Source organism: Spermophilus citellus, assembly GCF_964194105.1.
Source record: "Spermophilus citellus genome assembly, chromosome: 4".
Taxonomy (NCBI): Eukaryota; Metazoa; Chordata; class Mammalia; order Rodentia; family Sciuridae; genus Spermophilus; species Spermophilus citellus.
The window spans coordinates 154,397,488-154,469,576 of record NC_138185.1 but is presented as its reverse complement, the minus strand read 5'-3'; positions in this window follow the sequence as shown (position 1 = coordinate 154,469,576).

Here is a 72,089-nt window from a genome sequence, read left to right as displayed (position 1 = left end):
CATGAGGTTTCCTGGTCCCTAGAAACAAGCTACATTTAGAACAGAGAGATTGTGGTAAATACATGGAATATATTACTATTTGGCTGAATATATAAGGGGGTTCAAGGAAAAAAATGTTTTAAACTGTTTGGGTTCTTATTAATAACTAACATGCACTGAATGTTTCCTATGATAAGCAATAATTGGGAGAATTCTTCCATGTAGGTATGATTATTATTTTCCCTTTACAGGAAATCGCAATGCTTCTCAGAGAAGTTAAATCACTTGCCTAGGGAGGCACAACCAGTGAGTGGTAACATTCCCAAAGTCTTCACCAGTCCTTGCCTACTGAGAAAGGACAATGGACTTCAATAATATTTTTAGAATGAATGAAATGACAACTGGTTCACCCCATCCTTTGGGAACTGACACAATGAGGGATATGGCCTGATATCTGCTGAATGTAGCTCAGGGTGAGGCACTGTACTAGGTACTTTACAAACAGCCCATTTAATCTTCACCAGAATGCTTTGAGGTAGGTGATGTTATCCTCATTTGACGGTAAACAAACGAAGCCTGCCTCTCACTGCCTCCACCTGGACAGAAATGTGGCATTTGGAACTGGGCCTGGGGCAGAAGCAAAAAGAAACCGACCAGGAACAACCAACCCTGTAAGGACATGCTGTAGTGACACAGTCTATTCTAAGTTGCAGGGTCTGTGGTAGATTTGAATCTCTTTTTAGTGTGACCTTCTTCAACTTCCTACCAACATCCTGTTAGCACTCCAAAATCTCCCCTTTTGGAAGATTTTCGTATGGTCTTGGAAAGAAGGAAAACAACATGAATGCCACAGGGGCCCTCCCCCTCCTTCAGTCCTGTGCAGCCTCCTGGAGTGGGTAGGGGAGGCACAGTCCCTGAGCCAGACTCAACCAAGCGAGCATTCTCTCCCAGGATTCTAAATCTTGAGCATGTGAGAACAGGATGGGTGGGTGGAGGTCACACTTCTCACTGTTGTGCAGATGGTGTGCAGAGCAGCCTGTCCCTGCAGTGGGACCTGGGATGTTACAGTTCTGTCACCTAGTCTTGAGGTGACTGGTTGCTTTGTGTTATCAAAGCTCACTCTTCATACAGCCTTAGGCTGTGAGGCCAAATTATCCTTGTAACAAATTCCCCTTCATTTAAAATAAATAGAGCCCATTTCTGTGGCTTGAAACCAAGAAGCCTAAAAGGCACAAGTTGTGGGTAGAAAAATAAAGACAGGTATTCACAGAAGACTTAAAATCCATTCTTGTCAAAATATATTCTCAAATGACAGTTTCTGCCCTCCAGCCTCCAAACCACCAAAGCTTCACTCCCCGATCTATGATTAAATGTTAATAACAATTCACATCATCATCCCCAAATTCCTCAAAACCCTCCTCTCAGCTTCTAAGACACAAATGTTCAAAGACATGGTACACCCATTAAGCTGCAGTGTGTGCTGCTTGTCGTTTGACATCTGACCTCCCAAAATGAAATCTTTTGGGTGGCAAGATAATAAACAATTGCAATACGGGTTTTGATATTGCACGTGCTGATACAAAAGATAATGTTTTAAAATGTTCTCCATAATTGCCTTGCATGAAAAATGATTGCACTCTACTGAGTCATGATATTACGTTGTCCCTCCTTTTCTATTCTTTTCCCACATACAGATATGCACACACATACAGCTACACACCTTGCCTTTTTTACACTCAGTTTGATGGCCAAAGTCACTGCTCTGAGCTAATAGTAAATGCCTCTTTGAACAGAAGAAAGTCCTTTCAAGGATTTACACACCCTTAAATTCTATGATCTATGTATGTATGGGAAGAAAACCAGCCTCACGCTATTCTGAATTTTTCTTCCCCTAAGTTCCCAGCTATAAGAAACTGGTTAAGAAGCTCTGAAAGGAAGCTTGATTGAGATAACTTTGAGGCAGCTCATGGAGAGGGCTAGGAGAGGTCTGAGGGGCATCCCAGGCAACTGCTGGAGGAGGGGTCAGGAGGGGAATGTAAGCCTCACAATGTGGCAGCCACCTGTTGTGGCTGTCCAGAGGTAAGGTGGTACTGCTTCCATGCTCATAGCTGAGAAGGGAAACAAAGGTGAAAAGGAGAGCCTCAGGGCACAACCCAAGAAAGAAAGAATCCACAGAATGTTCCATGTTCCATGAAACTATGTGGAACAAGAAATATAACAATATCTTTCTGACAGTCTTATTTCTAAGAATGTTGTTGGAGTTTGAGCCCAAATGAGTTATAACTGGATTTTCTATGGATTCTAATATATGCCAATAGAAAAATGATTATATAAACAGAATGGGATAGCATTGTATTCTACAATAAACTTGCCCTTTGGAATTAGAAAACAAAAAAGAACAGAAAGAAAAAGAAACATCACTTAATTGCCTGATGGCACCAAGTACATTGTTGCCCTCATTTTATCTGGCTATAAGCCAAGATCATTGCACACCACCTCACTACCATTCATTTTCATAGAACTTATTACTCAATAGATTAAAGAGAATAAAGAGAAAGGAGGGGGGGAAGGAAAAGGAAATATAGTAGAATGAGTCCAAAATAATTTTCCTATATACATGTATGAATATACCATAGTGAATCCCACCATTGTGTACACCCATAAGAATTGGGTCTTAATTAGAATAAGATTTATTCCGTGCTTGTATAATTATATCAAAATGAATTCTACTATAATGTATAAATAAAAAAATAACCAATTTAAAAAAATGTACTGCTTTGTAGGCCCATTAAAATCTAGTATTTTCAAAGTCAACAGGTTTTCCTGATCTTTGAAGACCCAGGAAAATTGAGCTCTAATCTCTAGATTTTACAACTAAGACAGTCCAGTGCCTACCCTTGAGATTTAAAAACAAAACAAAAGCCTGAAGGGTCACACTTTTTTGGTGTCACAGCCTTTTGGTGGCCTCCTGCCTCCCTCTGAGAGACTGGATATGTCTGTTCCACATCTCCATGAACTAGGCCTTTCTGGGGACCTGTATTTTGTAGGGCTCATCAGCATTGCTTTGTTTACTGAGGACATGATAGGAAGATGAGGGAGGCACTTACATCTCAGAAATTCAAATGGAAAAACTGGCATTACCTTGTTAAGTGAGCTTCAGCCTCTCCACCTCCAGGGCACCATGAGCTGCTCACCCCACAATATCAGCCTGCTGGCCCCTATCATGGCCTCTCCCTCTCAACCATGTCTGAAATTATAGCCCTCTTGGTTTTATGTAGAACTTTTTTGCCTTTCTTGATGAAGCATTGGTAACAACCTGCTCCCCTGTTCTTGTGTCTTATATTCAATTCATAATTGTCATTATTAATAATATGGTACCTTTTCCCAACAAGGTAACCCTACAAATAAGAACTCTGGTATCCTCATTATAAGGATAAAATTTTGTTTCCCATATTTGAGGAAAGAAATGAGGGTAGAAAATATATTAGCACCCCATATTCACAGAGAATACATTTCAAGATTCCTTATGATGCCTGAAAAAACAGATAGTACCAAACCCTATATAGACTATGTTTTTTTCTATACATACATACTATGATAAACTTTAACTTATAAATTAGGCACAGTAAGAGATTAACAACAACAATAATAAAGTAGAACAATTATTATAATATAATGTAATAAAAATTGCAGTATCACTACTCTTGCATTTTGGAGCCATTATTAAAATAAATGTTACTTGAACACAATTGCCGTGATACCATAACTGATAATCATGATGGCTACTAAATAATTAACAGGAGGGTAGCACATACAGTGAGGATACAGTGAACAAAGTGATGATTCACATTCAAGCAGGACAACGCAAGATGGCACTGTATGGCACAGGCTTCATCATACTACTCAGAACCACTGTACAATTTACAACTTATGAATTGTTTATTTCTGGAATTTCCATTTTCCATTTTAAGACCATGATTGACTGTGGGTAACTAAAACCTCAGAAGGCAAAACCACAGATAATTGGGAACCACTTTATTAGAAAAGGAAGCAGAGCTAAGTTAGGGAACTTCTGCTGCCATCTCTGAGTAAAACTAAAGTGTGGCCTAGACTCTTAAAGGGCCTGATTAACTAGGACTTGAAATAATTTTTTTGGTTGACATAATATTTGTATATATTTATAAGATAAAATGGAATATTTTAATTCATATAAATAGTGAGCAAAGATCATCTCAGGGTAATTAAACCTTCATCACTTATTTATGGTGAGTGCATTCAAAATCCTCTCTTCTAAATATTTTGAAATACAAAATATATATTGTTCATTATATTTACCCTGCCGTGCAATGGAATACCAGAACTTATTTTTCCTATATAACTGTAACACTGATCAACCTCTCCCCACTCCCCTTTCTTTTTTCTCTCCCCATCTCTCCTTAGTCTCTGGTACTAACTACTCTACCCTCAAGTTTTATGAGACCAATTCATTCTACATGACTAATATCATGTCTTTCTGCACCTGACTTATTTCACTTAGCATAATGTCAATCAACCAGGATTTGAAATGATTTTGAAATGAGACTCAGACCTCAAGTTTCCCCTTAACCCCAGGTGGCCCATCTGAGGCCATAACCTTGTTCCTAGGGGCCTGTCCATGAATTCTGTTCTGTTGGAGGGTTTTTTGTTTGTTTTGTTTGGTTTTGGGTTTTTTTTTTTTCTCATAAGAGACAAGGGCCCCAGATCTATTTGTCCACTACTATGAAACTAACATAGCTTGTTACCCTCCTGATACTCAAATCCACCACTGTGCTTGGCACTGTGAAACAATAATTTTGAAAAGCACCAGGCATTATGGAAAGGATTTATTAGGAACTGCAAGGTGGTAAGTATCTGTTGAAAATGAAGAGAGAGAGACACTGCAGATAATGTCCTCAAAACAATAGCAGCCAGCCTTCAAATAGCAGTGCACTGACTTCTAATTTCAATTTGATGTGTACAGAATTCTTTCTTTTCCAATGCCAAATCCTGAACGAAACATGCAATAAGAACCACTGCCTGAAACATGGTGATAGCATTTAATCCTTTGGCAACACATTAGAAAGGCTCTCGGCTATAACCCAGGACTGCCACACAGCCGCTTTGCTCGTGAAATTATTTATTCATGCCTTGGTTTATAAAGTCCTTTTTTATAAGCTTTCTATCAGCTAATAATAGGCTGGAGCACTTATGTTCTCGGCCTGACAGATTCCACATTTATGAGCCTGGAAGTCCGATGCCTGGCACAGAGTGGCCGCCTGGAGGGAGTCACGCCGTCTGGCTGAGCCCGTTCAGCATCAGGAAGCAGCAGGGACCGCAGGTTGGGGCACCACTGTGACCAGAGGGATGACATGTGGGGAAGCCTGGAAGAAGGAAGGCCAAATGGAGCACAGGGCAGCTTCTGGCAACTGTGTCCAGAATTCCCAGGTGGAGTGCACAGAAAGGGAGAAGAGGACTCAGGGGACACGGGATAAATCTCTCCGTCAACAAAATATCCGTGATCATTCATTAGTGACAATATGTGCAACTGCCGGTCTGGCTTCCCTTTTGTAAATCTACAAAAGGCTGGGAGAAGGCACTGGTTTGCTGAGTAAATCAAAAGGAGAAGCAGATTACCAAGGAAAAAATTACACCTGAAACCAAAATGATTGGAAAGATTTTAATCTATATTATTTACATGCAATTTATCTCTCAGGAAAGGCAAAGCTACAGCGAGGGTAGAAGCTTATTATAGACCATTCTAATTCAATCTTTAAAGTAGGACTGCTGGTTTACAACACTGGATTGCGTTAACCCTTCCCTGACCTTTCTGGCTTGGCCGATTCCTTCTGTTAGGAATTCTCGTAGTACCATGCAGCCTCTTTCTCAGGACTCATCACAGTTGAATTTTTTATTTGTGTGTGTGTATGTGACGCCCCAAGAACTCCTTGGGAGCTGTGCAGTTTTCTTCCCCTTTAATGAATACCTACAAAGAGCCTAGTACTTCCTCCCCCCACCCCCAAAAAAGTGCTATTAAGTATCTTTTTAAGTATTTCAGTTCAGACTTTCCACTAAACATTGATGATCATAGATAAATAGAGAGGTCACAAATCACAAAATAGTTTACAAAAGTAAAATTATCATTCTGGTAAAACCCTGGCAGTCCTGGACAATGTTCAGATCCCTTTGCTTTTATTAATGTTTAAATAATAAAAATATGGAAAGCTCAAAATTCCCTTTTGATATGGTTATGTAAATGTAAATACCCTAAAGTATTACCCCGTGGAGTGAGTTCTTACCAGGATTACACCAGCCTTAAACTCCTTGATCTTTAGTGCCAGAGAAAATATGTTGCTTTTCTCTTTCTTAATCTTTCTGAGCGAACAGATCACCTTTCTGCCATCCAACACCACCCTTGTCTGTGGCACTTTTGCCCCCGTCCACTGGCCTCTCTGCCCTTTCCTTCTTCTAAGCCTGAGACTTAGCATCATCACTTGCTGTACTCCCTTTGCAGAGCTTGTTCCTTCTCCTCATTCTGTCCTTCCAAATTCTTTTTCTCACCACTCTAATGAAGCCCACTCTCACTTCCTCTCTAGCACTTCACCCTGTTTTATTTGCTTTCTGTCACTTACCCTCATCTAAAATGGTGTTACTTGTCAGCTCAGTTGTAGGCCTTATAAGGGCTCCTTATAAGAACGTGAAGCTGAGTAGGGGACTACATCTGTTCGTTTTATTGCATGTAACCTAATACCTAGATGGTGCCTAATATATAGTATAAACTCAGTAAGTGTTTACTGGATTAATTAATCAATAGAAAAATAGTAGAGGGAGTAAGTAAATCATCTTTGCTATGTGATATCAAAAGAGTTTGATAGCATATGCTTGAATGAGGTGAGATAATAGTGAATAAAGCTCACTATTCAAATGTCTAATATCAGTTGAGTTATCCAGCTATCTAGAAATTTAATCACCTAGGTGAGCATGTATAGTGCACTTCCAGATATACATACATTTCTCTGTTTGGTTCCTACAACTGTCCCTAATTCCGCAGGACAAGGACAGAGGCAAAATCATTTGTGTTTTTCTAGATGAAGAAACTGAATTAAAGAAGTTATTTTCCCAAGTCACACATGTAATAGGCAAGACCGGGTCTCCTGCTCTGTCTTGTGTCACTTTCCTGCTTACATAAGCCAGTGTTTGTTTTATTTTCAAACAAGTCATTCATTATTTACTCTTTCTATAAGCCAAATTGGGTATTTGCAATTGCAAAGGTCTCTCTTAGACACAGTTCAGCACACAACGATGTGAAGCAACAATCTTTCCTTTGGAAGATCTAAATGCACAAATGACTCACCCACCTGAATATATTTGAGTGAAAGCACTAATGAGCAAGAAAATTTCATTATATTATTATGGGTAGGAAAAACAGGCTTGTATAATAGTGGGGTGGGCCTCAGGGGGAAAATGATATTGTATCTCTCCCTGGAAAGATGAATAAAGACCAATAAGATTTCAATAGGAGAAAAGAAGAGAGAGCATTCTAAGAGAACAATTTCCTTCAGAAATTGAAGGAAGTGTTTGAATGGAGGGAAAACACTGAAAGTAAGACTGGAATTAATGTTTAACGACAATTGCTATTTGGTGCTTTTAACATAACAGAATGGTTTCTTTTGACCCTCGTAAAAATGCTAAGGTAGTTGCCATAGAAATATAGCTGTCATATGCCATACAGGAAGCTGGACACCCTGGTTTGTAGTAGAGCCAAGAAAAAGGTATCCTGATGCTCCAAGGTTCAAATTTTGCAAACAAGGAGAGCTCTGTGGTCAATTTTATTATTGTTAAAAGTTTTAAATTCTTAATTAAATGCTTCATATGAAATATCTACTCTGTAGAATATATTCCACGAAGGCAGAAAGTCAGAAAATTACTTAAATCTGCTTGGAGATAAAAAATAATAAAAGGAATTATCTCCATAATTGTTATTTAGTGAGCAACACTTTGTACCTATACATCTAAATAGATCTATAGAGGGGAGGAGAAGATGGCGGCGATGGGAGTGCATCACCCCAGTGCACTGCGTCATTGTGCGGGAGAAAGACGAGGTGAAACGGCTGAAGGCTACCTTGTTGGGAATTTCCAGTGAAATCGAGGTGCTCCAGAATCTAAAGGACGGATTTCCAGTGTGCGGGATTCGACTGCGGGGGCTCGATTGCGGGCGATTTCTCCGCACGGAGGGTAGCAGAACCTGCTTGGCGGACCGCCCCGCGGATGGAGTCTGGGGCGCATGCTGAGTAGCGGCGAGGTACCGAAGCGGGAGTACAGCGATGAGGATTCTGGGGGCTCCTGCCAGCGGTGCACTGGCCATGCTTAGTGCTGAGTTCCGGCTTTGAGATAGAGGAGAGAAGCGGTCCAGTTCGATTCTTGACACCGGTCGGACCACGGAGGAGGACAGCAGCCGCCATCTTGGAGAGCTGATGTAATGATCCCTGTTTTCTACTGATCTCAGCTCATTCAACTACGGAACAGGTGATTCCAGGCTGGTATTTGCCTGCATCTCGCAGACAGATCGCTCAGGCTCGGGACTGGAGAACCTGAGGAGAATACTCTTCGGGGCTCGCTCTTGGCAAGGCGTGCGCCGGACTTTGAGCGGCCGGATTCTGGTTCCCCAGGCTGCTTTGGCCCAGGGCGGGGGAACCTGCGGGGGCTGCGTGCCGACGCCAGCTCCAAGTGGAACCAGCGCTGAGGGGCGGCGGGGCTCTGACTCCCGGAACAGTTTTGGCCTGGGGCTGGGGAGCCCGCGGGGACTGCGTCTTTGACCCTGCTCCTAGCGGAGTGTGCACCGAGCCGGGAGAGTTTGGAGCGACTGGGCTCGGGCTTCCGGGGCTGCTTTGGCCTGGGGCTTGGGAACCCGCGGGGGTCGCTCTGTGGAGCCTGCTCCTAGAAGAGCGTGGCTAGGATCGGAGAGGCCGGGTTCTGGCTCCCGAAACTGCTTTGGCCCAGGGCTGGGGAACCTGCGGGGACTGCGAGCTGACGCCAGCTCCAGGTGGAACGTGCGCTGAGGGGCGGCGGCGCTCTGACTCCCGGAACAGTTTTGGCCCAGGGCTGGGGAGCCAGCGGGGACTGCGTCTTTGACCCTGCTCCTAGCGGAGCGTGCACCGAGCTGGGAGAGTTTCGAGTGGCCAGGCTCGGTCTCCCGGGGCTGCTTTGGCCTGGGGCTTGGGAATCCGCGGCGGTTGCTCTGTGGAGCCTGCTCCTAGCAGAGCGTGGCTGGGATCGGAGAGGCCGGGTTCTGGCTCTCGAAGCTGCTTTGGCCCAGGGCTGGGGAAACTACAGGGTCTGCTTCTCAGTCCGGGTCCTGCTGGGTGCTATGGGGGCCTGGGGGGCAGAGTGGAACTGCCACCTGCGCCCAGAGCAGGCCAAGTGACCCGCCAGTGTGGTATCACGACACCCCAACTGCAGCTGGGGCCGAGGAGAGTAGCCGCCCACGCCTGGAACAGGACCAGCGACCCGACTGCGTGGTAGCCAAGTTACCCCATTTGGAGTGGGGGCTGTGAAGAGCCGCCGTCTGAGCCTGCAAGGTAAGCAGACCTGCGACCCACTAGCAGGACAGGCCCGGCAGCCTGCCAGTGTGGTGGACAAGTAGCATCGAGGCAGTCACGTCACACTGGTTGGAGTGGATGTTGAGCAGAGCTGCCGCCCGTGTCCGGAAAAGGCCCAGCGACCCATTACAGAGGCAGTTAGGTACCCCCACTGGGAGTGGGGGTTGAGCAGAACTGCCGCCCGAGCCCGCAAGGTAGGCAGATCTGCGAACCACCGGTGGAACAGGCTTAGAGGCCGACCAGCGTGGTAGACACGTCACACCAATTGGAGTAGGGGCGAAGCAGAGCTGCCGCCCACATCCAGATCAGGTCCAACGACCCGAGGGCGTGCTAGTTACGTCACCACAATTGGAGTGGGGGCAGAGTAGAGCCGCCACCCGCGCCCGCAGGGTGGGCAGACCTGCGACCAACCAGAGTGGTAGATAGATCACCCTAATTAGAGGAGGAGCACAGCCACTACCCGCCCTGCAAGAGAGATCTCCCAACTATACAAGAGCAATATAAATAAATAGGGGGGAAATTTCAAAAACACAGCAGTTTCACCAAGCAGAAAGAAACGCGAGCAGTATGAAACGACAAGGAAAGAAAGGACCACAAGCAATGCAGGTCAACTCAACTCTAGAAGAGGTAATAGCTACAACAGATGGAATGTCTAATAAAGAGTTCAGGATATACATGCTTCAGATGATCTGGAGTCTCAAGGAAGACATGAGACAGCAAAACCAGACAATGAAAGATCACTTTGACAAGGAACTACATAAACAAATCCAGGAAGTAAAAGACCAATTTCACAGGGAGATAGAGGTAATAAAAAACAAACAAATAGAAATCCTAGAAATGCAGGAAGCAATAAACCAACTTAAAACCTCAATTGACAATACTACCAGCAGAGTAGATCACTTAGAAGATAGAACATCAGACAATGAAGACAAAGTATTTCAACTTGAAAAGAACATAGACAGCTCAGCAAGTCTGCTAAGAAACCATGAACAGAACATCCAAGAAATATGGGATAACATTAAAAGACTAAACTTAAGAGTCATTGGGATTCAGGAAGGCACAGAGCTCCAAACCAAAGGAATAAACAATCTATTCAATGAAATAATTCGAGAAAACTTCCCAGACTTGAAGAATGAAACAGAATCCCAAATCCTAGAAGCCTACAGGATGCCGAAAGTGCAAAATCATAAGAAATCCACACCTAGACACATTATAATGAAGATGCCCAACATACAGAATAAGGAGAGAATTTTAAAAGCTACAAGAGAAAGAAAGCAGATTACATTTAGGGGTAAACCAATCAGGATAACAGCTGATCTTTCAACACAGACTCTGAAAGCTAGAAGATCCTGGAATAACATATTTCAAACACTGAAAGAAAATGGGTTCCAACCAAGAATCGTGTATCCGGCGAAATTAAGCTTCAGGATGGAAGATGAAATTAAAACCTTCCACGATAAACAAAAGTTAAAAGAATTCGCAGCTAGAAAACCATCTCTTCAAAAAATCCTTGGCAAAACATTACAGGAAGAGGAAATCGAAAACAACATTGAAAACCATCAGTGGGAGGTAGGACAGTAAAGGGGGGAAAGTAATCAAAGAGGAAAACAAATCAGGTTTAGTAACATTAATAAACAAATATGGCTGGAGGAACAAACCACATCTCAATAATAACCCTAAATGTTAATGGCTTAAACTCACCAATTAAGAGACACAGGCTAGTTGAATGGATCACAAAACAAGACCCAACAATATGTTGCCTACAGGAGACGCATTTGATAGGAAAAGATATACATAGACTGAAGGTGAAAGGCTGGGAAAAATCATTCCACTCATATGGACTGCGGAAACAAGCAGGAGTGTCCATACTCATATCAAACAAAATAGATTTCAAGCCAAAGTTAATCAAAAGGGATAAATAAGGACACTGCATACTGCTCAAGGGAACCATACACCAACAAGACATAACAATCATAAATATATATGCCCCAAACAATGGTGCAGCTACGTTCATGAAGCAAACTCTTCTCAAGTTCAAGAGTCTAATAGACCACCATACAATAATCATGGGAGACTTCAACACACCTTTCTCACCACTGGACAGATCTTCCAAACAAAAGTTGAATAAGGAAACTATAGAACTCAATAACACAATTAACAACCTAGACTTAATCGACATATATAAAATATACCACCCAACATCAAGTAGTTACACTTTTTTCTCAGCAGCACATGGATCCTTCTCAAAAATAGATCATATATTATGTCACAGGGCAACTCTTAGACAATATAAAGGAGTAGAGATAATACCATGCATCTTATCTGATCATAATGGAATGAAACTGAAAATCAACGATAAAAGAAGGAAGGAAAAATCATGCATCACTTGGAGAATGAACAATAGGTTACTGAATGATCAATGGGTTATAGAAGACATTAAGGAGGAAATTAAACACTTCTTAGAGTTAAATGAAAACACAGACACAACATATCGGAATCTATGGGACACATTGAAAGCAGTTCTAAGAGGAAAATTCATTGCTTGGAGCTCATTCCTTAAAAAAAGAAAAAACCAACAAATAAATGATCTCATATTTCATCTCAAAATCCTAGAAAAAGAAGAGCAAAACAATAGCAAAAGAAGTAGAAGGCAAGAAATAATTAAAATCAGAGCAGAAAGTAATGAAATCGAAACGAAAGAAACAATTGAAAAAATTGACAAAACCAAAAGTTGGTTCTTTGAAAAAATAAATAAAATCGACAGACCCTTAGCCATGCTAACGAAGAGAAGAAGAGAGAGAACCCAATTTACTAGCATACGGGATGAAAAAGGCAATATCACAACAGACACTTCAGAAATACAGAAGATAATCAGAAATTATTTTGAATCCTTATACTCCAATAAAATAGAAGATAGTGAAGGCATCGATAAATTTCTTAAGTCATATGATCTGCCCAGATTGAGTCAGGAAGATATAGACGACCTAAACAGACCAATAACAATAGAGGAAATAGAAGAAACCATCAAAAGACTACCAACTAAGAAAAGCCCAGGACCGGATGGGTATACAGCAGAATTTTACAAAACCTTTAAAGAGGAACTAACACCAATACTTTTCAAGCTATTCCAGGAAATAGAAAAAGAGGGAGAACTTCCAAATACATTCTACGAGGCCAACATCACACTGATGCCTAAACCAGACAGAGACACTTCAAAGAAAGAAAACTACAGACCAATATCTCTAATGAACCTAGATGCAAAAATCCTCAATAAAATTCTGGCGAATCGGATTCAAAATCATATCAAAAAAATTATACACCATGATCAAGTAGGATTCATCCCTGGGATGCAAGGATGGTTCAACATACGGAAATCAATAAATGTTATTCACCACATCAATAGACTTAAAAATAAGAACCATATGATCATCTCGATAGATGCGGAAAAAGCATTTGACAAAGTACAGCATCCCTTTATGTTCAAAACTCTAGAAAAATTAGGGATAACAGGATCATACCTCAACATTGTAAAAGCAATCTATGATAAGCCACAGGCCAGCATCATTCTGAATGGAGAAAAATTGAAGGCATTCCCTCTAAGATCTGGTACAAGACAGGGATGCCCTCTCTCACCACTTCTGTTCAACATAGTCCTCGAAACACTGGCCAGAGCAATTAGACAGACGAAAGAAATTAAAGGCATAAAAATAGGAAAAGAAGAACTTAAATTATCACTATTTGCAGATGATATGATTCTATACCTAACAGACCCAAAAGGGTCTACAAAGAAACTATTAGAGCTAATAAATGAATTCAGCAAAGTGGCAGGATATAAAATCAACATGCATAAATCAAATGCATTCCTGTATATCAGCGACAAATCCTCTGAAACGGAAATGAGGACAACTACTCCATTCACAATATCCCCCCAAAAAATAAAATACTTGGGAATTAACCTAACAAAAGAGGTGAAAGACCTATACAATGAAAACTACAGAACCCTAAAGAGAGATATAGAAGAAGACCTCAGAAGATGGAAAAATATTCCTTGTTCATGGTTAGGCAGAACTAACATCATCAAAATGGCGATATTACCAAAAGTTCTCTATAAGTTCCATGCAATGCCAATCAAAATCCCAACAGCATTTCTTGTAGAAATAGATAAAACAATCATGAAATTCATATGGAATAATAAAAGACCCAGAATAGCAAAAACAATGCTAAGCAGGAAGTGTGAATCAGGCGGTATAGCGATACCAGACTTCAAACTATACTACAGAGCAATAGTAACAAAAACAGCATGGTACTGGTACCAAAACAGGCGGGTGGACCAATGGTACAGAAGAGAGGACACAGTAACCAATCCACAAAACTACAACTATCTTATATTTGATAAAGGGGCTAAAAGCATGCAATGGAGGAAGGATAGCATCTTCAACAAATGGTGCTGGGAAATCTGGAAATCCATTTGCATCAAAATGAAACTGAATCCCTTTCTCTCGCCATGCACAAAAGTTAACTCAAAATGGATTAAGGAGCTCGATATTAAATCAGAGACACGGCGTCTGATAGAAGAAAAAGTTGGCTATGATCTACATACTGTGGGGTCGGGCTCCAAATTCCTCAATAGTACACCCATAGCGCAAGAGTTAACAACTAGAATCAACAAATTGGACTTACTCAAACTAAAAAGTTTTTTCTCAGCAAAAGAAACAATAAGAGAGATAAACAGGGAGCCTACATCCTGGGAACAAATCTTTACTCCACACACTTCAGATAGAGCCCTAATATCCAGAGAATACAAGGAACTCAAAAAATTAGATAATAAGATAACAAACAACCCAATCAACAAATGGGCCAAGGACCTGAACAGACACTTCGCAGAGGAGGACATACAATCAGTTAACAAGTACATGAAAAAATGCTCACCATCGCTAGCAGTCAGAGAAATGCAAATCAAAACCACCCTAAGATACCATCTCACTCCAGTAAGATTGGCAGCCATTAGGAAGTCCAACAACAACAAGTGCTGGCGAGGATGCGGGGAAAAGGGTACACTTGTTCATTGTTGGTGGGACTGCAAATTGGTGCAGCCAATTTGGAAAGCAGTATGGAAATTTCTTGGAAAGCTGGGAATGGAACTACCATTTGACCCAGTTATTCCCCTTCTCGGTCTATTCCCTAAAGACCTAATAAGAGCATGCTACAGGGACACTGCTACATCGATGTTCATAGCAGCACAATTCACGATAGCAAGATTGTGGAACCAACCTAGATGCCCTTCAATAGATGAATGGATAAAAAAATGTGGCATTTATACACAATGGAGTATTACTCTGCAGTAAGAAATGACAAAATCATAGAATTTGGAGGGAAATGGATGGCATTAGAGCAGATTATGCTAAGCGAAGCTAGCCAATCCTTAAAAAACAAATGCCAAATGACTTCTTTGATATAAGGGGAGTAACCAAGGACAGGGTAGGGACGAAGAGCTTGAGAAGAAGATTAACATTAGATAGGGATGATAGGTGGGAGGAAAAGGGAGAGAGAAGGGAAATCGCATGGAATTGGAAGGTGAGCCTCAGGGTCATACACAATTACATATAAGAGGAAAGGAGGGGTAAGAGAAAAATAATACAAGTGAAGAAACGATTTACAGTAGAGGGGGTAGAGAGAGACAAGGGGAGGGGAGGGGAGGGGAGGGGAAGGGGGATAGTAGAGAATAGGATAAACAGCAGAATACATCAGTCACTAGAATGGCAATATGTAAATCAATGGAAGTGTAACTGATGTGATACAGCAATCTGTATACGGGGTAAAAATGGGAGTTCATAACCCACTTGAATCAAATTGTGAAATATGATATATTAAGAACTTTGTGATGTTTTGAACGACCAACAATAATATTAAAAAAATAAATAAATAAAATAAAATAAATAGATCTATAGAGATTCAGACACATTAATAAATAATGATGGATTAATAATCATGATAATAATTTTTTTTAAGGGAGAGAGAGAGAGAGAATTTTAATATTTATTTTTTAGTTCTCGGCGGACACAACATCTTTGTTGGTATGTGGTGCTGAGGATCGAACCCGGGCCGCACGCATGCCAGGCGAGCGCGCTACCGCTTGAGCCACATCCCCAGCCCAATCATGATAATAATTATCTGAAAAACAACAACAATGATTGTTTAGCTTCTTCAATTCCTACTGTGTGCCAGTTACCTTAAATACATTTTTTTCTAATCCTCACCGTGCATGCTAAATAACATTATCTCATTTTACAGATGAAAAACTAAGGTTTATAGAGATTAAGGAATTGAACAAAATCACTCGGACAGTAAATGGAAACATGAGCGTGGACCCATATTTGACCCAGTTTGTTGTTTTCTGTTTACCATGCTGCCTCTATGATATTGTGAAGTACCTCTTAGCCTTGTTAAGTCTTTCTTTCCCATTGTCTGGAATAAATACTCATTAATATTATGACATATAAGAAAAGCTCAAATAATATAGCATTTACTAGATGGAATTTAAAAGATCTAACAAAGGAATTAAATAAAAGAATACTGTGCAAGATCAATCTTGTATAAGTAACAAAACAAAGACCAAAAATAATTCTTAGCTGATGGGCCCATCTGATAGTTATTTATACCTGGCACTGGTATAAACAAAAGAGAAAATGGATCCCTGATTTTATTACGGTTAAAATATTTGTATGCTCCTATTATCATTACTATAAAAGCAACATCGTCTTAGTTGGACCAAATAAAAATGAGTAAGTCACTCGATATTCATCATTAGTGGAGAGAAAGGATCTCAATGGATATAAAAACATTATCAAAGACCAAAATAGCAAGTCTGAAAAAATGTGATGGGAAGCATACTGTTTCTTCTCGAAGATTCTTTACAATAGAGAATCAAGACTTTGTAATCTTCACTTCATTGCAATTAGCTTTAGGTCATCTTTACAACTTAAAATGAATATTTTGTAAGAGGCATCATTTATTTCAATAAAGCCTCTTTCATTTACCATGTAATTTGGGTACCAACTGGGCAGGACCTCCCTGGGAGGTAGTGTGGTCTGGCAGTTAAGACAGACGTGGGCTCCCGATCCCTTCCCACCATTTACTAGCTGTGTTAGATTGCAGACATTAGCTAACTTTCTAAGCCATAGTTTATTCATCTGTGTGGAAATGATAATAATAGAATCTACCCTATGGAGTTGCTGTGAGGATTAGAGAAGAGAATACATCTGAAGCTCTTATTTCAGCACCTAGCCGGAATAAGTCTTCAATACCCATTAGTGGTTGCACCTTTTATTATGGAAAAGCAGAATAATATAGCAGAAAGCATATGAGATTTGGATTTAGACAGACCTTGGAGAGGATGTACAAGGCCCCATTCAGTAACTTACTATTTATAGAGCTAAGCAAATGCACAACTATCTTTCAGGAGGGGAATCTTGGAGGAATTAGTTTCTTCCCCTCACCTGCCAGGATTGGGGATCAAACCCAAGCTCTCATGCAACCTAGACAAGCACTTTCTGTCTGAACCATGCCTCTAGTCCTGAGGTTGAATTCTTTATTGGAGAGGGTTAGAAGGGGAAAGGCAGGATGGATCTTGGGGAAGTAGACTTTTTTTTTCCAGGAAGACCATGATAATATATAAGTTATCATAATAAATCTTGAACTGTAGCAAAGATATTCGATTTCTAAACAGAAATAAAAAGTTCTCCCCAAAGGGACACAGACCATAAAGCTAGTATGTGCCATGAGAATCATGTCCGATTGTGTAAGTTGCTGATATACCATGATATGCTCCATAATCTCAATAAGCTTAAAGAGAATGCACATCAAGAATTATAAAGGATCTTACCCTTCCTGCAAGCTGACAAGTCAGCTGCTCCGCTGTGTTCAGCTCCCTTTCTCTCTCAACCTGCTTTCCACAGCGATTAAAAAAAAAATCCTTGGGCTGGGGTTGGGGTTCAGTGGTAGAGTGCTTGCCTAGCATGTGTGAGACCCTGGGTTTGATCCTTAGCACCACATATAAATAAATTAATTAAAAATATTGTGTCCAACTACAACTAAAAAAAATAAATATTAAAAAAAATCCAGAATAGGGTATTCCAGATGCTAGTGGAAGGCACATGACTCCTGGGTCAAAGATGAAAGACCATCTATTCCTCACATGAATAGCAGCAGCCAGTATATCAGTTTTCATTTGTGCCAGTTCTTCAAACTTCAATCTCTAATACTGAGGCCACTGGAAGAGGGAAAGACAAATAGCTACATGCATAGTGGGTCACATTCCAGGAGAGGAATCCCATCCTGAGCACACCAAGCTATATAACAGATAGAGCAAGCGGGCCTGCCCTTTCTCCAAAGCAAGGCACTGTCTTTATTCTACTGGACAGTAAACATGCTTCCCCCTTGCCCTCAAGAGGGAGATGACATCTGCCAGGCTAACCCCTGTACAAATATTCTTGAAAAGATCATTTAGAACAAAGAGCAGCCAGCATCTCACTCAAGAGATGAGCAAACACGTGAGAGACCCATGGAGAATTTTAGCCAACAAGGCAACAAGACAATGAATGTGAAAGCTGCTGTCTATGAGACCATGCAACCTACACATCAAGTCTCCATTTTCCCCACCATAAGTTCCTGTGGCCTAAAGCTCAGCTGATCACTGCAGGATCCCAGTACCAACAATTGACTGAATATCAGCTTTCCCGAGCCAGAAAACACCCCTTCTGATCTGCCAGATGGTTTGGGGGCCTGATGCTCTGTATCCTCATAGCTGCCTCAATCCAGCTCTTTGGAGTGGGTGATGGATACCCTGGATAATAAGAAGCGATTGGTAATTTCCCTCACCTGAACCCTATTCTTCATCAGTACACAGTGAAAAATTGGAAGATAACTTATGTCAACTCACCCGACGATTGTGCCATGTTATGAGAGCAGAACAGGTCACTGTTCTGACTGGCTTGTGGGGTTTTGAGGAGACAGCAGCAGGAGCAGGAAGAAGAGGCAAATTTCCCAGCTCCTTGCTGCAGCTCCTTGCTTGGAAGTGGAAGGCTGGCAGCCAGGGATGGTCTGAGGCAAATTTCTCCCTTAGGATGTCTCTCAATGTCCTGCGCTTTTACAAGGGACTTTTACATCATTGGATCCCCAATCCATCCTTTCAGGATTTATACCCAGAAAAACTTCAACTATCAAAAATCTTTACCTTAGTTTGGCTTTAGGTGATCTCTCTTTGGGGGAGAAGAATTGATATTTAAGCCTATTTTTCTAATAAAGAAATGTCACTGTCTCCAATTAAAAAGAATCATAAGAAACCTTTACTCAGCATTTGCCAGGTGCCTGGCACTGTACTAAGTACTTGCCATGTATTTCCAATTCAGTTAAGGCTATTTTTATGCTCATATTAAAGATGAAGCCGGGCGCAGTGGCGCACACCTATAATCCCAGTAGCTCAGGAGACTGAGGCAGAAGGATCGTGAGTTCAAAGCCAGCCTCAGCAATGGTGAGGCACTAAGCAACTCAGTGAGACCCTGAGACCCTGTCTCTAAATAAAATACAAAATAGAACTGGGGATTGGCTCAGTGGCTGAAAAATGAAGAGACACTGAGTAACTTGTCCAAGGTCACACAAATAATCATTAGCAGAGCTAGGATTTGGATCCAGGCAGCCCAGTGACAGACTTTGGCCTCTTGGTCACTAACCAAGAGAAAGACGATAGGAGAACATCGTGGGCAGCAGGGTCCACCCTACAGGTAAACTCAATGTATTGATTGGTAAGTTATGGCTTTTTGATGTGGATTAAAAGGAGAAAAACTGAATTAAGTTAGAATGGATGAAAGTGAACTCCAGCAAACAAACATAGTCAACGGCTTTTCCAGCTCAGATGTAAGGCAACTAATGTCCCCCATCTAAAGTTACTGGCACAAAGAACCCTTAAAATAAATGAGATAGGACTGGGTTTTATTTTTTAAAATATTTAGAACTATATTTCCTAAAACTAGGACAAATTACCTCTCCATCAAGCACATGGTAATTGAGCCCAAGGCTCATAAATCATCATCAAGAGGCCAGAATGCCATATTGCACCTGGCACATTCCCTTCTGAAGGAACAGCTGCAGGGCACCGGTCATTCCTGTTTCAAAGGCAAGACACCACTCATTTCTCAGAAATTATTTGAAAAGAGCTGTCTCAGATTCAGGGGTCAGAAACAATCACACGGTGCTGTAATCACCTCAGTTCAGAGCATCATACCAATTTCTAATTGTATTTCCTTATTTTCCTGGAATGATGTCTTAAAATCTTTCTTTGCCTCATTTATATCTATGTTCATCAACACTCAGAGTTAAGAAGTAACTTGAAAGCAATCAAAAGCTGTGTTCCTAGCTGGGCAGAGAGGAACACACCTGTAACCCCAGCTACTTTGGGCAGCCGAAGCAAGAAGATTCCAAGTTTGAGGCTAGCTTCAGCAACCTGGTGAGGCCCTGTCTCAAAATAAAAAGGGCTGGGAATGGAGCTCAGTGGGAGAGCATTTGCCTAGTTTGCATGAAGTCCTGGGTTTAATCCCTGGTACTGCCCACACCCCCTTCAAAAAAACTATTTCTAAAACATATGTAATCACGATCCTATAATTCAGTTAGTAACCTCCTCAAAGTGTTTGCCATCCATAAAATTGCAGTTTATGGTTCCACTTATTACTTATGGCCCACTCAGCATTTATCTGGCAGCGAATGGAGGGCCTCATGGTTGACCAAACCCTGCCATCACTTTATACACACACACACAAAAAAAAAAAATCACTGAAATCAAAGGAATCGTACAGACAATTCAGTTTACGCTATTCATTATACGAATGGAAAAACAGGTTTTGAGATATTTTATGTCTAGTTAATCTTTGTATTTGATTTCTTAGTCCTCTTGTGTTGCTATAATAACATTTCTGAGATTAGAAATTTATTTCCCACAGTTCTGGAGGCTGGAAAGTCCAAGATGAAGGAGGCAGGGGTTTGGTACCTGTTGAGGGGCTGGTCTGTTTCCAAGATGGCACGGTGAACACTGCATCCTCCAGAGGGAATAGTTTTCACATAGGAAAAGGGAAGGGCAAAGAGGCCCAGCTAGTTCCCTCCAGCCCTTTCACAGGCAGTAATCTCATCTATGAGGGCAGAGCCTCATGACACAATCACTTCCCAAGGGCTTTGCCTCTTAGTTCTACTGCATGGGATGAAGCTTCAACATGAACTCTGAAGGGGACATGAACATTGAAACCACAGCAGACCCTTAGTTGCAAGCAACAAAACTTCAGTCCAGAATAAGCAAAAAGGAGAAGAATTATTATGAGGATATGTAGCAAAACTATTTATTTTTCTTGACGGTGCCTCAAGGAACTCAACGATGGAGATCTAGTCAGGCATTGGGACCATATGGAACAAGGGGTGCTGGCCCTACCTGGAATCTTGCTTCCTCTTCAGCTGCTCTGCTGTGCTCAGCTCTCTTTCTCTCTCATCCTGCTTTCTATATCAATTAAAAAAAAAAAATTCATCCCTCAACCAAATCAGCCCAGAAACTCATTCCCATCATAACGTTCTTGCTCCCACTGCAATAATATGGGCAGAAAGAAAATTTCCAGAAAACCTGTATGGAACAAAATGTTCCAAAGGAACCCATACAGGAATTTAGAACTTCTTGCTCTCAGTTGCCTTTCCTGCTCCATCTCTCATCTTGTCATTTGCAAATTAATCATTTAATTATATACAGGATCTCTTTCTAAAGTGAATCAATATTTGTGAATATTGTTTGTTGAGAGGCTTCATGTGTATTCTATGTGCTTAAGCTACATACTTGCTCTTTTCTTTTTAGGAGAAAACAGGAAATGGACATCTCACTTGGGGTCCCAGGGGCAGTCTAAGGGCTGGAGGGCAAGAGTGAAAAGAAGGTAGAGGAAGCTGAAATCTGAAACCCTTCCTGGTGCCTGTCCTGGGGAACTCTGAGGCCAGGGTGTTGAGCTGCCTTTGTAGGCAATGGGAAGCTTGGGAAAGTTTTTGTTGTTGTTTAAATTTTTTTATTTGTCCTAATTAGTTATACCTGACAGTAGAATGCACTTCGATACATCATATATAAATGGAGTGTAATTTCTCATTCTTCTGGTGGTACATGATGTAGAATCCCACCAGTCATACAGTTACATATTTACGTAGGATGATAATGTCTGATTCATTCTACTATCCTTGGGACACCCCACACCCCCTCCCCTCCTTCACTTCCCTCTACCTAATCTAAAGTAACTCTATTCTTTGCAACCCCCACCCCCTCGCCCCTGCTTATTGTAAATTACCATCTGCACATCAGAGAAAACATTCAGTCTTTGGTTTGGGGGGATTAGCTTATTTCACTTGGCATGATATTCTCTAGCTCCATCAGTTTTCCCACAAATGCCATCATCTCATTATTCTTTAAGGCTGAGTAATATTCTATCATATGTATGTGTGTATACATATGTATATGTACATATATACATATATATATCACATTTTTTATCCATTAATCTGTTTAAGAACACCTAGGTTTGTTCCATAGTTTAGCTATTATGAATTGAGCTGCTATAAATGTTGATGTGACTACATTAGTATGATATGCTGATTTTAAGTCCTTTGGGTATAAACTAAGGAGTGGGATAGCTGGGTCAAATAGGGTTCCATCCAAGTTTTCTGAGGAATCTCCATACTGCTTTCCATATGGTTGCACCAATTTGCATTCCTACCAGCAATGTATGAGAGTACCTTTTTCACCACATCCTCATCAACATTTATTGTTGTTTGTATTCTTGCAAGATAATTACCATTCTGACTGGAGTGAGATGAAATCTTAGTTTTGATTTGCATTTCTCTAATCGCTATAGATGTTGAACATTTTTTTCATATATTTGAAATATGAAACCTTCATGGTACCTCACGAAACTCAACAATGGAGATCTAGTCAGGCATTGGGACCACATGGAACAAGGGTTTGTTGAAAGATTGTATTTATTCTTCCGTAAAGTGCCTGTTCAGTTCCTTAGCCCATTTATTGATTGGGTTATTTGGATTTTTGATGTTAAGTTTTTTGAGTTCTTTATATATCCTGGGGATTAATGCTCTTGCTTTTAGTCTTCACAATGGCTTGGAGAAAGTAATATTAGCTCCATTCTATGGGTCCAAAAACTGTGTTTCAGACAAACAAGGTGAATAAGAGCCTGAATCCAGCAAGTAGGAGTTGAGAAGGAAGAACATGAGAATAGGAACACAGAGGAAGAGTACAGTGGAGAGGGAAAAAAATAAAATCTCAACCCTAAGCTTGAAGAAAAGAAAATTGCACCTGGAGACAAGACACAGATTCTAGACTCCAAAACTCATTGACTCATAGGAACAAGGGAAAATGGAGCCATTTTTCAAAACCTACAGGAGAGGCCAGTTTTTCTATCAGAATCTAGAGGGTGTTAGTCAAGGTTCTCAGTTCCTACAATATCATTGTTGTTACCAGTCATTCCACCATTACTTATAATGACTTCATGATGAGAGGTCTACAGGTACATTTTAAAGAACATATGTAATTATTATAATCAAAATTACAATTTGAAAATCAATTATCTATGTTCACCTTGTATACATTTGGATTGTAGCATAACTAAGAAGGTTATCCCAAAAATATGTGTAAGGCACACAAAGCTCATCATGCAGAAGGTGAGCTGAACATCAAGGCACCGCAGGCCACCCATCTTGGACATACTGTGCCCATCAGCTAGTTCTGTCACATCTATAACAGGGACCAGACCCATGATTAACCAAAGCACTACAATCCCCAGGGGACCATATGTTTCTCAGTGGCTGTCCCAAGACATTCCAACAGAGCAAGAAGAGTCAACACCCATAAGGCAGTTGACAGAGAGAGGCTGAGAGGAAATTAGGCATCCAACTCCGGCACGTTGCCCAAGATCTCACTTACAGCAGCAACCTTGGAAGGGAAAGATTTTCACATCTGCCAAGGTCACTGAGGAAGGCATACAAAGGAAGATCTGTCTGACCCTGGCAGCCATGGTTTCTCCAGCCAGCTGTCTGCCTCTAGGGATTGTGTCTCCACCACCCAGCAAGACTATCTGGCCCCAACCTCACCTGTTCCCACCTTACCCTGTCCTGAGCTGGGAGGAGTGCAAGAGGGTCTCCCCACAGCCCTTATCCCTGTTCTTAGTGGCAGAGAGTAAATCAGAAAGCAGCAGAACACCCTGGGTAACTCCTTCCTCTGAGGCCAACCCTCTGCTCTGGGTCTTATGTTAATCACCTCAAATCCTAGTGCTCTGGAAGTGGCCAGGCCCTCTCTTCCGACCCCTCCCTCTTTAACCCTCATATACCTTATACTTCCCTCACCTATCCTCTTGCTCTGCGTCTCTCAGCCCTTTCCACTCTGGACCCATTTCTTGGCCCCAGCACATCCTCCCCAAGCTTACTTAGATGATGAAATGGAAGCAGCCACAGACAATGGAGCACAAACTCTCACTTACATTCCTGTCTCTCTCCCTTCAATGTCTGCTCCTTCCTTTCCTTTTCTGTATATGTCCCAATTCTCCAATTCTTTCCCATATCTTTTTCTCCTTTATTGCTTTTTTTTTTTTTTTTTGGTATAGAGAATTGCACCCGGGGTGCTTAACCTCTAAGTCACATCCCCAGCACTCTTTGATTTTTTATTTTGAGAAAGGGTCTCTTTTATTTCTTTACCATAGCTCTTCTCGTCATTTCTACATTTTCTTACTCTATTGGCCCGCTGCTGAGCTTCCTTTGCTCCCCCCATGCTATCCCATGACCCTGCCACCTGCAAGCCAAACCAAGCACACCCACTTGGTCACCAGTAGAGAACTGGAAGGCTGGCAAACGTGGAGTTCTCTTTACGCTCTCCCTGGCCCAGGATGCCCACCCAACCCTTGTCTCAGTCCAGCCCACTTGAAGGTTGGTGCCTGTGATGCTCCTTAAGGAAAAGCAATTGCAATAAAAGAAAAATGGAACACAGTACTTAAATATTTATATATCCAAGTATAATTCAGAAACTAAAGTGTGTACTTTCTGAAATCAGCTTTAAAAATTGCTGGGTGCCAATCAACAAATGGGCCAAGGACCTGAACAGACACTTCTCAGAGGAGGATATACAATCAATCAACAAGTACATGAAAAAATGCTCACCATCTCTAGCAGTCAGAGAAATGCAAATCAAAACCACCCTAAGATACCATCTCACTCCAGTAAGATTGGCAGCCACTATGAAGTCAAACAACAACAAGTGCTGGCGAGGATGTGGAGAAAGGGGTACACTTGTACATTGTTGGTGGGACTGCAAATTGGTGCGGCCAATTTGGAAAGCAGTATGGAGATTCCTGGGAAAGCTGGGAATGGAACCACCATTTGACCCTGCTATTGCCCTTCTTGGACTATTCCCTGAAGACCTTAAAAGAGCATGCTACAGGGATACTGCCACATCGATGTTCATAGCAGCACAATTCACAATAGCTAGACTGTGGAACCAACCCAGATGCCCTTCAATAGATGAATTGATAAAAAAAAAAATGTGGCATCTATACACAATGGAGTACTATGCAGCAATAAAAAATGACAAAATCATAGAATTTGCAGGGAAATGGATGGCACTAGAGCAGATTATGCTTAGTGAAGCTAGCCAATCCCTAAAAAACAAATACCAAATGTCTTCTTTGATATAACGAGAGCAACTATGAACAGAGTAGGGAGGAAGAGCAGGAAGAAAAGATTAACTTTAAACAGAGACATGAGATGGGAGGGAAAGAGAAAGAAAAGGGAAATTGCATGGAAATGAAGGGAGACCCTCATTGCTATACAAAATTACATATAAGAGGTTGTGAGGGGAATGGGAAAATAAACAAGGAGAGAAATGAATTACAGTAGATGGGGTAGAGAGAGAAGATGTGAGGGAAGGGGAGGGGGGATAGTAGGGGATAGGAAAGGTAGCAGAATACAACAGTCACTAATATGGCAGTATGTAAAAATGTGGATGTGTAACCGACGTGATTCTGCAATCTGCATTTGGGGTAAAATTGGGAGTTCATAACCCACTTCAATCTAATGTATGAAATATGATATGTCAAGAGCTTTGTAATGTTGTGAACAACCAATAAAAAAAAATAAAATTAAAAATTAAAAAAAATTGCTGGGTGCAATGGTGCATGCAAATTAAGAAAAATATTGAATATCATGGGATTTTTGTTTCTAAATTTGTATGCTTTCAATAAAAGATATTCAAAATATTAAAATTACATTGCCGCTATAGGATCTACCATTTTCCCTGAGAATTGTGAGCAATTTTACCCTTCCGAAAAAAAAAATCATAATTCTAATCCTCTGAGAGCTTCCTTTTTTGAATAGGCTCTATTCCTTATAAACCAAATCTTCAGTCACAGGTTTTTATTTTAATCAATGTCCAAGTAGAAAAGAAGCATCAGCACAGGATCAGACAGGGAATCCGACTCCCTTATGTAACTTCTCAGCTGAACGTTCTGGTTCAGAGCCAACTGTACTCTGCTCCCCATTTTAAGCAGAGTTAAAACATGAAAGACCTGGGTTTCCCAAATAAGTTAATTATTTAGGCATCCTTCATACAAAAGTTACACCTCCAAAAAGTCTATAAAAGTTTGTTACCTTAAGGAGCTAAAGCCATTTATCCTATGTTCTTTTCATGAGACTCTTCTGGGCTGGAACAGCTCCTGTGAGAGAACTGTACCTGTGGTGGTGCATACACACTCATAATACCAGCAAGGTGGAAGCCTGAGGCAAGAGGATCTCAGTTCCAGGCCAGGCTCTGAAATTTAGCAAGAATGTGTCTCAGAATGAAAAATTCTTAGAAAGAGCTGGGGATGTAGCTTAGTGGTAGAAGGCCCCTGAATTCACTCCCCAGTACTACCAAAAAAAAAAAAAGAAAGAAAGAAAGAAAGAAAGAAAGAAAGGAAAAAAAAAGAACTACACCTGTGAGCAAAACACAAAACATACTCCAACTATGGATTCATATCAAAAATAAAGTGTTAGCTTCGAGGAAAACCACAAACAAAGCCAGCCTTGTAAATAGTGGAATCTAAAGGGTGTTGTTTAATGTCCCCAGGCCCTATCACCGATCATTTCATCATTATTTGACTTCATCCCAGAGCCCCTGGGTTATCTACTCAGTAAGCACATTCCTTAAATTCTAGGTCCCTAAGCTTACAAAACCCTTTACTCTCCTGATCAGAAGTTTCCCCTAAATATGTTCATCTACCAGAAATATTGTAGTGGGTCAGTCCCCTGCCTTCACCTAAAGTCTTAATTATCACAACTTCGTAAGGAACTGACAACCAACTGAGAATAAAACAGACCCTAAATTCATGGCAGTAAATCAAAGCGTCCCCAGGATCTAGATCTTCTGTACAATGAAGGTCCAGACCACCATTCCCAGTTGGAAGAGTTCATCCTAACAGCTCTGAAAATCGGGCTGGGGATATAGCTCAGTTGGTAGATAGCTTTCCTCGCATACACAAGGCCCTCGGTTCCATCTCTAGCACCAAAAAAAAAAAAAAAAAAAAAAAAAACTCTGAAAATTGTGGCAAAAGGAGGAGACAATGGCAGGAGTGTTGTCTTAGAAAAGAAGTTACACAACTTAGAAGTGAGTGAAGTTCTACTCCTGGAAATCCTTTAGAAGAAAATTCAGCTGTCTTGTTGATTTCTTAAATTATACATTCTCAGACAGTGAATATCTAAGATGTGGCCAGAGCTATTTAGAAACACTTCTGAGCATGTGAGCATAATTTCATACTATGTTATAAAGAATTCTTATGAAATTACATGATTCATCTTTCTCAACCTCAAACAGTCCCTCAAATGGGAAAAGTGCTCCGAAACTTATCAGTAAGTCCCACTTATTTTGACTTTCTTTTAACAAAGCCTTCAGAAATCAGAAATATGCTTAAGACCACATTAGTTGGCCAAAATAGATAGTTCCCAATTTAAACAAAAGGAGTTTTGTCATTAGATGGCTGACTTGGCTAAGCATAGCGTTCTTTTCATCACTTTCTTTTTTATCCAGTATTTTTCTATCTAAAAGATAATGTCTCCTAAATTTTTTCTCCAGTTTTTTTCTTTCCAGTGACTCTGGTTATAAAAAGCTACTCCTTGAAAACTAACTTCCTCATTAGCCAGCAGACTATTGGAAAGTTGGTCAAATTGTAGACTTCGACTCTATTTTAAGACAAACCTATTCTTATTCCTGCTTTAATCTAGGATCAGGATGCCAGAATTCACTTGGAAAATTCAGGTGTTCTTCCTAAGGAACTTAGTTCAGTCTTCCTGGCAAAGGATTCATGATACATGGAGTAAGAAACTGACCACTCAGGATGGACCACCTAATACATGCAAGAGAGAAGGACAAAGGTACCTTGTGCATTAGTTCAGGAATATTCTAGGGGAATTCAGACTGCCTGAGGATGGCTGTCCTGTCTGGCCGGGTGCTGCTGCTTGGGAGGAATGTGCAGCAAGCTTCTGCTCATGGCCACTTAGCAGACCAGGCAGGGTGATAGCTACTCCCCCAGTTGTCCCAGGCACCGTGGGCCTTCTGGGGCAGAGGAGAGACTCCCTCCCTTTGCATTAGAGTCAGGCAGATGGGTCCCAGAAAGGCATGTCACTTAGCCCCAATTTATCACAGAGCATAAAGGCACCACTTTTACTTACAGCACTCTCTCTCCTCCAGGCTCAGATGAGTTTCCAGGAGCTAAACAGTGATTCAAGTCCCCTAACAGCCCTAGGGCTAGACTCAGCCTCCCTTCTCGCCTCTGACAGGTAAGGCTTTGATGTAGAATTTCTTCTTCCCAAGGGGTGTTTCTCACAAGATCTCCTTAGCCCTCTTCAAACTGACAATCATCGGGTCAACCCATTGTGTGGATACAGCTAAACCCCAGCCATGTTCCTCGTCACCCTGGGCAGCCACTGAAACCTCAGGAAAGGGTCCTAACATTCCCTTGGAGGTGATCAGACATTATCTTTGAAATAATCTCAAACGGAAGAATGGTCTCAATTGCCCCTCATGGTAAAGAACAAAGAGAATTTGATTCAGGAGACAGAAGACCACCCAGGGCAGGCAAATAAGGAAAGGCGGGGAGAACAGAAAAGAGAAAAGAGAGGAATGACCATGGAACAGTCGGTCCACACTAGCACATGGCTTCCCAGTGATGTGGCTGGCAAGGGTCAAAAGCAGCTTTTCATCCCTCACAGCAACACGTTGGTCACTCCCAGTTACACTGGGCTCCAATCCAAAGCACTTTGCATGAAGAGCACATAAATGTGATGTGACCTGCTTGTGACTGTAATCCAGGAAAGCCGGGGGAAGAATAATAACAGGGTAAAGAAAATTCATTACACTATTTACCCCCCTCAGACTCAAAGCCCTGGCTGTTTGATTCTGCTGATCATAAGGGGCTGTGGTGTGGTGTTAGGGATGGCTGTAGCCTGCCAGTATTTGGACGTTTCTGTGGGTTTAATTATTCTCTGGTAATAACTTCTCCTTGTTTCTATGAAGAACAGATGATCCACAATACCAGCTTAGGGCCCTGAGTACCACATAGGAGGGAGGTATAATGTTTTCCAAACACGGTTTAGGAATGTCATGTCCACATTTTCATGTTCTCACCGTAAAGCTTTAATATCAATAATAACAGTCTTTCCATTACAAATATTTAAATAAATGCTTTCCATGTGAAGCAGGACTAATTATTATCAATATTTGGGTGAACCAGAATCCCGGTGACAGCTTCAACAGCTGCATTCAGCTTTGGCTTCGTAACAAAACACAGAAAGCTCCCCAGTGAGAAACAAGGCAGGGTTTGATGAATTCCACTCAGCTCTTCAGTTACAGATTATTAAAAGATGAATTATAAAATTGGCACAATAATGGTCATGCACATTCTTTCTGGCCGGCATCATCCCCAAGGCTCTGATAGTCACAGAGGAATCTTTAAATCAGAGAACAATTCAGGTCTAACTCAAACAGACAGTGTTTGTAAAGCTGCCATGCACCATTAGCACATGCACTTCCCTGAGCAATTGTTGGATTTGTGACCACAGACAGCCACGGGTGGTTGCTGATGGGACAAGGACAACACAGGATGACATAAGGGTCTGAGCATCGCCTTTTTCTGGTCCATGGGACAGGACTCAAGGAGATAGGAAGCAGGCAGGCAGTGCTTTCAGAAGATTTAACCAGGGGCCTTGGACTGAGGGCACAGTTTGCCATGCTTATTTAAACAGTCTGTATGTCCTTACGGATTCTAGGTGGAGTTCAATCAAATATGCTGCATCTATTAGGATGTCAAGTATTTTCAGTGCAACACACTAAATATCTATTCCCTTTCAGTTTGTCTGTATTAGTCAGGATTGTCCAGGGAAACAGAAGTAAACACATACACACACACACACACACACACACACACAAAGTGAGAGACGCACATATATTTATTTTGAAGAATTAGCTTACGTGATCATGGGGGCTGGTAAATCCAAAATGAGTACTGTAGGCTGGTGGGCCAACAATTCAGTAAGAGCTTGGTGTGCTGTCTTGGGTCTGAAATCTGCAGGGCAGTTCAGCAAGCAGAAGAATCACACAGGGTTTCTTCACTGCTGTCCTGAAGCAGAACTCATTATTTAGGAAATCTCAGTCGTTGCTGTTAAAGACTTCAACTCATTGGACGAGGTCCACCCATATTTTGGAGGACAATCTGCTTTACTAAAATTCTACTGATTGTAAATGTCAATCACATTTAAAAATATCATCACAGCTACATCTAGACAGGTGTTTGATCAAATGATGGAGCATATCACAGCCTAACTAAGCTGACACATAAAATTGACCTCTACTTTACTATTGCTCCAAATATAACAGGTTGAAGATAGGATATACATAAGAGTCTATTGCGTTCCATATTCTAGCTGAGGATGGCTGATATTTCCTTCTTCCCTTTTGCACATAACACATGGCACACTCTGGGATAGGAAAACAACAGGTATCCTTCAGTGTGGACCAGGAAGGATGTGTATGCAAGGGCTTGTGTGAGCAGTAGGAGCCAGGCTCCCTTCACTCCCTTTGGAGGCTGATCTTAGTCTAGTACACAAGACAAGGGGCAAGAAAGTTTTGACTGACATCCTGTTCACCCATCACCTGATCCTCACATTGGTCTCAAGGGTACTTTGGGTCTCTATTTGTGTTGCTCCTGGAGACCACATGAAAGCTGAGAACATTGTTTCCCCTAGACATAAGGATACCCTCATACTAGCGAAAGCAGAGAGAACTTTGGGAGGAGAACCCTTCAGCACACCTTCACCTAGCTGCTCCCTCAACACACCAGAGAATATGGATGCAAAAGACTTGCTAAAGGTTTGGAGATAGCTAAAGAATACTGCAACATAGGAACAAATGTCATACTGAACAAGTTTGTTTAGTGATACCAGCAACAGACCAAGGTTTAGCCTTAAGATATAGCTCAATTCTAAAATGCAATTTTCTGTCTTGAAGTTCATCTTTTTCTTATCCCTTGGAGGGAGAGCTACTTTTTCAGTCCTTCCCAGAGTGAATATCCAGTCCTCTCTAGGACCAATGTTCTACCCCACCAGGAAACGGTTGGTTCCACAGTGTTCAGCAACACTTCTTCTTAGTCCTGGGCTATCATTAAACTGCTCAGTGCTCCAGGGTGATGTGTGCTCAGTGTTCCAAAGTGTTGTGTGCTCAGTGATTCAAGCTGGGTTTTCAGATTTCAAATACAGTCCCTGGGGAAATCTCCCCACAGTGTGATCTGAAGGTGATATTCCTCCCAGATCCTTCCTTTAGCCATTTAGGGTACTGTAGATAACTTCTGGGGAAACATGCACACATGGTACAGGCATGAATATCCTAAAAACTAAAGTAATTCTCTGAAGCAGTGCACTCCAAATCTGTATTAACAAAGAAAAATATTTTCTTCAACAAACAAAAAACATGCCAAGTTTTTTCACTGCCCACAATAGAAAGAGTCTTTTATGTTACAGTGCATAAGGATTCTGGATTCCCTTTCCATCTTCTCCCTACTCCTGGTGGCTTCTGGAAATCAAAGTCTGCCTGGGTGATGGAATACATCATAACCCTTTCCTAACAGAAGTCTTTTCCTCTGAGTCACATGCCAAGATAGTCCTTCCCAGTCTTGATCACGACACATAATAGACTCAGGGTATGATGAATTCATACATCAGGATAAATGGACTGGCGAGTTTGCTATGAGAGGGTGCCCCAGGCCTGTCTGACTTCCCAGAGAGTGGAGAGGAAACCATATCTCAGCACACCGGTAACTGATATATGTGATGTCCCCCGGGAGCCACAGCACACCTTCTGGGAAACTTTCCTTCCCCAATATTACTAGTAAGTACAAGGAGAACAAAATATAGATGGAGTCTCCCACCAACAGCAAAGTCCTCAGGGCTGGGCTGAGAAGTCAGTTGTGGTTTAACAGACACATCCGTAATGACCAGCCTTCAAAATTCAAAGAGAATTTCTCTGTGACTTCAGTTGCAACCTTTTCCAAATTAAAAAAACTGTAGTCTGAAAAAATTAATTGGAGAGATTGACTGCTCATTTTGTACAGAAAAAAGCAAAGTTGCTATCTAGTAAAGTCCCTCCTTTTCCACCTAAAAAGTTAAAGAACAAAGAATTGTTGCTGCAATGTTCTTGACAACCATGAAAACTCTTGTGACATGAACATATTTGTACCCAAATCCTGGTTTGTTGCTATCACTGAAGAATAGTATCATTATTCTCCTTTGTATCCCAGTTTCTAGCATAATCCTTGGCACATAGTAAATGCTCAATAAATATTTATTGAAACAATGTGCTCTACAGATTGAAAGAGGGGACAACTTTTAGAATATTCATCCAAAATGCAGGGAAATGAAATTCATCCTCCTTGTCAATTATAGTTTAAGGAGATTATCTAGCAGGAGGCAGCTTTCTTGAAATGAGATTGCAGAGAAATCCATCTGTCAACTAATGATACCAATATTAAGAAATAAGAAGTCTCTAACAAAATTGCTAAGTCCAGCCTCCTGCAGCTGAAGTGCCATTATCTGCTTACACCGCAGGACAAGAGTCCTCCAGCCCCTTCTGTTCTCCACCTTCAGAATCTGTTAAGAAAGCAGATCCTCCCACCATGGAGCAAGCAGACTCTCGTGCTGTTTATACTATAAGATGCCCTGCTGGTCAAATTCTTCCCCCAATATTCAAAAATGTTTCTAGATATACTCAGTATTTTCTTGATGCAAGCCAATAGTTCATTCAATGCAGATAGCTGACTTAGAATAAAAATAGCACAGTTAAAACTTCAATCTTTGCATAAACATTCTTTTTTTATTCTTAACAATTAGACCTGATTGAACTGATGCTTATATATTTAACATCTATGCTAAAAGAATCTGTTTAAGCAAATGTATAGTATAAATAAACGCAGACATTATATAAAGATTATAGCAAACCATATTAGTCCTACTTGTGACAACTAAATTTGAAAGTACTTTATAGTGATTATTTGAACATAGAAGGATTTAAACTTCTAAGCACTGAGTCACCTATTTATCAATCTTTGCATAAACATTTCTTTTATTCATAAACATGCCTAAATAGATTTCTCCATCAATGCTTTGCTGTATTCTTTTAATGTTTTCTTTAATGAAACACTAAAAGGTGCTAATGCTGAATTATTTTGAAAATATTTGATGATATTTAACTTTTATAATCATTTAATTTCATCTAAAGTTGTGAGATCTTATTCTATGGAAATACTGAATAAAAGGAGATTATGAACAACAAATAATACTTCATAACCAAAAGAAAACATGACATTAAAAAGAGTGCTTTCCTCCACCAAAATATACAACCCTTTTACAAGCATCTATTTTTGTCCTTTCTCCTTGAGCATGACCATGATGGAAATAGTTGACTGAGTGTCACAACAAAGAGAAGGGAAAATAAAGGAAACGTTTAGTGCTCCTTGTCTGTATTCTGACATTTGTCTAGTTTATCAGCTATATCACAAGATCACAGAAAAGAAAACAAGAGCCAGATTATGTCTCTGTCAGGAGAGACAGATTTCTATTTTGGTCTTAGATTCCCTAGAAAATATTTCTTACGTGGGGCACCGTGGCACATGCCTGTAATCCCAGTTACTGGAGAGACGAAGAGAGGAAGATTGCAAGTTCAATGCCAGCATGGGAAACCCAATGAGATCCTGTCTTAAATTAAAATAAAAAGGATTGTAGATGTAGCTAGGTGGTAGAGCTCAGTGGCCAAGCATGTGAGAGGCCCTGGGTTAGGAAGGAAGGAAGGAAGGAAGGAAGGAAGGAAGGAAGGAAGGGAGGGAGGGAGGGAGGGAAGGAAGGAAGGAGATATTCCCTACATATGCATTTAAGATTTTTTACTTTAAGATGGTTGCAAAGGGGGGATGGGAATGAGAAAGGCCGTAGAATGAATTGGACGTAACTTTTCTATGTTCATATATGAATACACGACCAGTGTAACTCCATATCATGTATTACCACAAAAATGGAAAGTTATATTCCATGTATGTATGTCAAAATACATGCTACTGTCATGTGTAGCTAAAAAGAACAAATTACAAAAATTTTAAAAGATGGTACACAAATGATATGCAATAACAATCTACTTCAATTTTAAATTTTGATCTTTTCCCAGTCTAGCAATATGCTATAGCTCCCAGCCAGGCCACTGTGAGGAGAAACAACCAGCACTCTACAGTATGCTGTGTTACTAAGCTACCGTGCTCAATATGTTACGTGGATTCAGTGCATTTTCAGCTTACAGTAGGTTTATCAGGATGTAACCCCAAAGTAATTGGAGAAGTAACTGCACTTACTATGCTCTTGCATCCAAAAAAATGCTTTTCTTACCCATGACTCCAGTTGAAGAGCCCTGACTAGTCATCTCAGTTACTAATTTCTAAATTTACACATTCAATAAACTTATGGCACCGCTATATGATACACCAAGCACTCAAGTATAGAAAGAAAGCAAGGCAGCCCTCAGCCTAAGGAATTTACAGTCTAGTAAAGGAATCATCCCTATCAGGATGCAGTGGAGATGGGTACAAAATACTCTGGCTGGGCGCAGAAGAAAACCATGTGGAAAAGATAACAGCTCATCTGGTTCTCCAAACAATGGAGAGTGCTATCCTAAAGGAAGAGGAGAGAAAAGCAATCCAGAGAACAGGAATAGGAATGCAGAAGAATGGCCAGGGGGAAACTGACCATCAGGGGGAAACAAGAGCAGTGGGTCATGGTCATCAGAAAACAATGGCCTGGGGGACGTGCTGATGCTGGAAAGGCAGCTTAGAAATATACCATGAGAGATCTTTTACCCTCAGTGTTGTAAGACTGGAAGACACCACACCATAGGACACAGATCACCGAAGAGGTTCCACTTTATTACAAAAGGCTGTGTTTGTACAGGTCTAAGGAGAGGTCGCAGGGCTGAGGTAGATAACGGGTCGCCCATTTATTGGCAAGCTCTTCCATATGTCAGTTCCGGAGCCCAAGAAGTTAATTCTAATTGGGGCTAAGGCTTCCCACCAGCAGGGTTTGAACATTGGCGCTGGCGGGAACGTTTCGCACCAGTGAAAGAAACAAAGAGGAGAAAGAGGGTCGTTAGGCGCCATGTTGGGGTTTTTCTCTGGGGTGCTGCTGCCGTTATATGTTTTCCCAACAAGTGTGACAGTATCCTTGTTATCAGGCCTGTGACTTGTAATCTGTTTTTCAGTGAAATTAGATGCAAACCATGACCCGCTCCCTAGAAAACATTTCATAAGGAATGTCTTCCCCAACCACACTCAGACCTCCCACCTCTCCACTACCCAAACACGCCATCCTTTGCTATTTCATGCTTTGCTATTTCATCTTTGCCAATCCAGAGCCAAAGTTCATGATCCCCATTCAGACCTTGACACAGAAAATCAAATTTGAGCCAGAGAGTCCCAGGGATGGGCTCAGTAACTTAGACTCTGCTTTTTCCTCCTTTCTCCAGTCCTGAACTTCCCCAAATTTCACTTTTGCCATGTTTCCGTATTCTGTCCGGTAGCTGTGCCAAGTAGAAGACTTCAAATTTTGAAAGAACTCTTTAAAAATCTGCCCTTCCTCTTTTGCTTTCGACTGTAGTAACAACCACTGTTAGGGTTGGGTCCTGGAATGTCTCCCAAAAGCCCATGTGTTGAAACCTTGGTTCCCAATGCAGCAGTGTTCAGAGGTGGGGCTTTGGGGAAGGGACTGGACCATGAAGGCTCTGATCTCATCAGCAGATTAATCCCTTGATGGATTCACATTTGATGACATTATTGGGAGGTGGTAGAATCTTTAGGAGGTGGGGTTTAGCTAGAGGGCATAGGTCACTGAGGGCATGCCCTGGAAAGACATTTCTTGCCCTGAGCCTTCTCTCTCTGTCGTGTGTGTGTGTGTGTGTGTGTGTGTGTGTGTGTGTGTGTCTTTTTCTTTCTCCCTTTTCCTCCTTACTTCTCACTTCCCGACAGCCCTGAGGTGAATGGCTTTGTTCCTCCACGTCCTTCCACAATGACATTCTGCCTCACCACAGCCCAGAAACAATGGAGCCAAAATAAATCTTTCTTCCTCTTAACTTGATTTTTCTCAGGAATTTTGTCTCAGCAATGAAAAGCTCACATAACCATCAAAACTAATATCTGTGGTGCTTTACAGTTTGGTAGTGGATCACTCTCATCTAGCACAATATAAGCTATTTCCACAATAGCATAAGTAATTTAGCACCCCCTCCTCTTTTATACCATCTGCATTTAGCTTTTACATGCAACGATTTGCAGGCTAAAAAATAACTATGACCTTTTTCTCTGATCTTGTTTTTAATTTTTTCATGATTCCCATTGCCCTACTTTGCAGTTTTTCAAGAATTTTTTAATAAAAGGATGTAAGATCAAGAGGTGATCAAGACTGAAGGTAATAAGTAGATTAATTAGCAGTTCCCACAATTCGATGTCTACATATGCACCCCATATTACCCTACCTTTCTAACTCCAGTTTGGTTGCTAATTTAAATATAACTGTGACCCATGGCATTTTTCCCATCATCTCATTCCATGTTAAAAAAAAAAAATATTTACCAGGTAGTAACCAGATAATTGTGTTCCCATGAAGGAACAACAAAACTGCTAAGTCTATGTGCAAGTCAAAAGATGGTATTCTCCATGCTCCCTACTCCCACTCAGGCTTATGCTTCTTCAAATACCTCCAAGAAATCTCAAGAAAAATCTTTAGTGCTGTTTAAAGCATTGAAGACGGAGAAGGCAAACTCATTCTTGCAAAAAGTGTGGGTATCTGACAAAATAAATCACTACCCCTTCATAATGAGAAGAGTTCAAATGTAGCCAAGTGACAGCCTCTCTTTTGGGCAGCTGGACATGCACTGACCCAATGTGGAACTCTGCCATGGTAAGTGGGAGTCCTAATAGTTGAGCACATGCATAGCCTCCATCTCTTCTGTGACACTCTATTTCCACACCTTTCTTCTGTGCTCTTAAGAATTAAGGGAAGGGAGGGGGGGTAGGGACAGGAAAGATAGTAGAATAAATCTAACAATTTTTCTATGTATACATATGAAAGTACCTAAGTGAATCCCACCACTTTGTCTGCCCATACAAACGGGGCCCTAATTAGAATAAGAGGTGTTCCATGCTTGAATAGTTTCATCAAAATGAATTCTACTATCATGTATAACTAAGAAGAACCAACTTAAGAAAAATAGAAAATAAAATAATTCATGTTCTTGGTGGTGAGGTTGAGAATCTCTGGACTAGAGTTTTCACAGCTGTCTAAGAGGATCATTTATTTATTGGGCAGCTGGTACATGTTGGGTGCTGTAAGTGAAACAGATTCCCTGGCCCCAGGGAGGTTCTATTCTTCAGTGGGGATAATAATACCACCTTCTTCTTAGGAGGAGGAAGTTTAAAGGAGTAATACACGTTACGCACTAGTGACAATGCGTAACACACAGTAAGCTCGACATTATAAAAGTTTTTCTTTTAAAGCAAGTATCACAGTACCTATTATATAACATATGCTCACTGAAAGACAACTAATATTACTATTAAGCATTGAAGAGTCAATATTTCTCAGTTAAAAGTGTTTCCTGAGCCTGCTCTTTTTCTCAACTTCCCAAGGGGAACTGAAGGTTTTCTTTGGCTTCAGTCAGTTCCCGGGGATAAGTCCCATGTTAAAGAAATCAACTAGGGAGTTTAGATTGGAATTTGTTTTTAAACAAAAATTGCTCCCCAATGGTCTGAAACAGTAAAAAACAAAGGAAGATCAGCTACACAAGGAGAAAAAATGCATGGTAAAGTCATCCTAACCCCACCTTAGATATAAATTCCAAAACAATGATCCTTCTCCAGAACATGCAATGGAAAAGAGTGGTAACAAAAGCAAAATCAGTTTACTCCTTTGCACACATTTCCACCAAAAGTACATATGCCAGGCATCATTTAGTACCAGCCATTAGTCAGTGAATCCTTGTTTACACATTCTTTTTGGAGACTTGTTTTGCTTTGCAGGCACGGTTATCCCTGGCTCATGACCAAGGGAGCCCTGAAGAGTTCATTCTGTGAACTTCATTGATTCAAGGGCAAGGCTGACTACAGAGGCAAATCATGCAGCCTGAAGAACAGAGGCTTTGACCCTACACACAAAAAGCTCTGACTTTTTCACCCAAATGCCTATAGATAGCTCACTCCTAGATTGCTTGCTGGTGAATTTTAGAAGGATGCATTGCTGCAGAAAAGAGAATAGTCCAACAGCCCGTATGTATTTCTTGCATTCCTGTCAGGATAAGATGCTGGGTCTAAAATTCAATGAAGGATTGACAAGTAAGAATGCCTGGGTGGAGGAAGAAGAATGCAGTACTCATTTCTCTGTGATGGGGAGTGATTCCAAAGTCATAGAGAAATGAAGTCACAGAGAAATGAAAACCATTGTAATCATTTTCTCCTGCTTACATTTCTGATGGAATTGTTTCTAGAAATGAAAAATAGGTCCCCTCCTACACTTGCCCAGAGAAAAGAATGACTGTTATGAAGATTCATGCATTAAGAATGTAACTAAGATTGCAGTTCTTTCCAATTATTAAGTTGGGTCCAGAAGGTGGAAGATTTGCATTCATTGACCAACAGGCACTATAGAAAATGGGAGAGAGGTTCAATAGATGTTCCACAATGGAAACTAGGGATATGCATGATTAAAGGGCTGTAATGTTTAGTTTCTTTTCTAAGGCATAAAAAAAAAAATGGGTTTCTGTAAGGTTTTCAACAAGGCTTATCATAGGATCTTAATTTTCATTTTAAGATCTAAGAATGAAATTATGTTCCAATGAAAAAGTCTGTCCCTCCAGGTACAGTGGCACACATCTATAATTCCAGCTATTTGGGAGGCTGACCTGGAGGATCACAAATTCAAGGCCAGCCTCCACAACTTAGTGAGACCCTGTCTCAAAATGAAATTTAAGAAAGGGTTGGGGATGTGTCTCAGTGGTAGAGCACTTGCCTAGCTCATGTGAGACCTTGGGTTCAATTCCTAGTACTGCCCTCTGCAAAATAAATAAATAAATAGAAAAGAAAATATGTCCCTGTTTTATTCACTTGATTTTAAAATTTTTCATCATATTTTAAATAAAAACATTCACTCCAATATTGCATTACAACTTAAATTCATAAGTGTCAGAAATTTATAATCTGTATCTGAAAAATTATATGCCAAATATAGTCTTTACTTTCCCTTATACAACACAATTTCTGCAACTAACTTCACCCTTTCTCAGAGGCATATAAATTAACAGACCTCAAGGTCATTCTCCCAGACCATGTTTTCTCAAGGGAGTCTGCTAGAACTGTTTAAGTAATTTCAAATATTTTGGGAGTATTTTTCTGAAATTGCAAATTTCAGTAATAAACATATTCTACCCTAGAAACTAGCAGAATAATTTTCACAAATCCAAATATGTGAGTAGAATTTAAATGGGCCCTCACTTAGCAAAATCTTCTGAAGATCTGCTTCTTTGATGAAAGATAAAAATGACAAATACCCTTTAGATTCTGGCATCAAACTTCTCACCTATCCATGTTTACGAAAGATCATCAAGAATACTTTGAAAGCCTGTATAAATTCCCACACATTATTAGTTTATAACTTATAAAAACAATATATAGAAATTTCAATAGTCTACCTTTTTTTTTCTTAGTGTCAGAAGAAAAAGAAATTATTTCAAAACAAAAATTTAGTTATTGGTAACTTAACTGGTGAATTAAAGTGTCGCCAGTTGTCCAGCCTGGCAAGATGAGCTATGTTCAAAGGAGTGGATGCAGCAATAACTGAGAAAACAGAGAAGAAACCATGCAAAACACGAACAGGAGTTTCTAAGGTCGAGGGTGGGACTGCTCAGTGACCCCAAGGGTCAGCTCCACTCTGGGCAATGTTGGAAAAAGAGCGTGCACCTGGATTCTTTTTATTTTATAGGGGGGAAACACACAAGGGAGGGTCCATGGAATGTTCTTCACTAAATAAGGCAGGGAATAGGGCTTCAAAGGTGGAGTCTTGCTTTGGAATGTCTTGTGGTCAGCAGATTGATTGACATCTTAGCAAGTCACACCCATCTCAGGTGCTGTGTGGGATCACAGGCAGAGGGTGAGGAAAGCCACATCTGTGTTGCACAGCTCAATCAGCACACAATGCCAGACCAGTCCCCTCAAACGCTCAAGTGAGCATAGCTCACACACACAGCCCAGGGATGGTTTGCTACACCAAAAACTTGACGTTTTAGCAAGTTTCAACTTCTTTCCTGTTTGATATCATGTAGAACTAAGCTTCTTTTGGAGAACCCAAAAATAATTTTTTTCAATGTGAATGATCAAGAAAATGTGATCATAGCTTTCTTATGGGTAGTTTATTTCAGTAATGTTCTCTATGATACAACTAAGTTACACGTGGCATGAAAGTAAGGCAATATACAATTTGAGAAAAGAGTATTACCTCAGCTTCCTCTGTTCTCAAGTCGGCTACCACGTATTCCTGTCCCAGTCAATACAGTGTGATCTTGTCTACATTAATTCCCCCTTGACTCTGAGCCCCAGGAGGTCAAATAGCAACCCTCCGCCATCTTTGTTTATTCATCTTTGTTTTCCTAGGATCAAGCTCTTAGTAGGTATTCAGATATTTACTCAGTAAATGAGAACCATGCAATCCACTTCCTTTGTTACTTACAAGGTCCATAGGTGAAAAACATAAATAAATTAAAAACACCTTTCTTATCTATGCCGAGATGAATAAGAACAATCTCAGGCAAATATCTAGACCAGTCCTTCATAATCAGGATTCCTCAAGAGAATTAAGTAAAACAAATGATTTGAATAACTTTTCTTAATGCACTCAGGGATGGTACATTCTAGATGCATAGTTGATTCATTACATTACAACAGGTGGCTTAGGGTGTTAGGACTCAATTTTTTTCACACTCTGGTTGAGAAAGGATGATATTGTTATCACAAATTTAAGCTATAAATATAAAAAGGGTTTAAATCAGTTTTCTGAGTCTTACATAATTTTTCACTGCTATAACAGAATACCATTCATTGGGTAGATTATGAACATCAACAACAAAAAAGTTTATTATGTTCATTGTCCTGGAGGCCGGGAAGTTGAAGACCAAGAGGCTGCATCTGGCGAGACCCTTCTTACTGCCTTACAATATGGAAGGGCACAAGGTAGAGACAGAGCAAGAGGAGGCTGAGTTTTTAACAAATTTACTCTTGAGATCACTAACCCACTCCTGTGATAACATTAATCCATTCAAGAGGGTTCTGCTCTCATAATTCAATCAGCTTTTAAAGGTTCCACCTCTTAATATCTCAGTGACAATTAAATTCCACTATTAATTTTGGAGGAGACACTCAAACCACAGCAGTCCTATCTTAGGAAGAATCATATCATATATTGATTATAGGCCAATGTGTTAATGTGCTGGCTAAGTATTTAACGATCAGTCTCATGTTCAAAGTTGGTGTCCTAGAAAGCAGAGTCTGAGACAAGGAGTCCAGGTTCTGACATTTTATTTGGGAAATGTAAGGCCAGAGAGGCAATCAGAGAAAAAAAAGAAAAGAAAATGCACTGCTATGTGATGCACTTTGCTCCCCACCCACAGACACACATGACCAGGAAGAAACCCAGCAGGTGACTAAGCAGGAATCTTTACATGACACAAGGAACTTTTCTAGAAGGGCTGCAAGGAGGAATTGCACCTCAGAATATTCAACTGAGTGAGAGTTTATCTGCCCTGCTCCCTCTTGTCTCTCCTTTCCCATTGGCCAAGTCCCACTCCATGGGGAGCTAACACCACTCAATTCTTGGTTACATCATCCAGCCCCTCAGAAGTCCTCCATGATGCCCTGTCTCATACCTGCAGAGATGTGTTTCTTCCAACTCCAGAAGGGAAGGGACAACCAGGTGAAAGTAGGGCAAAAACCAAGAGAGGAAGAAAGCAGCAATCATGGGAAACTAAGAAGCCACACAAGGCATGTGTCCCAGTGCAATTTAATTAAGACTTACTTGGGAAAACAGCTTAGAATCCACTGTCTCCTTGAAGACCAGGAGTCACCAAGGCATCTCTGAAGGGGGATTCCATTATATTAAGGAAAGATCACCCCAAGACTCCCTGCCTTGCTTTGCATCTTCTGGCCCTGTTCTAAGACACACATTCCCCTTTTGCATTATCTTGGAGAGCCCTGGGCACCAGTCCAAGCTACTATTTTTCCATGTCTCCAAAAAGTTAAATTGCTTTTTCTGGGTACAGCAACAATGGATTGCTTAGCTTGGTTTGTTTTCAACAAATCTTATCCAGCTTATGATTTGCACATCCATTAAGGCAATTTGTGTTCAGATCTGGTATTGTCATCCTTTCACCTAGTTTCTTGGCTAACTTGCCACTATTGTTAATTAAGTTCTCCTAACTCTGGATGTGCTAACCCAGGTAAGAGATATGACCTATTTCTTAAAATAGACATGGATAGCTAGGTGCAGTGGTGTAGGCCTGTAATCCCAGCAGTTCAGAAGGCTGAGACAGGAGGATCATGAGTTCAAAGCCAGCCTCAGCAACTTAATGAGGACCTAAGCAACTCAGTGAGACCCCATCTCTAAATAAAATACAAAATAGGGCTGGGGATATAGCTGGGTGATTGAGTGCCCTGAGTTCAATCCCCAGAACAAACAAACAACAACAACAACAGCAAAAAATAGACACATATGACCACAATGCTTATATTGTTTTCTGCAAACTGCTCTTCTAAGAAAAATTGAAATCTAAGAACAAGGGGGAGTACATAAATCTCTAAGAGCATTCATTTTTCTAACAGTATAACCTATATTTACCAAATTTTTCTGGACTTTCGTCCACTCTGGCATCATTGTTTATGTCATTCATTACCTACATTGTGACACAAATCTACCTGCAAATCCTGCCAATCATTTGAAAGGTTAAATGTTGAGACTCAACTGCCCAAGCCAGGTCCTCCGCTCACCTGCATTCATACATAATGAGAAATCGGCAGAGATCAAGAAGTGTGCAGAATTGCACCAAAGATTACCAGTATTCAAGGTTTACCAGCCAGTCTCTTTAATCTCTTCTGCTAATGTGAATAATCCCTATCCACATTATAAATCTTAGATTAAAAAACATTCTTTAGTGTTTAAAACCCATTAGGTAATTAAAGTCCAAGAACATTTAGTATTTTCCAGTTAAATCTAAAGTAGACTCACAAACTAAGGCCTTGAAGAAGAGAAAGTTTGCTGAGTCCCTGTGTAAAGGAATAACTCCAACCCCAAGTTCTTGTTCAGTGAGGGCTTTTTTGTTTTGGCACCAGGCTCTACTTTTGATCCATTAGCCTTCATCCGTTTGAAGGGCTCATGACATCATCTGTGCATGTTCACAGAACTGAAGCTTTCTTTTTGTAGAACACTCAGCCATGTCGAATAATTTATCAAAGGCAGCTGGCCTCCATCTACACTCTGATTTTGTCTGAACTGTGCGTAAGAGTTCTGCAGTCGCTACAGAGACCAACTTATTAAATTTCTGTTGAAATCTCTGCTGGGATGAGTGATTGATAGCCAGTGCTTTTCCCCCTTGACCCATTTTCCCCAGTAGCTCCTCCTTCTACAACAGTAACTCTTTCTATTCAGCTCTACTCCACCAATACTTTGTGTCCACCTTAATAGGAGAAAGTGTAGTGTGATGAGATGAACACAAAAAAAAAATATGGCCTTCAACACCAATCTTGGCTGGCAGCACACTGTGACTTTGGTATAGGCAACATGATAGATGGAGTTTCACAGACTAATGCACAAGTTGTAGAACTGAAATGCCGCTGATAAAAGCCAATTTGATTGTTATGATTTGGATGTGAGGTGTCCCCCAAAAACTCACATGTAAGACAATGCAAGAAGGTTCAGAGGGAAAATGACTAGGTTGTGAGAGTCTTAACCCAATCAGTGAATTTATCCCCAGATAGGGATTAACTGAGTGTGGTAACTGAAGTGGTGAGGTATGGCTGGAGGAGGTGGGTATTGGGGGGTGTGGCTTTGGGCTATATATTTGTATCTGGCAAGTGGAGAGCTCCCTCTCTGATTTCTGATCATCATGTAAGCTGTTTCCCTCTTCCACACTCATCTGCCATGATGTTCAGCCTCACTTTGAGCCCCAAAGAATGGAGTAGGCCTTCTATGGATTGTTCTGGTTGGGTCTTTTAGTCAGAGCAGCAAGAAAGCAGACTAAAACATTGGTCATACTGTTGTCAAAATAATGAAACACTTACTTGTACAGTTTTTTGGTAAGGAGCTGTGGCACTGAGTTCCCCATGCTGGCTCCCCCACCCTAGCTACCCTGGCTCCTCTCCCTGGATATTTGAGATCTTCCCACCATCCAGCAACTAAAAGGGTGAACCTAGCCCAGTACTCTGCTCCAGCTTTAAAGATAGCATCCAGTCTGGTCCAGCTTGATGGATCTGGAAAAGATCACAGCTCCATGGAATAGATGGAAAAGATGTACTTAGACACAATGACCATAAAACGGTGAAGCACTGAAGAATATTAAGAAGAGTTTAAATTACCACTCTAAAATAGATCTACTGTCCTAAACATCTGCTTTTAGTTTCTTTTGTCACTTAGCTGAAAATCATGAACTTTTTCCCTGGCTGCCCTCATTTCTACAGTGCCTAATGTGATTTCCATTGGTTTCTCAAGCCAGCACGCATGTTAACCATTCTTTGAATATAGCTAAATAAGAATGAAGCCCTCTCTGAATTGATATAATAACTGAAATTAACAGCCCATCAAAACTTCTGAGACTGCCGGTAGGAGTATTAAATATGGGCAAAATAGAGCAGAGAGGATCATTTAAAAAGTAAGTATTTGAGGCTGGAAACAAAGAAAAGTAAAGTGAAAGGAACTCTAGAAATTTTCCCTTGAAGTTAGGCTACAGTAAGAAAAAAATGGAGAAAACCAAGATGTGCCGACCTCTTTGGTAATACAGAAGCAGCATACTCCTCTGAATTCCAAATGCTTTCCAGGAATGTGAATGGTTGAACTCCGGGGGCCCCACACGTGGAGGCTGTTCTGTCAAGAGGGCTGGCTTCTGATCAGACAGGAAAATCAGTCATAAGAACACTCAGGGTAATATTTTAACGAAGTATATTTTGAAAGAAAAGACAGATGGTGTGAGAATCATAAACATCATAAACATAGGAGAATGGCATGAATAAAAAGTTGCTGAAATGCATGAATTCTGGGAGATATTTACAACTCCACAGGAAAATCAGAAAAATAACACTTGTGCATGGTCATGAAGGGCCTTCAGGTCTTTTGAACTACTGACTCAGTACTCACCATGGGTAGAGTCCATAGACAAAGATCGTTCTTATGATTTTGTTTGGAAAACTGGCTACATACCCACATAGTAACATAACCCCAAAGTTGTACACACAATGCCAATAGCCTACTACAAAAAGGATGGTTTTTACTTTCAAGACATTCTAGGATCTGACTTGATGTGCTTTACCATGGTCCCCCAGGAAATGTGGTGGACCAAGGCTCTCTATCCAATACTTCACAGGGTCTTCAAAGTAGTTATGTCATTTAAATATTGCCTTGAGGTTTGCTTATCCTGTTTTCCTCTCTCTATCCAAAGATGACCACATTTAAAAGCTGTCAAATGCTTTGCTCCTAAGCCATATTGCCAGCAGGACAACTCAGCTGTGACAGAAAGCATGATGTGATCATCAAAGCAATGGCAGCAACTGATATTTATCACTCATCCAATACACACTTATGGAATGCCTCTTACACACCAGGTTCTGCTCTACATGATGAGGTGGAACAGTGAGGCTGACATGTGCATTCTAACATGGAGGAAACAGTGAAACAATTTAATACAAAGATTTTAAGGGGGTGGGAGTGTAGTTAGGTAACAGGGCACTTGCCTAGCATGCACAAGATCCTGGGTTTGATCCCCAGGATTGCAGGGAAAAAAATAAAAATAAATAAGGAGGTAAGTTAGATTACAATACATCCTATGAATTAATTACAGTGAAAAATATGACAGAAAATGACCATATGTAGGGGAGGGAGGCCAAACCCTCCCAGAGCTGGAGTGGTCTGGGAAGGCCTCTTCATGGTGGAGTTGGGACCTGAAGTTAAAAATAAAGGGGAAGAATTTCAGGTAGAGGAAGAAAAAAAAAAAGCATAAGCTCCAAGACCAAGTTTGGCTTGTTCTAAAAAAGAAAACTGGCCAGTGTAGCTGAAGCCCAGGGGTGGGAAATGAAGTCACAGAGGTGAACAGGAGCCAGATCTCCTAAGGTCTTGATGGCCATGGAAGAAACTTCAACTTCATTCTGACTGAAGTGGAATGAAGTGTTAAAGAATTTAGGCAGCGCTTCTGACTGCACATAATAATAGGATCTAAGGAGGCAAGCATGAAAGAGGAAGAGGAGTTGGGGGTTATTGCTGTAGGGAGATGGCAGTGGAGGTGAAGAGAAGTGGATGAATTAAAAACATTTTGGAGGTAGAATTGACAGAACAGTCCCCCCACTTTTGGGGGACTGGGCACTGTACTAAATAAGCATTCACACCCACTATCACATTTAGTTTTCAGAACTACAATAATTAAGTTCAACTTAAAGAGAGAAAACTAGCTCAGAGAGGATTTATCCATGGTCAGTGGACCATTAAGTGGCAGAGTGAGGACTAAACCCAAGGAGTTTGTTTCTGGATACCCTACTCCTAATCAAGACATTACATGACTTAATTCTAGAAATATTAATATTCTAGGACACTTGAAAGGTAGAGTTGGGCACAAAGTTATTCTCTCTTGCCCTCTTCCAAAGTTTAACCTTTCAAAGCAAAGATTATTCCCAGTTATTTTGTAATCTCATTCACTTACAGCACCAAATCTAAGCATAATAATCCCCCTTTATCCAATGGAAGAAATATTTCAGTGGATGCATGAAACTGTGCATAGCATTTATTGTGCTATTTCTTATATTCATAGTCATGATAAAATTTAATTTATAACTTAGATATAGGATAAGATGATTAATAATAATAAATTGAACATTTATGATAATATGCTGTAATAAAATTTATATTAATGTTATGTCTCTCAAAATATCTTACTGTATTTTCACATTTTCATTTAAAGGAAGCACTTTGTGTCTCTTCTTTGGCATATCCAAATTTCCAGCATCACTTCTCTTCTAGTTTGGAAACATTATTATGCAAAACAAAGGTCACTTGAACACAGACACTGCAATGTCATAATAATCACAATATTACAATAATCAATCTGATAACAAAGTTGGCCATACTAAGTAACAGGCAGGTAGGCAATGTATACAGCATGGATACTCTGGATAAAGGGATGAGTCACATCCCAAGGAGGACAAAGCAGACAGATTTTAACGTTACTCAGAGGGTGTGCAATTCAAAATTTATGGACTATTTCTGCTTAATATTTTCAGACTGCAGCTCACCGTGGATAACTGAAAGCACAGAAAGCAGAATTGCAAAAATTGAGGTACTACTAAAATTCTTTAATTGGGTTTCTTAAAATATCCATCTATTTTCTTAGCAGCTACTCTCCATGTGTGCCTTGGTTTTCACTCATACATCCCCTTTCCCCAATTGATGTTAATTAACATAATCCTTACTTTCTCACACAGTGTTTTCTCCTCAGAAGGATAACACAATGACTTGCTTGGCATAATCACCTGCAATGCCATCCATGCAAAAGTGGCAGGGATCTTCTTTTTTATTTTTAACATATAATTAAGTAGCTGAACAGATCAGAAGTCATCCAAAGCCCACTTAGTGCCGGCTAATTCTCAAACAGGCTGTTGCCACCATCTATAACCCAAGCCGTAATCTTGCAAGAGCCTCATTTTAGATCTCAGATCACCAGGACTCTACAGGAAAACCCAGGTGAGGCTAAATATAGCAAGAAATTTGAACCCTGGAGGACAATGAGAAAACATGAAGGTGTGGATTCTCCTCACTGAGAATTCGCCCACACTGAGATGATTAATCCACACCCCCAACTGAAAGAAATAAGGCATACCTGGAGACATTCCAATGTAATCCCAATAATAATAACAATGATCAATCCCAAAAGTTTTTAAATATAAAAGACATGTTATAACAAAGGAATGAGGGTCAGTCTTATTAGTAACAATGGATACTAGATGACAATGACAGAATATTTTCTAAGATTTAATGACAAACATTTTTCAGTTTAGAATTCTATGCTCATTCACATTATCAAGTAACTATAAGAGCAAAATAAAGTTATTTTCAAATTGAAAAAAAAGAAGAAAAAATAATCAGTCAAAAGAATCTGGAGATCTGAACCCATCTTAAAAAAAAAAACAAAAACAAAAACAAAAACCAGTAATTCTCTATCCGCAGTTTTTTGTAGTAGTTAATAAACATCCCTGTGACTGAAGACTAGTCCCTTTCTAATGAGCAAGGGATAATGTCTTCTAATTTATTAAATTTTGTTTCTTCAGAGATTTAATAATAATAAGCCATGCATCATGAAGTTGTACCATGACAGATGAGAGATTTCTACCCAATTAGCCATCATTAGGTCAAAAAATGTTTTACAGGTTCTTGCTGTTGTGGTTTGGATGTGAGGTGTCCCCCAAAAGCTCATGTGTGAGACAATGCAAGAAAGTTTAGGGGAGAAATGACTGTTTTGAGAGCCTTAACCCAATCAGTGAATTAATCACCTGATGGGATTAATTGAGTGGTAACTGAAGGCAGGTAGGGTGTGGCTGGAGGAGGTGGGTCCCTGGGGGCATGGCCTCAGGGTATAAATTTTGTATAAGGCAAGTGGAGTCTCTCCCTTTTTTCTGATCATCAAGTGAGCTGCTTCCTCCCTCCACCATACTCTTCTGCCATGATGTTCAGCCTCACCTTGAATCCTGAGGAACGGAGCTGGCTGTCCACAGACTGAGACCACTGAAACCATGAGCTCTCAAATAAACTTATCCTCCTCTTCAGTTGTTCTGGTCAGATCTTTTAGTCACAGCAGTAAAAAAGCTGACTAAAATACTTGCTCATATAGAGTTTTGAACTTTCCATGTAGTAGAGTTTTGTATATTTCAAATTTTAATTTTTTCCTATTTAATAATCCCAGGGAACAGTTAACAAGAATTATGTTGCCTGAGGCTTCTGTAATTTTGAAACATGTCATCTATTTTCTTTTGCATCAAAATAAATCATCAATTGGTAATCATATTCATAAAAGTAAACTAATTTGCAATTTCTATTCCTCTGATACACTCATCAAGTTTATCAAATAATTTCTACTCACAAAAGACATGAAATATTCATTTTCTAAACTTTATTTTCTTCCTTTTTGATGTGGAATTTCAATTTATTATTCCAAGAGTTTATTTTATTTAGTTGTGGTATTTCTATTTCACTAAATGAATCCAGAGCGCCATTGGTCAAATGTATGTTTAAATCATATAATGATGACATGAATATTGCCATAGCTATTTTTCTCCACCACCCCCCTGTAACCCCAAAGAAGTCCTTCACAAATCTCTAAATTTAATACAGAAAGGTAGATAATTTCTACCACTGAGATATCACTAAACAAGGACAAACCAATAGCTATTTCACAAGCAAATGCCACACTGAAAGTAATACAATAATAACTACGGGATAAAAATGAGCATTCATATCCTCACATTTCCTAATCTGCCTAAGAAAGAAGAAGGGGAGATAGGAGGAAGAGGCAGAGTCACTAACTTACCTTACCTTGGTGCAAGAGGAGTAGTATTTCCATGCGTGTGTCTTGGACATCAATCGCTTCAGCGTTGATTCATTCATTATTCTAAAATTATTTGTGTGCTTCCCAATATGAACCAGTGAGGTTTCATTCTTTTTTCTTTTATTTCTTTTTGCACTGGGGATTGAATCCAGGGGCACTTAAACACTGAGACACATCCCCTGTCCTTTTATATTTTTATTTCAAGACAGGGTCTTGCAAAGTTGCTGAGGTTGGCTTTGACTTGTAATCCTCCTGCCTCAGCCTCCCAAGCCACTGTGCCCAGTGGCTTCATTCTTAGTAAGTGAACTTTATTATCTTATCAAGATGAAGTTTGTAAGTAGTAGATGAGATGATTTACCTAAAGTACTTAGTGCAGAGTCTGGCATAGAAGCTAACACTGTGTAACATTATTGCCAACAGTACTGAGCACTGGTAATACAAAGATTGCCAGTACTGTTACTTTTATTAAAATAGATGTACAGTTCTGACAGGAGTATAAGATAACACCATAAATTCAGAAACAATATATCCTGGATTTTCCAGAATTATTCAGGTTTCAAATATTCTACCCCATGGACAGACTAGGAGTTCAATATGCATCTGATTATCTTACTCATAAAATATGGTTTCTGTACTATAATAAAAATAGAGTTGAAACAAGAGAGCATTGAAGAGGCATTAGCAGCTCTGGATTTTAAGCAATGTATAGTTTTGTTGAATATCCTTATGCAGATGAAACCATTAAAAAGCAAGGTAAAACAGCATGTAATCAGGCTCAGCTCATAGACCAGACAATAAGTGTTCAAAGAGCTATAAGAATTCAGAGGGGCTTTGTGGAGAAATTAACTTCTTCAGAAAAGCTGGTACTTGTGCTCAAACTTCACCTGGGTAGGAATTTCATGGCAAGAGATAAAAAGTTACAGAGGCTGAGCATTGTTACATATGGAGAGGACAGTCAAGGTATAGATCTAACTCAGGTTTTGAAATTAAAGAAGAAAAGGCAAATGTGTTGAGGGTAAGGGAAGAAAATGTCCACTGTGGATATGGTGATCTGGAACACATCTTCAGACAATGCATTTCCTAAAGGAGCTTGAAAAAAGAAATTCTCTGGTTCCTGGACAGACTGGTAGGAACCAAATGTATAAAAACATTTTACTTAGCTGCAAACCCTTTGCATTATTTAGTATTTTGCAAAATCCTTGCTGTATCATTTTATATTAAGCATCACACATATGTACTAGGTATGAGGCTCCTCTTCTGAGTCTGGGTTGTGTCTGCAGTTCAGTGTTTATGATTCTAAAACACTGACTTAAGTATCTGCATCTCTACCTTGCTGAATAAGATGGTACTATTAGTGGAACTGGCGTCCTAAAAATGTAAAATCTGCCTTGCTTTGGGAAAGACATTTGGCTAATGTTATGTAATAACTGATTTATTGATTTTTTTTTTCTTCTTAAAATTTGGATCTGACTTAAAATCAATTGAAAGCTGAATCCACATCATGGATTCCCTCATGTAATAAATGGTTGATTTGTAACCATGTTCCAGAAAAAAAAATCAGAGGAAAAGAAATATAAAGCACTAAAGGGCTTTTTTATTATCAAATAATATAAAATAGTAGGGGTTGTCTTTTGATTATGGAAATAGATGTACCATAATATATACAGCTCTCCAAGAACATGTCCTCCCACTCACACTTGTTAGAGAAGTCGAATATCCCCTCTCTACCAGGAATTGGAAATGATGCGTGTCAAGCAAATTTATAGTATCCCCAACTGCTCTTTAGCAGTTTAGTCTGAAGTAGCTACTCTTGGCAAACCAAGAAGTCTGACTTTAAGTGGAGTTAACAGCACCACATAGGCCCAACCCAGCCCTTCATGACCATAAGACTGTACTTTTTTCCATCTGGCAGAGAACATAATGCTTTCAATTTAAAGAACGTCTTGATTCTGTTCTCTTCAAGTACATTCACAGTTCAGGCATTGATTCTTTTTGTAATCCCTTCCAACTTCCTGACCACTGCTTTTCAAAAAGGTAACTTGAATACTTATTGGTTAAGCAATTTGTCCCACATCAACTGGGGAGCCAAGATCTAACTAAAGTGATCATTGTTGGGAGCCACAGTAAAGAGCTCCTAGAATTTATGAAGTTGGGAAAGGGCCTTTTTAGAGAATTAAGTCAATAAAAACTAAAAATATAATGGAGTTTAGAAAGCTATAGAAGCAAACACCCCTATGGAATAGCTTACAAGGACACTGCTCCAGAAACTAGAGAAATCAACAAATATCCTTAGGAAAATGGCTGAAATGTAGCAAATAGGAAAAAAAAAAAAAAAAAAAAAAGGCTTCCCCAAAATTAGTTGGCATTAGGCAAAGATAGCTCTGGTGAAAAGTCTTTAAAAATGATATATCATATGCTCTTGAAGAAGAAACAACCTTCATATGAAGAAATCGTCATGCAGAAATACCCAGTCTCATTGCTATCATTCTGTGTTGACCAGTGGATATTCAGGCCTCTCACATAGATACCTGCACAGAGGTGCTTGTTTTAGTCAGCTTTTTCATTGCTGTGACTAAAGGATCTGACAAGCACAATTGTAGGAGAAAAGGTTTATTTGAGGGCTCACAGTTTCAGAGATCTTAGTCCATAGAAGGCCAGCTCCATTTCTTGGGACTCAAGGAGAAGCTGAACATTGTGGTGGGAGAGTATGACTGAGGAAAGCAGCTCACATCTTGGTGATCAGAAAGCAGAAAGGGGTCTCCACTTATCAGATCCAGGTATATACCCAAAAGCCACACACCCCCAATTCCCACCTCCTCCAGCCACACCCTACCACTTCAGTTACCACTCAGTTAATCCCTATCAGGGGATTAATTCACTGATTGGGTTAAGACTCTTATAACCTAATCATTTCTCCTCTGAACCTTCTTGCACTGTCTCAGATGTGAGCTTTTGGGGTACACCTTACATCCAAATCATAACAGTGTTTACCAGAAAAAAAAAGACAACTAAAGTTATGTAAAAGTAAGAAAAAAATTCTATAACTTTTGTACTATTATTTAGTACATAGGAATTCTGATTTGCATGCAAATGCCTTGTTAAGTTTCATTACTAAGACCCAGTCGCCTATAAGCTAGACATCTAACTGTCAAAAATAAACCTGAGAAGGACCAACTTGTCACATGTGATGATCTAAGGTATTGATTCCCATGGGGTCCTGCCCATGGCTGTAAAGCAGCCTCTCTCTGGTCTGTTTCTGTGTCATTTTCAATCCAGTGTTCTAGATCAGTGCTTCTCAAATGTTAATGTGCCCTCAAATCACCTGGGGATCCTATTAGAATGTAAACTTGTGCAGACTTGAAGATGCATTACTTTTGTTGCACAGAATCTAAAATGTTCTGCTTTCTTTCTGTCGAATAAGGAATTCAATGAGCTCTGGATTCAATGAGAAGGCTTGTTCTCTTCTACCATTTGTGAGGGAGTGTTCATGACTGATTGGGCTCTCCTGGGAGGAAGTCCGAAGCTGTCTTAGGAAAGGCAGATTGATTAATAATGTCTGCCATGCAGTTAGGATGGGAAAAACAAACATGGCTGACACTTTGCATATTAAAAGTTCTATGTAGAGAATTTCTAAACTTCCTAGCTTTCTATGATTCTTGGAATTCCTAGTAGTATTTTAGACACCTTGCAAAAGAGAGAACTTTCCTTGAATAATGAAAATTAAGCCACCTGGAAACCCAAGGTTAACATTGGTAAGTGTGTTTGTATATGTGTATGACAGGAACAGTTAAGCCCAGACTTATGAGCTCTGATTTTTCTTTAGAAAAATTCCAAAAATAACACAGACTTCTGGCTAGCTGGTCTCTACCAGAGTGGGACCACAGCTTTGTCTGTATGGTTAGGAGCAGAAAGTATGGGTCTATCCCATTGCCAGAATTTCTAAGTGCTACTGTGAAAGAAGTCAGTTAAACTTAATGGGACACAGAGGTAAAACAGGGAAGTTGTGAAAAGATGAGAACAAGTTCCTCTTTCCTTCTTTAACTCTCCTTGTTCTTGTTCTTATTCAATTCAGTTTAATGCATACTAAGATCCAGTAGAAACAGTCACTTAAACGTCTCATGTTAAGGTATATCCTTTGATGGGCTGTTCAGTCATTAAAACTGTCAATGGAAAACATACAGTGATAATGTGGAATACTCACATGAGAACGTTTACAACTATTAACATATATGCATGGGGAGGAGGAAGACGGAATGAAAATAGCCTCAAAAGGTGTGTTAGGCAGCTTTTCATCACTGTGACCAAAAATCCTGCCAAGAACAACTTAGAGCTGGAGAAGTTTATTTTGGGCTCACAATTTCTTTTTTTAATTTTTTTTTTTAAGAGAGAGAGAATTTTTTAAATATTTATTTTATAGTTTTCGGCAGACACAACATCTTTGTTTGTATGTGGTGCTGAGGATCGAACCCGGGCCGCACACATGCCAGGCGAGCGCCCTACCGCTTGAGCCACATCCCCAGCCCTGGGCTCACAATTTCTGAGTTTCAGTCCACGGTTGGCTATGGGACTGAGATGAGGCAGAACATCATGGTGGAAGAGCATGGCAGAGGAAAGCAGCTTAGGGCAGGACAGCCAGGAAGCAGAGAGCTCTGCTCACCAGGGGCAAGACATAAACCCCAAAGGCACACCCCTAGTGACCTACTTCCTCCAACCACACACTACCTGCCTACAGTTACTACCCAGTTCGCCCCTATTAGCAGATTAGTCCACCAAGTAGGTTACACCTCTCATAACCTGATCATTTCACCTCTGAACATTCTTGCATTGTCTTACACATGAGATTTTGGGGGACACCTCGCATCCAAACCATAGCAAAAGGTTGACTATTATTTTAGAAGAGTAAGTCCACCAGTACAGTGCTCTATAACTTTCCAAGACTGCTATAGTAAGTATGTATTTATTCTGCTTCTAGGAATGAAAATATAGAGAAATATAAAACTTACTGAATTTGATTTAAATGAATATTTGTCTCATTAATTATAGGAGTAACAATAGTAAAGTGAACGATGATCTCATTACTTAGTAATGTGACCACTTTATTTTTACTTTTTTTTTTTTTTGGCAGGGGAGTCCTGAACCCAGGGACTACGTCCCCAGTCCTTTTTATTTTTTACTTTGAGACAAGTTGCTGAAGGTCTGGCTAAAATGCTGAGGCTCAAACTTAAATCTTCCTTCCTCAGTCTCCCGAGAGGCCTGACTACTACATGTATTTTGTAGTTTGAAATTTAAAAAAAAGGAAAGTATTAGCCTATAAAACTCAAAGGAAGCTAGAGGTATTCAAAATTAAGATGGGTTATATTAATTTAAAACCTAGCTCAAATAAACTCAGAATTTCAAATACAAAGTAAGGACTATAATAATAGAAGAATACCCGCCCCCCACCCCACACACACACACTTCAAATTGGTAAAATATAGAAGCAAGGGACTCAAATTGGGGTGTTCCACAAATGATTATCTGTTTCTTTCAGTTTGGGCTGACTATATGAAACAAAAGGCAAACTTTTCCCATGTGTGAACAGACATCATGACCATAATGAACATATCAATAAGAATTACATAGTATTTTCCAATTTACAAGTACTTTCAAATGATGTTAACTTATTCTTCTCAATGGTTGTGGAAGTTAGGTATAGTTATGCCCAGTTTATAGATTAAGATACTGAGGCTCAGAGACATTAACTGACTTGTCCAAGGTTGCACAGAATGACATTTAAATCTGAATTCCCAAGGTACTAAATTCATTTAAATCTGAATTTCTTCTACTGCCACTTACAGACGATTGTTTTGATGAAAAGCTCCACTTCACTTATCAGAATGGGAAAGATCCTGTCATCTAGAGACTCACCATTAAAGCTTTTAGCACAGTGTTTCTCAGAGGAGCAAAGAGGCTTCTCAATTTGGAGGGGACTTTTCAAATGGTACACCAGCACCTCATGGGGTTCTCATTTACTTTCTAACGGCATAAATTGTGCACCAGTATTAATGATGCATACTGTTTATTGTGTCGTGTCATTCACATGTATTAAGGCAGGAAAAAGTTTTGAAAACTATCATTTTGGCCAAAGAAAAACTCTAGGGAATGTAAAGCCCACTGTGGCTTCGAGTTATATCAGTCTTAAAGCTCTATCTAGATAGAGCCTGGACATGTCAAGAAGGATTCCAAAGTTGATCGGTGTTCTTAAAGAAGGGTCAAATTCACCACATGTTATGGTTTGGATGTGAGATGCCCCCAAAAAGCTCATGTATGAGATAATACAAGAAGGTTCAGAGAGAAATTATCAGGTTGTGATAGTCTTAATCCAATCAGTGATTTAATCCCCTGATAGGGATTAACTGAGTGGTAACGGGAAGTGGTGGGGTGTGGCTGGAGGAGGTGGGAATCTGGGGGCATGGCTTTGGGGTGTACATTCCTATCTGCCAAGTGGAGACCTCTCACTGATTTCTGATCACACGGTAAGCTGCTTCCCTCCTTCATACTCTTCAACCATGATGTTCTGCCTCACCTTGAGCCCTGAGGAATAGAGCTGGCCCTTTGTGGATTAAGAGGCCCTCGCTGAAACTGTGATCCCTCACATAAACTTTTCTTCCTCTAAAATTGTTCTGGTCAGATCCTTTTAATCACAGCAGCAAAAACACTGACTAAAATACCGCAGTGACATGCGGAGTGTGGATTCTTCATTTGTGTGTTTTCTGTGCCCATTCTGTTCTGTGGCCATCTAGATCCTCAGTGAACTGATGCCAACATATAGTATAACCTAAATTCCTAGACTCAGGTACTCTGTAGCATTCAGTCAATGGAAGGAACTGCAGGAGAGATGATGTTTCTCCCTTGCTCACAATTCTGGCTGTAGATAGTTCCCACTCCAACTATATTAAGCCTTTCAGCCCTATATACCTCAAAAATCTTTCAAGGGCCCAAAAAGTACTCTACCTTCCCTCCCTTTCAGTCTCAGGAAACACCTTCTCAGTGTCACTAGTCCCTATCCTCTTCAACACTCCTTGTTGGTCTCCTTAACTCTGCCCACAGCTCAGTAAATTGTTCACATATTCAACTGCCCTCAAAAATCTCAACTGATCATGCCTAAAAATTTATAATAGGCAGAGGTTGATGTAAAAATTCCTGATTTTGCCTAGCTATTCATATTTGTTTCAATCCTTCTCAAAACTATCTTTAAATACTTTGTTACTATGACAGCTGACATTAATACATTCATACTTTCTTAAAGAACATGTTTATATTTTGTTAATATATAATTTAACCTAAATGATTCCCAAAGCTTATGAGGCTCAGTCTCAGCTACATTCAAAAGAAATGCAAATCTTACTTCATACACATTAGACAATATTGTAGATGTTTGCTGTAGACTTAAAATTAGGTCATCTCAGAATTTTATATAGGAAACCAACCAGAAAATTTTCCAGAAATAAATTTTAGACTTCAGTATTTGTCTTTGAAATTCCACACTCAGTCTTACTGCTAAAAAATCTCCTATTCTCTCCTATTTAGGATGTCTCACAGTTCTGCCCTCTCTTCACTTCTCCACTTAGCCTGTAAGCTCCTTCCCCAGGAGGTGTGACCACCAGGTCTCACCCACTCTCTGGCCACCTGGCTTCAGAACTCACCAAGAAGAACTTACTGAATCACGACTCCCCATCACCCAATCCTTTCTCTATCCCCTGAAAATGAAGCCTGTAGCCTTCTAGGGAGTCCTTTTCCCCACACACACAAACACACACAAAATTTCACGGAAAATTTCTCATGAATAAAATTTTCTACACTTTGGTGAGTATACATTATAAACTCAGGTATTCTCGCCTGAAGGGAAAAGATTTGCATTTTCTACCTCAAGTCTGTAGCCTAAACAACCCTGAGTGAACAGAATGCAAACATATCAAACAGAAGAAAGGAATGGTCTCTCTGGGAGAGAGGACCCCAACTCTGAAGATAGAGCAGAAATCACCATAATGGAAAAACCATGTTGATGAATGGCATCAGACTCTACATTTGTTTATTTTAAAGAAGAGTTTGTTCGCTAAGGGAAAAAAAAAAGATATTTTCTTTTCCTTTCCAGTAACCCACTTGAATCAAAATGTGAAATATGATATGTCAAGAACTATGTAATGTTTTGAACAACCAATAAAAAAAAATAAAAAATAAAAAAGCAGACATAAACATCTTTTTGAAGGGAGAGAAAACAGCTCACTAAATCAAGAAAATATGGTAAATCTGTGGCCAAATCTGTGATGAAAAACCCAGAAAGTATATCAAAATCATTCAGGTTTCTTTCTGTAAGAAATCCAGACAGCCAGTCACTAAGTCCTATACATTTACCTCAAAAATTCAGTTCTGTTGCAAAGAATTTGGAATAATTATTCAAAATTATGGGAGAGTCTCTAGCCAAAAATAATCTCATCCATTTCAATGTCACTGCTACAGCACAAGGCAAAAGAAAAGAAAATCTAAAAGAAAATCAAGAATCATGTCTACTTGTTCTCACATTTTAAGTTTCACATCTCACTTGTATAAGATGCCTTAATATCACTTGCTAAAGGCAAATCCAACAACCAAGAGCAGAGGCACAGCTGGCCAGAGGTGCCCAGCATTTGATAAGCCAGCCACCCCAGGAATCAGTCACATAGGACCAAGAAGGAAATGTGTTCCTTTTTATCTAGGTAGTGGTGTACACCTGCATTCCCAGGAAGGCTGAGGCAAGAGAACCCCTTTGAGTCCAGGGGTTCAAGACTATCTCAAAAAAAGAAAACTGCTCCTTTTGTTTTTTTCTAAAACAACATAAAATCCTAAGCTGTCTTCCTTCGTCTTTTTAATAACAGCTACTAAGGTATCTTAGGTATCAGAGAAAAGATAGGAGATCTTGTTAGAGCTCTGGATGGCTGTAATCCTGAATGATCCTCAGGGAATTCACTTGATGGGCCAGTAGCTGGACTAAGAGGTCACCCACAATGACTCACTGCACTAAAAAACACCAGCAAACAGATGCCCCATCTCTTCAACTTCTGTAAATATTTCTCAGACAGGACATCCCTGTAAAAAGGAACACCCTGCCCTGTTTAACTCCCCAAGGCTTTAAGGGATCAGCCCAGGGAATGCACAATATTAAAAGTGAGGAGGGCCTTGATAGTAAGAGCTCTTATCATGCTAGAGTCTCCGTTACAAATAGCAATCACTTCCCACTGGGCATTCCAGGAAAGCACAGAGATGGAAGGGTTTAGGTGGCCTTCTGAAGAGGACTTTGCATGACTCTCCAACTAAAACTTTGTACATGCAGCAAAGCCCTGTGGGAGGAAGAGTAGAATGGTGGTTCATAGTCTGGTCTCTGGCTGCAGAAAGTCTCAAGCTTAAATCCCAGTTCCCCCACTTACATCTTGTCCTCATCCTCCCTCTTGTCAATAATTCCATGTACAAAATGGCGTTGTAGTGAGAATTAAATGAAATAACTCATACCAAGAACACAGTGTCTGACATATAATAAGCACTCACTGAAGTGGTAGATGTGATCATGATCCACACACTCACTTACACCTCCTCCTATTCCCCTTTTCCTACTTGCAGGTTTCCTACTTCAGAAACCCTCCTTCAGCTCAGGAGTGTCACCCTGGGAGGATCCTGTCCACTTCTCTCCAGAGCTATTTACTATTAATGCTGGCAGCACGGGTAATGATTTGACACCACCTACCCTTCTTCTCCTCTAATCCCCCTCTCCCTACGCCTCAAATGACAAGCCAAAGTCAGATCCAACTGGAAAACTAGGTAAAATGTAAAAATCCATGAAATCAGCTGTTTTCAATTATAAACATAATACAATAATCATACCCACAACCTCCTTTGTAGGGAGCAATGAGCTGAAGGAGAAAATTGCGTGTGAAAATATTACAACATGCAACAATAAACACAAATTGTTATGCTCCACTTTTAAAGGGGAAAAAAAAGATGTAGGGGGAAACATATCCTCCAGCCATGGGAATTGTGGCCCAAACCAACCAGCGTTAGTTGGAATGGAATTCTGAGATGCCAGTGCACGGCTTGTTTAGAAAACTGAGCACCATTCTGTAAATCAGGACCAGCTGGAAGATTCGATCTAAAACAGATCTGGCCATGAAAAGGGAAAAATCTTAAGCTGCCTAAAAACTGGCTCCATCAACCTGGCCTTGGACCAACAGAAGACACAGGGTGGACCCCTTTGTTTCAGTTTCTGGTTTGTTTGTTTGTTCCTTTGTATTTTTCTAGCTGGGTTAACTTGTCACAGGCCTAGGTATCAGAGCTCAGCCCAGAATATAAAACCAATGTTCCTACTTCCCCTGCTCCTTTTCACTTGGTGCAGGACTAATTGTAAGTGATATCACTTGGGTGGGAGCTCAACTTTGGCACCAGACTAATGTGGCTACGCCATGTAACTTTGGGCAGCCTATTTATTTCACTTTTCTCTTTCCAGGGGCCCTCATCTCCAAGCAGAGGTTTGTTGTGAGGATTAAATGTCTTAATGCACATAAAACATTTCTTGGCACTTAGGAAGCACTTAATAAATGTTAGCTATTATTATTCCAATTCTTTGCTCTTATTGGTCTCATTATTCAAAGTTTGTTTTTGGTTTTATTTTACTTATTAAAGAACAACAGAGAAAACAACATTTGAAAGCTGGCCTCATTCCAAACTTCAGACCCTTGAATCTGAGCATTGGCTCCCCACCCATAAGGAGCACTAGCTTCTAATTAATGACCCTCTGAATGCCTCTGTAAATGCACTGTTTGCACTGCAAAGGCCAAGAGAGGGCCAAGGTCAATGTTCTTAGGGAATGAAAAGTTTCCTCCCTGTGGCTCTTAAGAGCACTGGCCAAGTTAATTTCGGAGACTTCTCCTTGCCCTCTGAATGTCAGGATATTTTAGACATTGCTGTGTTCTATAGCATCAGGGTGTGTGTTTTTCTTCATACCCTAAAGAAAATAGTAGAAATTTATTCACAGTCAAATTACAATAAGAAACAACCAACAGAAATGCAAGGATGTTCTCACAGCCTTGCTTCATTTTCACTTCTTTTTTGATGAAAAATTACCAGTGCTCCTGGGATTCATAGAAGAAGGCAGCAAAATGTGTTATAAACACCTTCTTCAAAGAAGCCTCCCAAGAGGCTGCCTGCAAATTTTCTCCCTCTGATAATCCTCTCCATGCCAGTTCTGAATGATCTTGGAGCCACTCTGACATAAAAATTATTTTCTACTCTCCCAGGAGCCCAGATGGTGGGCTAGCATGGAGATGTGCCTTGAATTTTTCACATGGAGTCTGGGTTGATTATTTTGAGACTCGGTATAAATGCAACAACTGTTTGATAAGCATACACAAGATATCAGGGTAGAGAGGAAGAAACAAAATGATCAATACATGACCCCTCCCTTCAAGAAACCTGTATTTAATATGAAAGAAAGAATCCTCTCTTCCTATGCAAGCAATTTTTTAGAAGCATTAGAAGTGCAAGATCTGCTTTATGCTCATTCTCTCACACCATCTTCATTTCTCTTCTTCCCTTGTCCACCATCTCTTGGTCTTTGGTCTCTTCTCTCATCTCATAACAAAAACACTGTTTCTTATTCCTTTATTTTTTCAAGTTGTACCTAGGTTCCAGAAGGATCTGCATGTTGTGAGTGTGCAGTGGTTTGTGTATGGGATGAGCAGTTTGTATCTGGTGGTGTTTGTTGAACTATGGGCACACCATTAACTACTTTCTAAAAAGTTCTGCACCCTTTCTGAGACCAGAGTTGTCTCCAGTCTCCAACTTAGGACATCCCAGGAAATAAGGAGAATAAGTAGATCAATTCAAACTTCCCCACCTGACCCACACATATACATGGAAGCCCTAAGTTCCTAAGATGCTCTAGGAGACTTTTGAGCTATTAGTCTGGCATTTGAGAAAAGTTCAGATGGCTATTCCCAGTTGTCATCCAACTCTGTTAGAAGGTTTTCTTAAAGTTAGGAGTCCAGAGCTCATCTACCTGTGAACCTTGGGAAAGAAGCAACTGGGCTGAGATGAGGACAGGAATAAAGAAGAGAAAAAGTAGAAAAGACAATGCTGTCAACATCAGGCCTTCCAGATGTCCAAGGAGATTTCAGCAGAGAGGAGATGCACAGAGATGACAGGAAGACGACAGAAGGAGTTGGGGCCTGGAAAACAAAGCTAGGACAATCTTTTATAAAGCAGAGAATGCTCTAATTATCAAGTCCTGCCTGCACTTCCTCCAGCCTACACTGACGAATATGAACCAATTCAAATGAAACAGCCCTGCCTCCTGTGCTGTGTGCAGCCCTGACCAGTAAAGCTTTCCTGACAAGATATCTGATATCTTTTGCCTCTCCTAGGAATTTGTAATCCAATAAGAATTCACAAAGTTCAGGTGCCAGGATCAAAACCAAGGACTGTCTAGATCAGGAGGCTGGCATCCATCTAGATGAAAAAATGATGTTGTCTTGGACTGGGATGGTGACGGAGATACACACAGCCTAGAGAAACATTTGAAGGCTGAACATCAGGACTTGTAATTGGATCAGAAATAAGAAATAAAGGAAAACATCAAGAATGTTTCTTGCAGTTTGCCATTTGGCAAATGGGTTGGTTAGCAGGCCATTGACTAAGGTAGAGAAAAACGAGGAAGAACAAGCCATACTAACTTTGAGAAATTCATTAGGCATCCAAGTGGTCGTGGCAGGTTGGTAGTTGGATGTGTGGGAGTGGATCTCAGAGAACAAGGACTTTCCTCAAATCTGTCATCTGAATTACTGTTCAAACTAGATCGTCGGGGAGCCATTAGAGGTTGAGGATTGTATTCTTAGAGAATGAGAGCCACAGCGAGACATCCACATGTCCACAGTGACACATCTGGAGCTTGTCGTATACTTTATTTTTATTTTTATTAATTATCTTAATATTTACTGTATGGCTGTATTGTGCCAGTTGCCAGGGGAAAGGAGATACCTAAGAGACATAGTCCCAGCCCTCAGAGAACATAGATCTAGTGGAACCAAACAGTATAAAAAAGACTTTTTTAAAAAGACAAAATAGTACAGTTTCTAAAATCAGACCTGGAATCAAATCCTGATCCAGATGCTTAATTACTGTGAAACTTTGACAGATTTCTTAACCTTTCTATGCATTTGTTTCTCTGTGAATTGAGAATAATAATTCCTACTTTTTGGCTATAAAAATTAGATGAAATAATTGCATGCAATACTTAGCCTAGTGTCTGGTGCATGGTAAGCACTTGTTAGATGTTAGCTGGGATGGCAGGTGTGATGGAAATCATCGGCAGGAGCTACTGCCAGAAAGAGCATTTGTGAGGGCCCCAGGCAGGAAAGAGCTGGGCAGGTCTATCAATGCAGCTATGAAAGAAAGGCTATATTGCATGTGAAGTCCAATAAAAGTCCTCAATGAGATCTATGTGGGGACAGGGACTGTCCCCTGTGTGCTCTTCCTGTCCCCACTCCTCATCTCCAAGTATGCTTGCTAAGTCCCCGCATTCTCAGGCCCAGGACACACAGGGATGGTCCTTTCATCCAGATAACTTTTTGTACTCTGAAAACTGCACTCTCAGGAATGATGATGGGATGTGAAGGAGGTGAAAACATCTGCTGTGGTCAGTGGACCATTGTCTTCTCATAATTCCATCTCAACACTGACTGTACAGGAAGTGGGTTTGTCATGCAAAATGCCAGTGCAAGTGGGGGCAGGATGAATTCAAGAGCATCCTTGCTCCAGAGAAGCCCTCTCTCTCGGCCTCTAAAAGCATACTTTTCCGAGTTCCAAAGTTTGGCCAAGAGCAGAGATTCTTTGACTCAGGAAGCAGAGGCCCAGTCTCCTGGAGTTAATGGCAATACATCCAGGGAGGCTCTTTTCCCTACTGCTACTGAGGGGCATGGCTACTTAGAGACCATCCATCACTCCAGCTATTTCCTTTCACATTCCTGCTTCTCTAACTTCAACTCAGGCCTCTGGGTTAGCCTGCCACCAAGTCAAGTCACAGACGTCATAGCCCGTCTAAGGCTTGCAGAGGATTAGCACTGGGAGACTCAAGTAAGTCAAGTTGCAGTGATTGATAGAGCAGTCAATGCTGGTCTCAGCTCTGCAGGTAGTTTGGCCCCATTTCTAACCCTTGGAAGATGGCTGGGTTTCAGAAGAGAAAGCCTGCACAGCACACACACAAGAAACATCTGAAATGGTAAGAAAATGCATAATTCAAGACATATAAGAAAACATGCACCCAAGAAAGATTTCAGCTGTCTTGGGCACACTGAAAGGGAAAATTTAAGGACAATTGGAAAAATCAGCATGACAGTTTTATGATTGGGGGTTCCTAACCGCAGGGCAATAACAGGAGGCTTGTATCTATGATTCTAATTTTGCATTACTGTCTATTGGATACTATGTGCCAAGGCAGTGTAAATGAAAAAAGAAAACTTTTGTGAGATTATTGTTGTTTAATGGAAAATTTCACTTAATTTGAGAGAAAAATGTGTATTAAGCCTCAGAATGACAGAAGGGTCTCTCAGTTCATAGCAGCGGGATATCAATGCTGATTTGAACATAAAACTATACTATGGACAAACATTTTCAAAATACTTTCAAAAGAAAGGAAGTTTTCTTGTCACTCCTAAGTCTATCAAAAAATAAATGCAAGCATTGACCTCTATTACAACAATACAAATTAGTATCTGTTTTATTTATTCTTTGAGTGTCCTGGGAACTATAAGATCTATACACACTAAGAAAATATACTAATGGGGCAATTTGATGACCAAGGTCTCAGCATTCAGACTCTTGTGCTCAGGATGTTGCAGGAACCCCTAAAAGCTCTTGCTCATTAAGGAAACCAAGTCTCAGCTAGACTAGAAAAAAAATGACTATATGCAAGAGGCAGGTTGTGACTATTCTAGAGAAGCCTCTGTGGGGTAAGGATGATCCTATTTTCATACTGTCTGGGTTCCTATCACCTGAATCCAGATGGGATTCGAGATTGGGGCACATGATCATGACAAAGTATAATATTTTGCAGCACAGAGGAATCCTTTGGATAAAACTACATTCATATTTATATCTCATTCAAATTTGGACAAATTTCAAAAACTTCAAGGGATTGTGTTTTATGGCTTCATGTACATAGACCACTTACAAGAAGCCAGATAAAGTTTCCAATTCATTCTTCATTTGAAGTTCATGGGCAACCCCTAACTTACTTCCTTTGCCATCACCTGACAAAGCCCCAGGGTTTTACCTACTCTTTGATCTGTCTTAGTAACTCAACACAAAAAATACACAACCCCTGATCGGTCTATTCAAATTCTCAAGTGAAATCCTGGCTCTGTGGCAAATTGTAATGCATTTCCTTTTTAATTTGTCCTACCACTCTTCAAAACAACTGCTTTAGTCAGGTTTTTGTTTGTTTATTTTGTTTTGTTTCCGTTGTTGTTTTTTATTTCTTTTCTTCTTTTTTTTTTTTTCTTCTTTTTGGTGCTATGTCTAAAAGATCTGATCAAAACAACTGTAGAAGATGAAAAGTTTATTTGGGGACTCATGGTTTCAGAGGTCTCAGTCAATAGACAGCAGGATCCATTCTTCAGGGCTCAAGGTGAGGCAGAACATCATGACAGAAGAGTGGAGCGAAGTGGCTCACATGATGATCAGAAAGCAGAGAGAGAGGCTCCACTCACCAAAAACAAAATATATACCCCAAAGGCACGCCCCCAATGCCACCTCCTCCAGCCACGCCCTACCCACCATCAGTTACCACTCAGTTAATCTCACCAGGGAATTAATTCACTGATTGGGTTAAGGCTCTCATAATCCAATCATTTCTCCTTTAAACCTTCTTGCATCATCTCACACGGGAGTTCTGAGGAGGACACCTCACATCCAGACCATAACAACTATATCATTCCTCTTCACCTCTCTTCAAATCTCCAATGCTTTCCATCCTCATTCTTAGCCCCTGTCCTTGCCTCTCAGTTCACAAAAGAAGGAGGAGGAGGAGGAGGAGGAGCAGCAGCAATCAAAAAAGGACCTGCATGCACTCCCACCTTTGGTCAGAGGTCTTCTCTGCATTTGTACCCATATACTGCCTCTGCCTTGTAATAAGTAAGGCATCCATGTCCTGGAAAGGCCAACCCTTCTGCTTATGCACAGAATTCTGCTCCTTCTCATTTACTCAAGGACACAACTCATGCATTTATATAATCTCCTTCCTCCTTCATCAGTTTTTTTTTCCTGCTCTACCGGATCGTTTCCGTTATCATACCATTTGTGTGTTTTACCTCACACTTTTTTCTAAAAAAAGCCTCTCTTGACCCCAAGTCCCCCCCTGTAATTATATCATTCTGTTCCACAAAGACTTGCATGTGCCTTGTTATTTCCACTTGTCTTTCGATGTCTTGAACTCACCTCAATTTGGCTTCCAATTCCAGGCTCTGAAACTGCTTATGACAAGGTCTGCAGTAACCTTCTGCTGCCAAAACTGATGCTCATTTCTAAGTCTTCATCTAACCCAGCTTGTCAAGAATATTGGTCTAATTGATTCCTTGTTCTGGAAACACTTTCTTCACTCTATTTTCAGGAAGATCTCAGGGGTCCATCCTGCTCAGTGTCTCCTGTCTGCTAACCATAGGAGACCTCAGACTTCATCCTGGGTCCTGATCATCATCTTTATCTGCACTCACTCTGATGATTTCATGCTGTAACCTGGCTTAAAACAGGACCAATATGCTGATGGCTCTCAAATTCATTTCTCCAGCCTCAACGTTTTCCCTTAATTCCAATTTCATATTTACTCAATACTTTGTGTGTCAAAATGGACCACTTGTTTTCTACTCTGATGTGGTACTCTATCTGTTGTCTCCATGTTGTAAATTTCTTTTTTCATTTTAACTAATTAAAGCCACGATCCTTGGAGTCATCTTCTCTCGCATTCAATCCATAGCCACTATTCTTCTAACTAGTTTCTAAATTTGACCACTTCTCAGCACATTCACTATTAGCATCCTATTACAAGCCATCCCCTTGACAATTACAATGGACTCCTAACTGTATCCTTTCTCCTTCCCTTGCATTTGGTTCCATACAATCTATTCTCTACATGGAAATGAGTGATTTTTGTTAAACCATAGATCATCTCATCTCATTTATTTAGTTCAATACTTCCTATATCAGATTAAAATCCAAAGTCCTTCCACAGCCCACAAATCTGTCTTCAACTATTCACATGGTTCACTCCCTTGCCTTGTTCAAATCTTTGTGTAGAGCCAGGCATGGTGATGCATACCTGTAATCCCAGCAACTCAGCTGAGGCAGGAGAATCATAATTTCAAGGCCAGACTCAGCAATTTATCAAAGCTTGAAGCAATTTAGTGAGACCCTGTCTCAAAATAAAAAATAAAAAGTCTGAGGATAATAAAGCCCCTCTTGGTTCAACCCCCAGTACTGGGGAAAAAATCTCTGCTTAAATATCACCTTATTTATATTAAAAAGTGCTCACCACAACCATTTATCTGTATCTCTTTTCTTGCTATATTCTCCTCTGTAGCAGATCTCATCACTCAGTTTATATTGATTGGTTCATGGAATATCTCTTTCCCTTCACTAGATTATAAGCATAAGGGTAGAGACTTGACTTGTTCTATTTATAGCTATATTTCCAGTACCTAAGGAAATACTTAGTACATACCAAGCATTCAGTTTAAGAATTTGTTGAGTGACTATTTGAGACCACTGAGCTCCCCTCCATCAAGATGAAGAAAACATATAAGAGCATCAGTATGCTATGGTGCCTGTATGCTCTACCAGTGACATTTTCAATAGAAAGTCAGGTCACTACATACAAAGTAAAGAAAGAACACTTTGCAAGATGCCACAGATCCCCCACCACCAATAACAACTTTCTCTACCTTGAACCCAAAGGAAGAAATTAAAGGAAGTTAAGTTCTCCGCAGTTTTTGGTGAGGAGAGTTGAGCCTGAAAAATGTTTTGTTACTTTTTGGAGACCCTCCAGTATCTCCAGTTGGCAGCGGGGGAAGCACCTGTTGCATTCAGAGTGATAAATGGTGTATGTGTTTACATGTCAGTAAACAGTTCTGTAATAATGCTCTAAATGACCACAATTTGGGACACTTCACAAAGAGATGGAATCCATTAACAAGCTCGGTCATTGTGAGCCTCTCCAGAGTTAGCTCGGATTCCACAGGGCAGCTCGAGGTCAAAGATTCTGTGGCTTCTAGGGCCAGAGTCTTCACCCAAAGGGCTGCTTCTTCCTCCTTCTGGAAGAGAGGAACCAGAATATGAATTCATTATATCTTAAGGGGGCTGTCAATAAATCCACCACATCCTAGGATCAGATCAACAAAATACTGAAATGGGGAAGGAAGAAGTTGCTGACTTACAAGTTCTATGGATTAAAGCTGAACCTAACACCCAGGACCATAAAGCACTGGTTCTATTTGAGAGAGAAAGTGGTCAGGAAAATCTGGAACAGGCGTATTTAATCCTAAGGACCTTAGTGAGAAATAATAAAAGATTTACTCATCACATTCATGGTCTCAGAATCTAGTCATGACTATAAATGTGCTTTACCATATGCTCATTATCACTCAGCATGTTTGTAAGATTACAAAGCAAAATAAAAGCCCTTTTTTAGTTCAGAAACATATACCTTCCCTCCTCCAGGATTGTCAAATGTATTGATATATCATGTTCAGTATATGAGCATGTTCTCTTCTGGTAAAATTAAATCTTATATTTTGGTAAAAATCAAATGAATACCTATTTTAATACAAAGGCAACCAATTAATGCTCTATGAATAAGCCACTTCCAAATTTTCTAAAACGAGTTCTTCTAATTTGTAAAGATTATTCTCTGAAGTGTAGGTTGCACACCACATGTATGTGGTTGCTGAAGATGGACTTTCTTCATGGACTCATTCTTTGAGTACGGGTATAGTGATACAACGGTGTACCGCTCGGTTCCCCTTCAGAACTAAGGCACTCATCTCATTTCCTGGCTGTCCAAAGTGTTTGGGGTCTGCAGGCTCCCATTTTAATTCTTCCCCTGGAAGATTATGTTCCTTCTCTGGAGCATCCCACATCTAATGACTGGTAAACCCTGTGGTTTAAAAAAAAAAAAAAAAAAGCCTGACCCCTTACCTCAATGAGGAGCAAGTCCAGAGGACAGCTTCATCTCCAAAGCTCCCCATGAATCAACTGAGGTTCCTGAAGTAACTATTCTTCCATTCCATTTCTGCCCAGTCTGCACCTGTTGTGGTATGATATGAAGTGTCCCATAGAAGCTCCTGTGTTTATACAGAAATGTTTGGAGGTGAAATGATTGGGTTGTGAGAGCTGAAACCTAATCAGTCATCCTAATTTGAATAGACTAACTGGGTGGCAACTGTAAGCAGGTGGACATGGCTAGAAGAGGTGGATTACTAAGGATGTGCCCTGAGGCTCGCTCCTCCCTTCCTTCCTCCCTTCCTCCCTCGCTCCCTCCCTTCCTTTCCTTCTTTCTCCCTCTTCCCCTCCCCTCTCCCTTTCTGCCCTCCCCCCATCTCTCTGTCCCTTTCTCTCCCCTTCCTGGTCACTATGAGTGGAATAGCACCCTATTGCTGTCCACTTCCACCGTGATCTTTTGCCTCACCTTGGGCCCACGGCAATGAATTCAGTTGACATGGACTGAACCTCCGAAACCTTGAGCAAAAATATACTTTTCCTCCTCTAAGTTGTTCTTGTCAGGTGTCTTGGTCCCAGCAATGAAAAGCTGACTAACACAGTACCCCACGCCCCTTCCCAGGTACCACTCTCAAGGTCTGTTTCAAGAGAACCCAACCTAGGAGATGGAGTCTCTATGATTCATCAGACATTAGCCAACTGATAGAGTATGAGACAAGTAAATAAGATCCTGTCTCAAGTAACTCACAGGTTGAAACACCAGAACAACACTAAGTCACACACGCTAGGGAGAAATACAAGGAGGAGCAAGGAACAGCACTCGATTTAGAAGCTTTCACAGGGATAGTGATGCTTGGCATCATTCCAGAAGGATGAGTTCAACTGATGGAAAAGGTAGGGAATGGATCAAACACACCAGGCAGACACAACAGCATTTGACAAGTCAAGTAGCTTTGGAGGAGTCTGGCTTGTTTCAATTTACAGTAAATCTGTCAGTGTGGTTGAAGCCCAGAGTAAGGTAAGGGGGAGAGAGCAATGTCAGCATTGAAGCTGGGAAACAGGGTGGTGCTGTATTACTAAGCAACAAAATAAAACTTAAAGGCTTGGATTCTTATATCAGAATTCTGCTTGATGAATATTAATTTTGCAATCATATGCCAACTTAATATAATAGGTGATTATTTAGCCTTTCTAAGCCTCAGTTTCCTCATTTAAAAACAAGTATAAAACTAAGGCCAACCTCATAAATATTGGTGTGGAAATTAGATGATGAGGCATATAAAGTGCTCAATATAGAGCTAGGCTCAAAGTGAGCATTAAAAAAAATATGCTTGCTATTATGGACTTTCCTTAGAGGTGATGAGGATTTGTAAATAAACATAATTGCTGTTGTTTGAATCTGAAGTGTCTCCCAAAAGCTCATGTGTTAAAGGCTTGGTCACCAGGCAATGGCACTATTGGTAGGTGTTAGAACCTTTGGTAGGTGGGTCATAGTAGAGGGAAGTTAGATCACTGGGAGCATGTCTTGAAGAAATATTGGAACTTCCTTTTATTGCTTTTCAGTGCCATGAGGTGAACAGCCCTCCTCCATCTCATGCTCCCACCATGATGTACTGGGTTACCACAGGCCCAAAGTGATGGGGCTGAAAGCTCTGAAACTATGAGCTAAAATAAATCTTTCCTCCTCATTTGTTGATTATCTCAGGTATTTATCACAAACAACAGAAAGCTAATATAATAACTATACTTGTATTTTCAGAAAACTACCCTAATGATATATCTGTCCATTCAGGAGGAAGGTCAAAGCTGGAACAATACATTTGTGTTTACGTGAGGCTTGAGGCTGAGAGAATAGAATTTGATCAGAGGCAATATGGACAGAGTAAGAGGACCTATGTAAGAGGTAGCCAAAGCAGTAGGGATCAAAAAGACAGCAAAGAAGCCAGGAGAGATCACTTGGGGAGCCGAGGAGGCCTGCAAGTAGATTCAGAGTCCAATTCTGAGTATTTCCAAAAGAGAAAGAAATCTCTGGGAGCTAAGTTTAAAAGCATGATATTTAAACAATCCTCAAAATTAGCATGCTTACCAACTTCATTCATTCAAACACTGCATCCCCAAGATTCTATTTTTATCAAACCCTATTCCTGAAAACACATTCCTTACTTCCTAAAATACATGCCCCCAAAAAAGGTTACAATGGAAATTCTCATACCAGACTAGTACTCTGTGTTGTCAGTGTGGCTAAAGCACAGAGCGCTTCAAAATACATATATTTAACTCGGCCTCAGGATCATTAGAGACAAGTATCCATCCATATGTTCCAAAGTACTTCTAGAAAAGAAAAATTAAAGTTTAAAACTAGGTCAAGGACACTGATAGAGTAAAGTGTCAGAATTTAGAGCCAAAGAAAAAATTGGAGAAGCAATTATCAAAGTTAAACTTTCTTAAAGCTATCACAAAATACTACCATCCACCCAACAGACAAGCTAAAATTAAAAAGACTGCTCACACCAAATGATGACTAGGATATGGAGCAACCAGAACTCTCATCTATGTATTAGTAGAGCTTAAAAGATGAAAATCACTAAAAAAAAAAAAAAGAAGAAAGAAAAGAAAAAAAACTAGCAGCAATTCTAATTCTAGATATTTTATATGAGAAATGAAAACATATGTCTACAACATGACTTGAAAAAGACTATTCATAGCAATCATAGCAATCTCTC